General features: G+C 30.1%; 6 protein-coding genes across 6 annotated transcripts in view; 4 read left to right on the plus strand and 2 right to left on the minus strand.

Annotated features, from left to right (window-relative positions):
• LOC107026036 (probable receptor-like protein kinase At2g42960) overlaps positions 1-3257 on the plus strand; it is a 4370-nt gene extending 1113 nt beyond the window's left edge. Inside the window, exons 2-8 of the mRNA XM_015226865.2 lie at positions 1-562; positions 655-759; positions 906-1028; positions 1305-1475; positions 1585-1714; positions 1795-2004; positions 2728-3257. The exon at positions 1-562 is cut by the window's left edge and continues 151 nt beyond it. Coding sequence (XP_015082351.1) covers positions 1-562; positions 655-759; positions 906-1028; positions 1305-1475; positions 1585-1714; positions 1795-2004; positions 2728-2862 — 1436 coding nt within the window. The 3' untranslated portion in view covers positions 2863-3257. The remainder of the gene's footprint in view (positions 563-654; positions 760-905; positions 1029-1304; positions 1476-1584; positions 1715-1794; positions 2005-2727) is intronic.
• A 7501-nt stretch (positions 3258-10758) lies between these two features.
• LOC107024464 (WRKY transcription factor 71-like) lies at positions 10759-13554 on the plus strand. Its single transcript, XM_015225450.1, has 3 exons — positions 10759-11222; positions 11900-12046; positions 12777-13554. The coding sequence occupies exons 1-3, from the start codon at positions 10759-10761 to the stop codon at positions 13132-13134; spliced, it is 969 nt and encodes a 322-aa protein (XP_015080936.1). The 3' UTR covers positions 13135-13554.
• A 7306-nt stretch (positions 13555-20860) lies between these two features.
• LOC107025284 (exopolygalacturonase-like) lies at positions 20861-24210 on the plus strand. Its single transcript, XM_027918551.1, has 4 exons — positions 20861-21007; positions 21070-21393; positions 23366-23881; positions 23969-24210. The coding sequence occupies exons 1-4, from the start codon at positions 20861-20863 to the stop codon at positions 24200-24202; spliced, it is 1221 nt and encodes a 406-aa protein (XP_027774352.1). The 3' UTR covers positions 24203-24210.
• A 76-nt stretch (positions 24211-24286) lies between these two features.
• LOC107025627 (AT-hook motif nuclear-localized protein 16) lies at positions 24287-25341 on the minus strand. The gene has a single exon (XM_015226392.2). The coding sequence runs from the start codon at positions 25313-25315 to the stop codon at positions 24560-24562; it is 756 nt and encodes a 251-aa protein (XP_015081878.1). The 5' UTR covers positions 25316-25341; the 3' UTR covers positions 24287-24559.
• A 4877-nt stretch (positions 25342-30218) lies between these two features.
• LOC107024443 (carbohydrate-binding X8 domain-containing protein-like) lies at positions 30219-33012 on the plus strand. The gene is made up of 4 exons (XM_015225431.2): positions 30219-30794; positions 31658-32128; positions 32227-32257; positions 32416-33012. The coding sequence occupies exons 1-4, from the start codon at positions 30728-30730 to the stop codon at positions 32588-32590; spliced, it is 744 nt and encodes a 247-aa protein (XP_015080917.1). The 5' UTR covers positions 30219-30727; the 3' UTR covers positions 32591-33012.
• Positions 33013-45714: 12702 nt separating this feature from the next.
• Positions 45715-49505, minus strand: LOC107024606 (glycerol-3-phosphate acyltransferase 1). Its single transcript, XM_015225593.2, has 3 exons — positions 48756-49505; positions 46749-47229; positions 45715-46270 (listed from the first exon to the last, which is right to left on the minus strand). Exons 1-3 carry the CDS (start codon positions 49503-49505, stop codon positions 45861-45863), a joined length of 1641 nt encoding a protein of 546 aa, XP_015081079.1. The 3' UTR covers positions 45715-45860.
• Positions 49506-69345: the final 19840 nt, after the last annotated feature.

Genomic DNA, 69345 nt, shown 5'->3' on the forward strand with positions numbered 1-69345 from the left:
TATTTATTGTTGGGATACTATGTATGTTGTCGATATGGGTAACGTGTAGGAGAAAATCTAGAAGAACGTTGGACGGGTATTCCCATTGCCAAATACCCCATGTTTCTAAGGATATTAAGGTTGATAGAGTAGGTGCTGCGAATGTACATGATCATCCTGAAAGCTTGTTTCTAACTATTCACGATAAACCAAATGAAACAACGTCGGAGAAGATGTTAGTCCATTTGGGTAGGAGCAAATCAAGTGATGCTGATAACATCAGCCAATGTAGTTCAATATATCATCATGAAAGGGGCTTTAGTTCACAGTCAGGGGAAGAGGGAAGTTCAGGAACAGTGAGAAAACAACCATCCTATGGTATTGCAATGCCCTCTCCTTTGATTGGCTTGCCAGAAGTCTCACAGCTCGGGTGGGGCCATTGGTTCACGCTTAGAGATCTTGAACTTGCAACAAATCGTTTCTCTGCTGAGAATGTGCTTGGCGAAGGTGGATATGGTGTGGTTTACAAAGGAAGGTTGATCAATGGTACAGAAGTTGCTGTAAAGAAGCTCCTAAATAATCTGTGAGTATGATTTTGAAGTGCTTATACAGGTTCTGTACATACATCTCCACGAGTGACTATTATTTATGATCTAATGATAAATTGCACCACAGTGGCCAAGCTGAGAAAGAGTTTCGGGTTGAAGTAGAGGCAATTGGTCATGTTAGACACAAGAATCTAGTGCGTCTTCTTGGTTATTGCATTGAAGGTGTTCACAGGTATTCTCTTTTTTCATTTTAAATCATGGCAGTTCTTTAAGTATGTTAAGTTTTGTGTGTGATGACTCTTTATTCTCAATGTCAACCACCATGATTTCAATTTAGTTATACTTCCGTTAACAATTTGCTTTGATTTGGCTATAAAGGATGCTGGTTTATGAGTATGTCAATAATGGAAACTTGGAGCAGTGGCTGCATGGAGCTATGAGACATCACGGTACACTTACATGGGAAGCCCGTGTGAAGGTTCTCCTTGGTACTGCAAAAGCGTAAGTTTCCCTGATAAAAACCGATTGACAACTTTAGTTCTGTTATTTCACTTGACATTCCATTTTTGTGAATGACCTATTTCTGCTGCACAGTCTCTTTTAACTCATTGTAAGCTAAGTCATTGCCTTGATTTAGGCAGGTTTTTACTCCTATGATGCTATAAGCCTTTGCATTTCTGACTACTTTCTTAATGCGCTTTCTATTGTTTTAGTATGAAAAGAGATTAATGACAACTAGGTTTATTATACATAATATGGAACTTGTTCCATTTGCAGGCTTGCTTACTTGCATGAAGCCATAGAACCTAAAGTAATCCACCGAGACATTAAGTCTAGTAATATCTTGATTGATGACGCGTTCAATGCCAAGGTCTCTGATTTTGGATTGGCAAAACTATTAGACTCAGGAGAGAGCCACATCACCACCCGAGTCATGGGTACATTTGGGTACGAACTTCTCTGTCTAAAGATGTTTCATTCCTACCCTGTCCACCTTTGCACTTGATGAGGTGTTTCTATTATGAAATACTCAGATTTTTTCTCATTTGAATTCCAGATACGTGGCTCCAGAATATGCTAATACTGGATTGTTAAATGAGAAGAGCGATATTTACAGTTTTGGCGTTCTAGTGCTAGAAGCAGTGACTGGTAGAGATCCTGTGGACTACAGCCGTCCTGCTAATGAGGTACCTAGAGTTAGTGATGTGATGCTTATTAATGTGTAATTTCCTTACTAACTGCACTACCCTATATTAATTTTTGACAGGTTAATCTTGTTGAATGGCTCAAAATGATGGTTGGAAATCGAAGGGCTGAGGAAGTTGTGGATTCTGATATTGAAGTTAGGCCTAGTACTCGTGCTCTGAAACGGGCACTTCTGGTTGCACTTAGATGTGTTGATCCTGATTCAGAAAAACGACCCCGAATGAGCCAAGTAGTTAGAATGCTTGAAACTGAAGAAGTTCCATATCGCGAGGTACAGTCCATTCCTGACTTCCATATCTCCCCACTCAATATGATTTCGTCTTTTCCTCTTTCTTCATTTTGGCTATAACTTTAACTTCCTTTTAAACAACATGAACCAAACCCCTGTGAATGTTTTGAAGTTACATATAGTATTCCAAACATTTGTTCATATGAAACACTTTAAGCTTTTCTAGCTCTGCCCATCCATAAAGGAGCAGTGTACAATCCCTTAATTAATTGAAAAAGAATATTGGGTAATGTGGAAGTTCTGTTTTTTATGGTGAATAGTACTGCTCTTGTATTTGGTCCATGTGAACTGCTGACATAGCCTCAATAAGGTTGCATAATACCTCTCTCACTCTGCACTATGTCCAAATTTTATCTTTTTTCGTTCGAATCACTAGGCATAAGAACATTTTGTTTAGTGCAGTCTAAATGTTTGAATACTTCAATATCCAGGTACAACTTTACCTTAACTCCAACCAAAGTTGATGTCTGCTATATGAAATCCCTCGGCCTGTGTCACCCTTTTAAGCTCATTTTACATGGTTGGACGTAGCATTCTATGTTTTTTGGTTCTTCCACGGGGTAGTCATAGAAAACGGTTCTTGATCAAGATTCACGAAATAGATTTTTAACAAAGAGTTGAATCTCTGTGGATCGTGGTAGTAAGACCACTCTGTCATTTTGAATACCTTGTCGCGTATGAAACCATTGTTTGATGTTTGTACAGGATCGACGAAACAGGAGAAGTAGAACAGCCAGCATGGAAATAGAATCAGTAAAGGAAAGTTGCAGCAGCTCAGCTGATGTGGAAAGCAAGGTGGGGAGAGCAGATAGCAGCACATCTGATACAATTCTTGGATAGGGACTCTGACACACATGCACATGACTCCAAGTGGAATGTATAATTGCATCATATTCCCCCACCCCCCCTCAAACCCACACCAACCCCTCCATTGAGATTTAAAAGCTTTCAGTAACCCAATGAAGGATATTTCCAAGTTGGTTTTCTGAAAAGATTCCTCTGAATGACAGAATGGTAATTGAAGCATTGGCTCTTCTTTCAGTGCTTCTGTTGGCAGGTAGTGCATGGAAATGAGGACTTATTGCTATGTCATACTAGGAAAGAGAGTAGTAGGAGAGATTGTTTATGTACAGATATGTCTTGAGGATTATGTGTTATTATTGTCCTTTCTAAATACAATTTGATCATCATTCTTGTCTCTATTCTAGGTTTGAGTAGAAAACTTTTTCACATCAGTTTCCTCCATGTGTTCTTGTAAAATATTTTTGTTAAACAAGTGTGTGTCATTAGCATTTAAGGGGGTGGCTTAATGGTCCATAAAGTGTGTCTCCACGATCCAAGCTTATGACATATATCGTCTATTTTGGTCCAACATGCCTCACAAATTTATCCCATAAGAGCCATGTCATCGTCAAGCCCAATTGTGTGCTTATTGCATACCGTGTGAGCTTGTGTTAGGTCTTATTGAACTTTGTACTTTCATTGAGATGTTGGGTTCGCTTAAGGTATTATATCCACTTTTTTTTTCAAGCTTGCAAGTCTAGAAATTTTAACTATGAGGTTCCCTAGCAAGGCAAAAACTACTAAACAAATTTTTTTTCGTCTGTCTAAGACTTAGTCGCTCTGAAATTAATCAAGATCCATGTAAGTTGGCCAAAACAAAAAGTACTATTAAAATAAGTTTGAAATATGTGATGGAAGATTAGATTTTTCTATGGTTAGTGAAAGTTATTCCCCTTTTTATGGTTACAATTCAAGGTGAATCTAAAATGATTACATATGGTTAATTTTTCTGATCATTGTACTAAAAGAAACAAACTTTACAATTATCACATATCCCTATTGTAACAGATTAAAGGAAGATGGTCCATTGTACAAGTGAAGCTGGAGTTTGTTTTTCTCTTTATTGGTCCCCTCTTTTGGGAAAATCAATCAAATCACTAGTAGAATTTTTCTTTTAACTTGTATCCACAAATAATATCTTTGATTCACAATGATTGAGATAGAAGAGAGTTTATCACATGTAGTTGATTGTGTATATTGCTTTAACAATATTTGTCCTTTAGGTTGTGTGGGACACTCCTAAAGATAATCTTTTAAGTATAACTATAGTACGTACTATTCCGTTACATGCGCGCAAAATCGACGTAGCGGATTCATCGCGGCCTAAAAATTCACGTCATGATGTTGTATCAATAGAATTCGAAACTTTACAAATACATAATCACTTTTCAGTTATTGATATTCATGTCATGATGTTATACCTGTAGAAGTCGAAACTTCACAAATAATCACTTTCCAGTTACTGATATTCACATCATGATTTTGATTTCGTAGAATTCGAAACTTCATGAAATTGACTTTTTTCTTATTACATGATCGAAAAGTGGTTAGTGAATGTTATTTTTCTAAGAGAAAAGGACCTAATAACCCCTCAACTTTGTGATTTAGACATAATATACCCGTTGGACTAAAGGCTATATATGGACCATTTATGTAACTGTACGAGTATATCTGAGCTATTTTTGTAACAAGGTACAATATATTAGCGAAGTTGAAGAGTATATCAAACCCTTTTGCTTTTCTCTAATAGGCTTGAGTTGGATCCTTTACATAGACGTCCTCTTTTTAACTTACTATCCTAGATGTTATCTCCTAATTTTTAAAAGTTATTTTAAATTAACTTTCGATAAATTTAAATATTGGATCAATTAATACAAACTCATTAGAAAAATTGGGCAATCTAACTAATTGAGAATTGGTATTATTATTTTTTTAAAAAAGAAAATTAATGCTAAACTATTTACATATTTTCTCTTTACAAGACTTAGTCAATTAAGCCTCACAAGTTTTAGTCAGCAATATACAAAATTAACATGACAGTTTAAAGTAAATTTGACAACGTTAACCTTGTTGATGCTGACAAACATTGTTCCTTAAGATGAAATTTTCAATTTGTTGAAAAAAATATATGTTAAATTGTCATTAGTTTGAGATTTTAGAGTTTGAAAACTTGGTTTCACCATTAAAATATTCTAAAATAATATGAGACAAAGACATAGCATGTCTGATTAGGTTACTTCATGAAAACATTGTAAAAAGAAAACATAAAAAAAACATTTATTATATAATATTGAGTTAATAAAGTATCACATTATTGTTATAGTTTGAAAAAAATATGTTGTATATAATTAAGGCGGATGATATTTTTAATGATGTAAGACCTTTTGAAAAAAAATCATGCAAGCGTATAATTTGGATTGTTGTTATGTATTGTTTCGATAGTATTATTTTAGTAAACACAACGTTTAAGTAGATTGTATCACTTTCCGTCATTATAGAATGTCGCATATTTCTAATTGGAATTGCAAAACTACGAGAAACTATAGGATACATAGAAGAATAACTATGAAAATTAAGGTAGGGTAAATGAAAAAAAAACTATTAACTAATAAATAAAAACAAAATGAGAAGGAAATATTAAAGTAACGATGAAATATTACAAAATCAACCGTGACATAAAATAAGTCTTTTTATCATTATCCAACGCTAGATTTAATATGGTATAATAGAGTTGAAGTAACTAACAATCACAAAGAAAACATTATAATTAAACTAATAGTACAATATAATACAATACAAGTGTCGAAAATCATTTAAAAAAATGTATAGACGATATATTACACTGTATTAAGAATATTTTAGAACTATTTTAGTCCAATAATTTTTTTCATGATCATTACTTGTTTGAATATATATATATATATACACCACGAAGATCACTCATTACAATTACAGTTTAATTTTTCAACTATATTCACTAATTCAAACCTAGCTGTGTGTCCGTGTGTTTCTTCATCTTCTTCTTTGTCTTTAATTTTTTTTGTCGTCTTTTATAATTCTTTATATATTATAATATTAAGATTTCAATACGTTGATACGAAGTCAAAATTTTTTAAAAATATATATAAAAAAAAAATTCAACTTCTACTATATATACATAAAGTATATGTTCATATTTCCTCCGCCTCTGAGCCCCTAAATACAAATGTTTTATTATTATAAGGTTAATAAAATATCACGTTAGATATATACTGACCTTTGCAACTTGCAATATAGTTCCATATGAACTTTAGCTTTGTACCACTATAAATAGATATTAGGATGAAGTTCAAACGTGCCTATTTTTTTATTTTATTATTTTATTATTATAATAATAATAATAATAATAATAATAATAATAACAATAAATAAATAAATAAATAAATAGAAGTTGTACCAGAAGTAACCAGAAAGTAAGAAGAAAAAAACTTATTAAGAGGTTTGAACATATTAATCAAACAAGTCTGCTCAAGTTAATTAAACTTTCTAGGATAATCATTTTTCTTGATTAGCTCTAATTAATTCCCACACACAAATAAATAATTAAATTACTGAAATTTTGAATTCATCTCTTCTTTTTTCGATCTAAATTATATATAATTATTATATCTAACATGATTTTGCATGGAGAGAACATTGAATCATTGTTTTAACTAAAAGTCATGAATTTTAGGGACAATGTGTGCGTCTTTACCATTCTCTAAGGAATAAAGTTAACATTAAATATTTGTATGATTTGCTTTATTTTCTCCGTGTATATAGGCAATAATGTAATGCAACTGTCTCAAAATAAATAAAGGTAAAAGTGTTACGGCCCGAAGATTTCGTCTATATATATAATATATAAATATAAATAAAAAGCTTAGGTACTTGTGAACAAAAATTGACATTTTTAAAAATTTAGGATATATTTGGTAGGACGGACGACTTTTATTATTTTTATATTAGGAAAATTAACAGAAATATTTAAGAAGTTTATTATTGAGATATTTTAAATAATTTTATTTTTATCTCTTATTTAAGGGTCGTTTTAGGATAAAAATAAATAATTTTGAGATGAAAAAGAACAAAACTTTGAGATAGGGTATCAGAAAAATTCCTTAACTTTGGTCGAATTTATTGTTAAAATATTAAACTTTCACGAGGACCTATTAGCTCCCTGAACTATGTAATCGTGTACTATTTTTAATCAGTAAATTATTTAATAGTGTATTTTAAAGGTATATATGTGTCCACGTAGACATATTACTAATTATAATCTTGCATTATTTTTTATGTTCATGTGAACAAATATATATGTTTAAAGGAGATATTGCTAGGCTCTGAAAAAATATCTTAATTTTAATCAAATTTACTATTGTGATACTATTTCAAAATAACTCGTTTACAATCAAACTGATGCTCGTAAGAGAGAATTAGTTATATTTTATTTTCAAATAGAATAAAGAATAAAATTACTTGTATTAACAGCATGGAAGTACGCCGCAAAATTCGGGATGACGTGGGAAGAATCTATCAACAGAAGTACATTAAAATATTAATCTTTTCTTTTTTAATAATCGAAAAAATTATGTATTTGTATATATAATTCCTATTCTAATTTATTTATCTTATTTTTAAAAAAAGAATCCATTAAAAAGAATCTTTCTTCTATTTTGGTATTTCAATATTTCATGAATGCAGGATTAAAATATTGTAGTCAAGGGTAGGCTAGGTGCGATTCGTAAATTCACAAATTCATTCATTTTTCTATAAATTATGTATTTATATTAAAAATTAATTTTATATATATATATATATATATATACATATTAACCTATAAACCCTAACAAGATTAATAGATCATATAGTGATCCCATTATCAATAATAGAATATTCTTCATTGAATATCACTTTAGCATAAACAATTCATAAATGTAATGGAGTCTTAAAAATTACGTAAGTTTATTATTATATTTTTATTTGTTATTTTGTTTGAAGTCAAGTTTCAATAAATATACAAAAATTAAATTATTTTAATTAAATAAATTGATCAATGAACATGATTTAATCTTTTAGCTTTCATGTGTTGGTCAAATTTTTACTTTGAAGACTAATAACTTTTAAAGATAAAATAGGAAGAATAATTTATTTTATCATACTATCCCTATTAAGAGACGTTTAGTATTAGATCCCAAAAAATAAGTATTTATTGCTGAAAATAAATTATAGAAAAAATAATTATCTTTTAATAACAAATAAAAATAAACGATGAAGTGCTCCCTCCATTTTAATATTAATTTAATTTTTGAGGTATTTTTCATCTTTCAAATTCACATAATAGCTTAGTTCTATTTACAGAGTGTTTTTCAATTTTATCCTTTATTAATTAGTATTGAAATTAGTGATTAAATAATATTTAATAAAATTAAATATTATTTATTTTTAATAAGTAGGACATATAAATGAGAACGGAGGGAGTCGAAAGTACAAGTATTTTTTTGAACATAGAGCATGGAAAACGAAAATTTGTCCCACGTGACAAGTGTGTTTGTGTTTACGGGTCAAAGGCGGTGCCCGTTTCGTGACACGTGTGAAGAAATTGATTGATTACTTTACAACCAAACAGACCGTAATTCCGGAGGCGTTTGAGTTTGACCACAATTTCCACGTCGGCAACCTTTCATTTTTTATTATTATTATTATTTTTTTTTATTTTCAAATAGTACCAAATTATTAGGTTAGTATCCTATCATTTCACTTGATTTCTACACTTCTTGCTATGTTTTTTCTTGTTCAAAAATATAACTTAAAAATATCAGTAACAGTAAAGTATTCGTTTATCTTGCAACTTTGAAGGTCTTTGAAAATGACATTTTAATTATTTTTAAAAAAGTGTATAAAAAGTGGAATAAGTCATAAATTTATAATTAAGATTCTAGAATACGAAAAGAGAAAATAATATACTCTAGACTATGTAGATTGAAATATTTTTCCCTCTGTTTAAAAACATTTCATTTTTATACGTGTTGTTTAACTGAAAGTGTTTGAATTACAACAATAACAAGTCTATGTATTTAGAAGCCAATGAAATGTTTTATATATATATATATATAATCGGAGGCTAAGGTTGAGTCCTTTTAATTTTTCTTCTTGATTTATAACACTCGAGATCTTGAAATAATTATTTTATTTTCTTTTAAAAAAGTATAAAATATTTAATAGTTTTCTTAATTCTTACTCCAAAATTTATGGTTCATGTGATGTAGTAGTAGATGACAGAGGATTAGCCACGAGTTATATATACTTGATTAATTTCCTCTGTATTAAATTATCTATTTTATAAATTAATTTATTATATTTTGGACCATTTGTAAGTGTATTTCCCTATCGAAAGTATGACATTTTTAGTGAGATTATTTAATTAACGGGTTCACAAGAGAAATTCTCGTGACCTAATCCCACTAAAAATCAATTAAATCTTTATTAAAAACCTTGCTTATTAATGGACTTATGTGCTCATAGGCAGCTAATTTACTGAGATTAATTAAATACGATTAATGCAAGTTGAGTTATATAGTTTGTTGTTGTAGTAATACAGATAAGTTTCAACGAAAAAAATTAAATTAAAATAGTAATTGTCCTTCATTTGTTAAAAAGAAAAAAATTACTACAACATGTTTTTCCATCGCATATATTACTTCCTTCTTTTAAAAAAAAGAAGACATAATTTGACTTAATAAGCAGTTTAAGAAAAAAAAAATTCAATCTTGTAGTCCTAAATTAAAATATCAAATGTACTAAAATGCTCTTTAATCTTATGGCGTGAATTCAAAGAAGAAAAATCATAACCAACAAATTTACTGAACGTCCTCAAATTTGAAGCGATTACTATGTTTCAGTATCAATGACCTCGGTCATCTAATAGATTAATATTTTAGATTGGACTCGATCTAGATTTTTTTTAATGTATATAACAGTTTTATTTTGGGAAAATGCACAAGTACCCTCTCAACTTATGCCCGAAATATCAGAAACACACTTATACTATACTAAGGTCCTATTACCCCCTGAACTTATTTTATAAGTAATTTTCTACCCCTTTTCGGCCTACGTGACACTAGTTTGAAAAAAAATCAATCAGCGTTGGGCCCACAAGATAATGTTACGTAGGCCGAAAAGGGATAGAAAATTATTAATAAAATAAATTCAGAGGATAATAAGACCTTAGTATAGTATAAATGTGTTTATGAATTTTCGAGCATAGATTGAGGAGGTATTTGTTCATTATCCTTTTTATTTTTAATGATAGAACTAATTTTTAATTCCGCAAAACCACAACCTCATATATCCATATTCATACTTGTAAAAAATGACAAAAAATGTTTATTTTATATTTATACACCATATTGTAAAATGATGACAAAAAAGTTGTGATCCTATTCAACTATACATGTACCAAATTAATGGAATTCCCTTTGATTAAAGTATATTATGTTCCATTAAAAGGTAATCCATAAAGACTATATCTTAGTACACACACATTAAGTGGGCTTTATGGTCATTTGTTACACACTATATAGCTTGTTGTGTACCTCAATATCCCATTATTCTTGTTGAGCAAGAACCATTCATTTCTATTTTCCCTAAACAAGTTACTTTCTCTTTTTCCTCTCTAAACTATAGTAATACATACACACTTCCCAACTCCCAAGAAAAGAAAAAAAATAAAAAATTCAAGAATCAATAGCTCTTGTTAATATTGCATAAATTCAAGAACCTTGAGTTATTTTCTCTTCATCATTTTGTTCAAGACTCTTTTTTGTGTTTTAGATCCCAACAACAACAAAAAAAAACCCCTTTTTTTGCTTCTCTATGTCTGATAATAACCCTTTTAATCATGATTATGCATTTCCTTTCTTTGGTGAAAATCCCTCAATTTATGGTAATCAAGCCAATAACACACAAAACCCTCATCATAATCATCATGATTTTGACTATTCTTCATCTTATATGAGTAATCTCACAGAGTGTTTACATGGAGGGTCAATGGATCATTACAACACTTTGTCAAGTGCTTTTGGGATGAATAATTGTTCATCATCCTCTGAAGTTGTTTGTCCACAACCATCAATAGATCATCATCAAGAATGTTCTAGAAAGAATATTAATAGTGTTGATAATCAAATTCCATTAACACCTAATTCATTAATCTCTTCATCTTCTAATAGTGAGGCTGGTGGATGTCATGAAGAAGATTCTTCAAAAATCAAGAAAGATGATGATCAGTGTGAATTAGATGGAGATGATGATGATGATGATAATAAGTCTAAGAAAGTGTAAGTCATTTTTTTCTTTGGTCCTATAGTACTAGTATAAAAATATAGCCACATCTTTAAATTGTGAGGAAGTTTCTTACTTAATTAATAGATTAGGTTATTGACCACTATAGTCTTAATTTATTAGATTATTAATTGGCTAGACTTTCCTTCCTAGTTTTGCAAGCTTATTATTCTTCTACTGATTTTTTGGAAAACTAAAAATATCTAATGTCTACCCTTTCCTTAGTTAAGTCTTCTTCCCCCTTTTTTTTGTGCTATGTAAGTCAAGAAAACCCTAATTTTATTTACCCAAAGTCCCAAACAACATCAATATAACCAGGGTGTAACCCCACATGTAGGGTCTAGGGAGAGTAGAGTGTATGCAGAGTCTAGGGATAGTAGAGTGTAGGCAGACCTTATCCTAGCTATCAGGCGGAGGTAGAGATCAAACTTTTTTTTTGAAAGACTCTGACTCAAGTGCATCAAAATGAAATAGTTATGAATAATGAAAAACAGTGATGAAGAAATTAAAACATAACAATTAGTCTAATTTTATTTATCTACTATTCCTAATTTGATTTGTGTTTAGCTTATTTGGAAATCTTGTGTACATGCATAATGTTGTTGAGTGTTAAGATGGACTATTTTTTTCAAATTTTTTTTGCATAAATTAAAGTTTGTGCTAATTATTTTAGGGGGAAATTGGCAAAGAAGAAAGGAGAAAAGAAACAAAAGGAACCAAGATTTGCATTTATGACCAAGAGTGAGATTGATAATCTTGAAGATGGCTATAGATGGAGAAAATATGGTCAGAAGGCAGTGAAGAACAGTCCTTTTCCAAGGTATATTTTCTTTAGAATCACACTCTTTTCTAAATTACTATTAGAAATGGATTAACAAGCTTAATTAATAGTACTAGTACTTAATTGCTTCAAAAGTTTGCTTAAGTTTTCATCTCTATTATACATAGTTTTAAGAAAAGAGTACTAGTATAATAGAGATGAATTGCACTAAAAGAATAATGCATATATATCATAAAAATTTCATAGGTAAATTGCACTAGAAGAATGCATATATATACATATATCATAAATTCAAAATTGTAATTTGTTAATTCTCAAACCAGTTTAACTTTTATATACTGCCTTTCGAAATTAATTATATTGATTATTGTTAACTTATTTTAGAAGATACACATAATTATCCATAAAAAAAATATGAGACTAGTTATAACCTAGCTAGAGAAATAATTAAACTTCTTTCAAATGGTCTAATATTAGTGTTTGGTTTTATAATAATGAGGTGATTAGATATTTAGGAACACAAAAGCTTGTTTCACGCAATCAAAATATGAGTTGTTAATAATTATATACACCTTGTTTTACACTATTAAGTTGGTCCAACGTTACAAATACCCTTTATTGTTATTATCTAGGACGGAACTAGCTCATTGATTACTGGTTCAACAGAATTCAATAATTTTTGTATAGAATAAAACTGAATAAATTTTCTCTGAATCTATAAATTTCAAATTCTGACACTCCGCCGTCTGTACGATTATTATTGTTGTAGGAGTTATTATAGGTGCACAAGTCAAAAGTGTAGTGTGAAGAAACGTGTTGAAAGATCATATGAAGACCCATCAATTGTGATCACTACATATGAAGGCCAACATAACCATCATTGTCCAGCTACTCTTAGAGGAAATGCTGCTGCTGCTTTATTATCTCCATCCTTTTTATCCTCCACACAACAACAATTATATCATAATCCAAATGAACAACAAATTTTCTATAATCCAAATATTCCTATAAATAATTCCTTCTATAATAATAATTATCATCAACAACAACCTCAATTAGGCCCTGACTATCAATATGGACTATTTCAAGATATGGTTGCATCATTGATCAACAAAAGAGAGCCATGAGCATTTAGTGAAGTACTAAAACATTTAATGCAATTTTATGACTTTATATGTATTGATTATGATGATGTTTTAATTTATTCTTGTGTAATTAAAAATTGTGTAGCTAATTAACTAGAACTATATATAGTCTAGTGTCTTAAGTATCAGTCTTGGAGCAACGATAATATTGTATTTTTGTCGTATATATGTCACAGGTTCGAGTGATATATATATATATATTAATTTAGGTGACCCTTTTTCGAACCCTACGTAGATGGGATGTTTTGTGTACTGAACTGGACTGAATGTTTTTTTTTTTGTGTGTGTTGCGTGTCATAGTTTGGAGGAGATGGGTTGAAGGATATATGGTTTTATTTTTAGTTATTTGCATGTGGGATGATTAACCATTTATATTAAATGAAGATGCTTATTTTTTGATGAGTTTTATGCGTCTATGTAATTTGGGGTTTTTATTATTTGAAGATATTTAATTAATTCTAGGTAAGGTGAATTGTTTATTAGTCGTATCAATTTCGTAATTATTTATGTGAATTGAATACTAATGTTATATTCTTTTCTTCTTTCTTCTTTCTTCTTGCTTACGCATTTGATTGTTTATATTATTGCTGCTTGTTTTACACTACCATTATTGCTTCTAATATTCAAGAATATCTTGATATTCTGAAAACGACATATAACGATTATGGTGAGATGGATAGGATTTTTTCATTTTTAATTAGAGATTTTGTTTCTAAGTTTTCGATTTCTTTTTGTTAGGGAGTGCTTCCTTCTTAAATGAATTTTACATAACACGAATCTAAATTAGTTAAAAGGCTCTAATATGAATATCTAACATGGATGAGAAATCGAATAAAGAGAAAAATAAATCTGCAAACAAGAAAATATTATAATATGGTTCTTTCTGTTTAGGTTATGTGAAAAACAGTCCCTTAAATACTACTGTATTAAGCAATTTGGTATTCGATCTTTTCAAATAGATTTAATTAGAAACATCAAGAAAATTCCGTTGAATTATAAAAAGTGCAACACTTAAACTGTTTCAGATATCATAAGTAAATAAAAAAATAGCACAAATTGCAAAATTTACACCTCTAAAAGTGAGATATTTTTTTTAAAAAATTGTTCGAAACAATGCTCATTAAATCTAACTTCCAAGGTTCATTTATGTTTGATGAAGATAAATATCCTCATATTTGACAAATTTTAAAGGACCAAATCTGCTTAAAGGTGTATATATCTAAGAACTATTTTAAACCTATTCTAAACTAATGGAACCTGTTTGTCATTTTATCTTTTGAAAATATTGTAAATTTCTAATGATCTTACGTTCGTGTCTTAGCGTGTTTTCTTTTTCTTTCTAGGAATATTTACACCATCAATTAATATAAAATTTCATTAAATTACTTAATCATGATAAATTTATCGAATTTGATAATATATAGTGGCAATGATATTTTATCCTTTAAAGAGGTCGTCTCTTGGAAGGATTTTTTTCTCCCCAATTACTATTCAGCATTTATCGTAAAATTTGATTAAATTTAAATCATACATTGTAGTATCTATTTGGGAACACTTTCCTATCAAAATTTTCTTTATTTACAAAGCTCAAAACATGAATCATCTGATCAAGAATAAAGGATGCTGGTGTAATACACCACAAATACAATAGATTATTATTGAAAATTGTTATGCGGAATTCGAGATAATACGAGAAAATATAAACGCGAAAAACAAGACAACAGATTTACGTGGTTCACCAATAAATTGGCTACGTCCACGGGGAAGAGGGGGAGCAGTTTTATTATGGAGAGGCAAGAACAGAATACAGAATAGGGTTTGCCATAGCGTCTATAATAGTGCTAAGCTACGCCCTAACAGGCTTAGGCCCAAAATACAGAATTGACAGATAATTAAGGGAGACCCCCGTTCTTTCTGCTGTAACGGGTCCGATTCAAGGCATTCAACAAAAATATATTGATAAAAATGAATAAACAAATTTTTAGGCTGACAAATATATCTCACTCTCTTTAAAGAGATTCAAGCCCACGGCAACATAATCTACACCTATTTAACAATATCGCTCTTGACTTGTCCCCTCTATAATACAACAACCCAATAACGTATACAACTTAAATAATACATCAATAAAAGAACGTAACTGTCCACCACAACATATATCGATATAAATTAACTAATTGGAAAAATTAATCACATGGAAACAATTATTGATATATCATTCTCTGCATCAAATATTTATTAAGTCAAAAATCAAAAAAACAATAGAAAGTATTATTATCTGACTAAACACTCAATGACTTGTTGCTGCCTGAACCATATAAGGTCCATTATAATTCCACATAAACTTTCCAGAATGTTACCGTTTAAGGAAACTGGAAAATAACTACTCTAAATTAAAATAATATATCTTAGTAGAAAAATTGTGCATTATTGGAATCATATTTAAAAAAATTCAAACACGTTAAGTATTGGCTCTATGGTCGTATTCAAATGATAGCTAGTCACTTTCCTCCTTGTATAATTAGTCGATAAATTCAATAATTTTTATTCAGATTCTATATATAATAATAAAACATTTAAAAGCATTTGATTATAAATCCAATCACATTATCTTAAAATAATTAAATGAATTTATGATAAAAATTATAAATTCCGAATCTGACTCGATTTTTATACTATTATAATTGTGGAAATAAAAAGGCTAGGAAGGAGCACATGCAATTATAATGATAGGAGCATGACATTTTTGACCTTTAATGTCCTATAAATATATAGTATTATAGGCACAAGTGTCACTAAAAATTAGTAGGTTATATATTGTTAGGTTCTGAAAACATTAAGACTCAACAATTTCGATAAGGACTTCTCTTAAAAAGAAAGTTTGATCGACAACATATTTATAATTTTATAAGTCAGGTTTGAAAATGAAGAAAAATAGTGTGTACATAAAGTTTTATCACTAACTTATAAAGACAGAAGTCGAAGAAATTGTTGAACAATTGAAAGATATTATGATAAAATATAGTTTCTAATCAGTCAAATATCTTAATTTTTATGTGGAAAAAACATTTTGTATGTTTATCGAAGATATTATGTATGTTTTTTGTTTCGAAACATGAGAATATCACGAATAATTCCTAATCCTAAATTCGATGCTCAAATATATTATATAGTTATGTGTAATATATGTATATAGTTACTTGAAGTTTGCATAATGAGAACACTTATCATGTTAGGTAAAGAGTTTCTCAAATCTACATACGTAGCTCACCTACTTTAATTTTCTTTTTTTTAAAGAATGGAACAAAATACTCTTGGATTTTTCTACAAAGAATATATATATATAGTCAAATGTTTGGCAAATAATTTTTAATATTACCGCAAATATTTTAAAAATCCTTGTGAAACTTGTCTCCATTCATTTTGACCAAAACCTAAATTTTAAAAAATATATATATATAGAAATTTAGCCTAAATTTTGCAGCCTTAGAATATACAGATAATAATCAAATCATCTACACATGTTTACTTTATACATATCTCGTGGAACATATATCCTTTGTTACAATTATTTGTTCAACGCAATCCCCCCCACCCCACCCCACCCACATTGCAATTTAATGAAAAAGATATCCAAACTTTTTAGTTTTGACTTGAAATCCCCCTTGGTAGGAATGACAATAAAGCGGGGCGTTTGCGGGACAAATTTTAGGCTATACAGAATCAATTTTTAAGCGGTATATATAGGAAAATCGTTATTTAGGAAAATGACTGATACTTCACATTAATTGTGATATTCTAGACGCGCCCTCAACCACATAGTCTCATTCCGACCATTCACACCTCTGACATTTTATATTATTTATCTGAATTATATATAAATATTTTTTTAATTAATATTTTTATGCTTACGAACCAAACACGAGAAAACCTTTTAACGAGTCACAATCCTTATCTCTCTTCACTTTCTCTACGAAATAATTACCTATAAAGATTATGAAAATATCGTGTAACCTAAATCGTTTCATGATTGTGCTTTTTTCTTTATTAGTCCAAAAAAACAAGTAAAATAATCATGATATTTTTTTGAGAAAGACTTTATATTAGATGATTTAATGTTAAAGAAAATAGTTCATCTGCTCCACCAATGAATATATATAAAGTTATTTTATCCTGAAAAAAGATGAAAGGGAAAGATTAGACATTTTTAATGGCTTATTAGTTAAATGTTTATGTTAATTATGACCAAAAAAGGGTTGGTACACAAATTGACCTGTCCTTGTGGGTCTAATCTAAGTTCTACATAATTAGTCCTTGGCTTACCAAGTCAAAATGCATTTAATTATATTCGTTCAACAATATTTAAGCCTTTATGTTTTCCAATTTTTGTAAATTCTTTTTGCTAAATGATTGGTGAAGAAAGAAAAAAGTTATATATATATATATATCATAGAAAGATCTTAGTTAAATTGGACAAAATGTTGAAAGTAGTTATTTAATTAGTGTGGAAGTCTTAAAATACTAACTAATTTTATGTTACAATTAACAACTTTTTTTTTCCTTTTCGGTGTTTGATACCCATATTGAAGTCCGACTAAATTTAGATTCGCGCCAATAAATTCCACAGTGAAGGTAAAATGCTTCTTAATAAAGGTGACTCTGTACTCAGGGAAACTCGAACTCAAGACTGCATTAAGAATAAATACGTACTTATCACTTCACCACTGATTACAAATAACAACTTATTCAGAAACCTACATAACTAACAAATGATAAATTACGAAAAATTTAACTAAATTTTACATAACTAATTTCTGTACATAGATTTCTTCGTAACTAATCTTTGTTCATTAATACCTATATAACTCTGATCAACTACCAAACGATAGATAATTGATTGAATGATGCAACCTATTTAGTCAAACTTTGAATGATGAGTTACTAATTTATAAGACCTTTTTCATGAGTAGGATATATTAGTTATAGTGCCAGTTGAAGGAACAATTTTCTGGTGGGAGAGGGACAGTTATCTATATGAAAATATGTAAACAAAAGAAACTTCATTTAAAAAGATTGAAAATTGATTAGATATTATCAACATCATGGAGTGAAGTCTTCTTGAATGTCATGTCTATGTGGGCTCAAAATTTTGAGGGTCACATTTATATTTATAAAACCAAAGATTTGAAGAGATTGGAATATAAAATTATCTGTTGAAAATTTTGATCACATAATAAGCAAAACACATATAAAAAAAAATAATATTGTTATCAGCTCTGCTTTTTGGATGAACATTTTATAATGAGTACATGTGATAATCTATTTACGGCGTAATAATTTACATATCATATGAAAAATACAAATTATATTAAATAAACTTTATATAACGAGCTCATAACTGAATAGCAGATGGAGCCGGAGACCCACAAAGAAGGAGAGTATGACAATTGACAATAACCTTAGATTCTGTATGCCACTGATTGTTCATGACAAAAAAGAAGGTTAAAAGATTAATTCAATGAACCTGTCATATTCTGAGTTGTTCTGTCACCCTATCTTTCTATAGAAAAAATAAAATAACTGGCAACAACTTGATGTGGAGTACCATTTTTAGGCCAATAAACAGATGGTGAAGGTACTGTTTGACCATATTTTGATAATTTATTTTTATCCATATGTTTGATCATAAATTTCGAGTTATATGTTTGATCATAGATTTTGAATTATATTTGAAAAATAGTCTTCGGAAAAAATTTGAAGTTTCAAAAACTCACCAAGACCAATTTTTAGGTCTTTAGAACGTCTTTTTATTTTTATTCGGTGTTCGATATTTATATTAATGTCTGACTAATTCAGATTCGCATCGCGTAGGACCACATTCTGGAAAGGGAGTTTTAGAACTTATACTTACAAAATATCAATTTTTTCCCACGTAAAATATATGTTTTAATACGACTTCAAATTTCAAAAATTAGAAATTCAAAAGTCGAATTTCAATTTTAAAATCTATGATCAAGCGCGATAACTTATAAACATCTTGTTTGAAGCCTTCAACCGTTTCTTAGATTATCAGATTTTTCAGGGGTTTTATTGTTGTTTTGTGATGTAAATTGGGTTCATTTAAAAGTTGCCACTAACTACTAGAAAATGTGAATCTTGATGTAATTTAAGGAAAATTAATTTGTTGGAAACATTTAAAATAAATTTTTCATTATATTCTAATAAAATGTTCATCGATTTTTCACATTTTAGTAACTAAATATCATGTCAAAATAAATATTGCAATTGCCTCCAACCTTTTCATTCTAATCATTATAGATAGTAATTTAATTTTCCATTTAATCCTTTACATTTGCGTGACAATTTCTTGAAAAATATTACATAATTTTCTTTAGTAACACCATTTATGAAATTTCTCAATAAAAAATGCAAAGCCAAATTCATCTACTCTTTTTTTGGCGTATGGCCTTGTAAATTAATCCAACTCTCTCTAGCCCAATTTTTAATGAGGCTTAAAGCCCATTTCTTTTGTCCATTTTAAGACAATCATTTTGCATGATTTTTTAGACTATCATTTAAATTTTGTCCTATTTTAAAAACTTGTGCGAATAAGTCTTCGAAAAATTATCCTTCCAGACCGATAGCCTAGGGTATCGACTACAAGAATTTATTTTTTTATCGACTACGTATTTAATAATGTATACAATTTTTAATTGTTTGTCTAATATTTTCTCATAAGATTATCAATTTTTTTTCAAAAAAGACTTTAAGGTCTTCGTCTAACGGATTCATAAGTCACAAAGAAAAAAAATAACAAAAAAATATTATTTACTAAATAATTATTTTGAAAAAAACGATCGATCGAAAATTTCAGCGTCAACTATCCAACTCTTTTCGGTATATGGCCCAATCAAGCAATTAGCTCTAAACTATGAGGAGCCCAATCTTCAATTGTGGCTTAAAGCCCACTTCTTTTGTCCATTTTAAAGACTTATATAACAAAATTTCAACTAAAAGATAATAATAGTAACAAAATTGTGTTTTTTCGATTTAGTAATTTTCTTTATACAGAAACAATAACTAGGTTAAAAACATAGGCTAAAGTAGAAGGTTGAGAACAATATTTTTCTCTAATAAATGTAAATAAATTGAAAGACTCGTTTCAGAAACTGAATAAATTGTTTACCAAAATAAGAAAAGGAAAAAAAAGAAGTTAAACTTTCTTATTAATTTAGTTATTAAAAAATCAGTGATAAAAAAAAATTCCAACCAAAAATAAATGGAATTCTTAGCCCAAATATTAAATCCTTGAGAATACATTAATGTTGGTGACAAATAAAAGAAACAAGTCCTTGAAAGTTAAATGATACAAATATCGGTACAAATATATATATTTTTAATTATTTTACTTAATAGGAGATATAGTTACCCCCTAAAACAAAAATGTATTAATATTTTTTATTTACAATAATTATCAGTGGCTTAATGGTAAAATTGCGTCTTTTTGGCAAGTAATCATGAGAAGGCCAAAAAGAGATCATGTATAAATCCAAAAATGGAAATAAGTCCAAAAAAGAGGTAAACACATCAATTTAGCTAAAAAGGTGTCTTGACTGTATCATTTTACTAAAATCCAATATTTAAACCTCATTTCATTTATATATAATCTTGGGTTTTCAGAGAGATTAGAGCAAATTAAAAAAAAAAAATGGTTACATTAGCTTATGGAATTTTTGGTTTGTGTTTTCTAGTATTCTTTAGTATAGCAAATGCTAAATATTATCATTCACCATTGAAGTATTTTAATGTCAAGGATTATGGTGCTGTTGATGATGACAAGAGAGATAATAGTGAGGTTTGTGTTTCTTGTTTGTATCGATTACTAGTATTTGATTTTAAGCCACTAATTTTATTGAGACGTTTTTGCTACAGGCGTTTTTGAGGGCGTGGTACGATGGTTGTAGATGGGGAGGAAGGAGTGTGATTTATATTCCATATGGAACTTATAAATTGAGAGAAGTTTCATTTGAAGGTCCATGTAATGGTATGATGATATTTGTAATAAAAGGTGTTTTAAAAGCTCCAACACATATATCATTGTTTAGTACAAATACTTGGATTGGTTTTCGTTACATAGATAGGTTAGTTGTTAAAGGTGGTGGCTATTTGGATGGACAAGGTGCTGTTGCTTGGCCATATAATGATTGTTCAATAAACCCCAAATGCATGCCTCTTCCTGTTGTAAGTTTTCTCCCTTTTCAATTGTTTAGTAAAAATTAGTCGGTATTTGTGTTTGAAGATAGTAAGTATTTTCTAGAATTGATTGAAATACTCACAAGCTTGTGAGCGGATATTTTCTAGAATTCATCGAAACACTCACAAGCTTGTTAGTGGACACTTTGTAGAATTAATCGAAACACTCACAAGCTTGTTAATGGATATTTCGTAGAATTAATTAAAACACTCACAAGCTTGTTTGTGGATACTTCGTTGAATTAATCGAAATACTCACAAGCTTGTTAATGGATACTTGTAGAATTAATGGAAACACTCACAAGCTTGTTAGTGATAATTTCATAGAATTCATCGAAACACTCACAAGCTTGTTAGTGGTAACTTCATAGAATTCATCGACACACTCATTACCTTGTCAGTGATACTTCATAGATTTAATCGAAACACTCACAAGATTGTTAATGAATACTTCATAGAATTAATCGAAACACTCAGAAATGTTTCCCACATCATGATTATCAAAATAAATTTCTTCAATTTCTCAAATGGTGAGTTGATTTTGAATTGAATGAATTCTTGTATAATTTTTATTTATCTTAGAAATATTTGGAAGTATATATCTTAGTTTCATGATATTTAGCTCTAGTGTCCTGGATTAGCTAGTTGCTAATAGTGTGTTGCTAATTAGTTTTAAGTGAGAATTAAATAAAATAGTTAAATAAAATATTAAATAAAATAGTAAAGTTTTTGATCAAATTAAAAATGTTCATAAGGTAGGAACGACCAACTTAAGTTTTTTTTGACTCATTTTAATTATAAATACGTTATGTATTTATCAAATGAATAAATAGTATTTGATCAAGCTTAGTCAAACATACCTTAAAATTGAGAATTATGTCTACTTTTAATATCAAATGATATTTTAGAGTGTTTCATCTTGAAGTCGTTAAATTAATTTATTTTTTTCTCCTTAAATTTAGTTTGTAATTGTGATTCTACAAAATTCCACTAAACATGCTACTACATTATTATTCAGAAGTGTTTTTAAGGCAAGGATATAAACTAAACATGGTATTTAATGATTATGTTTCTTATTAGGAAAGTGTTTTAAGGTAAAGTTTTAACTACTAGTACTAGTAATAGAATTTTCACACCAATTGAAACTTGCCAATATAAAATTAGTCACGGCTCAAACTAATTAGTGGCCTAAAGTCAAAAATAAGTTAGAGATCTAAATTTAAAAACTGATCAATAAAAAAGAAACATTCTTTAATGTTTCAAAACAAATTAAAACATTCTTTATTTTTATTTTTTGTTAAAAAAAGCTTAAGATAATTTTACTATTACTAAAAGAGTAGGTCCTTTGATTTTTGGGGCCTAAGACATGCATCATTTTTATAGGCATTAAGCCACCCCTAATTTGATCACGACTCAATAACAACAACAACAACATTAACATCCAGTGTAATTTCACAAAGTAGGATCTAAAGAAGGTAGCATATATATGAACTTTTCCGTTACCTTAGAAGTAAAGAGACTGTCTTAATAGATCCTTAGTTCTAAAATAACATTCCAAAGAAATAACTATAAAGAAGATAGCAACAATTTTTTTTAAAAAAATTAGTGTATATAACTATAGGTTCTCTTACCCCAACCTACCAAAAAAATAATAATAACAACGTTTCTTTGAAATGATTTTACCTGAAGATTCGATTCAACACCTAGTAATTGCCTTTCTTATTTCCTTTTCTAAAAAAACCAAAATATCAATTTTTGAGGGGGAGAATTACTCGTTTGACGTTTCATATGCTTGTTGGAGGTAACATGTAGTCGTTGTGATAATTTAGGTGTGCTCAAGCTGACACGACTCTATATACCTATCCTACAAGCTACTTGATTCGATTGGCTTCCTTATTTTAGATGTTTCATATTTGTTACAATTCTGATGTTTTTATCTTTGTGTAATGTACTAAACTAGACAATGAGATTTGATTTCGTGACGAATTCAAGAATCCATCATTTGAGATCAATCAACAGCAAGAACTCCCACATAAACCTCTTTGCTTGTGAGAACGTAAACATAAGCTTTGTACGATTAACAGCTCCAGATGAAAGCCCCAACACGGATGGCATTCACATAGGATTATCAACCAACATCAAAATTTCAAGAACCGTCATTCAGACAGGCGATGATTGTATTGCAATGGTTACTGGAAGCAAAAACATCGATATCTCCAATGTTACGTGTGGACCTGGACATGGAATCAGCATTGGTAGTCTAGGTAGAACCCCTGGAGAAGTTGTTACAGGGATAAACGTCCGAAATTGCACATTTATTGGTTCTCAAAATGGTGCAAGGATCAAAACTTGGGCACCTTCTTTGTCTAGTGTTGCTTCTAATATATTTTTTGGTGATATCTACATGGAAAATGTCCATAATCCGATATTAATCGATCAACAATACTGTCCAACTCCATCTTGCAGTGATCAGCTGGTACGTCTGATCAATACATTTCATATAACCAATATTCATCTACACCTGAATTACTGAACCAGTGTTGTTTTTTCAATGTTGTGTTAGGGACAGGACAACTCGAAAGTACAAATAAGCAACGTGACATTCAGTAATATATGGGGTACGTCTAGTTCAAAAGTTGCAGTCACATTAAAATGTAGCAAACTGGTGCCCTGTAAGAATGTGCAGCTTGACAATATCAACTTGAAATACCACGGACGAGGAGGACCAGCTACGTCTTCATGTTTGAACGTGATTGGTGATTCGTATGGAAGACAATCTCCTCCTAGTTGTTTATGATCGAGTTTTATCTTTGTCCATTTCATTTTCCATCGGTGTACTTTGTTAAAAAATAAACTCAGGATGTATAAACTAGTATCAATGTTCCATAGGAAAAGAAACAGAATTCTGTTCTCCAAAATGTGATTTAGTTTTTTTCCTTCAAAAGAAACAGGGGAAACCCTGTTTTTAGCCAAACTCAGTAAGTTTGGCTTACTCGTTAAAACTCAGTCATATAACTAAAAGAACATTCGTAACGAGTGACAATACTATTGAACTTTATAAGATTGAGTACTAGTACAATAAAATATCAAATGTCTACATATTATGATGCCTTTATTATTATTTTTTTCAACTTCAAACTCTTTAACTAAAAATCTAGGACTTTGATAGAGTTCTTCCAGGTGCCCATGAATAAACCTCAGGATGTAAAGCCCCATTAGTAATTACACTCTGTGGCAAGCCATAGATATCCGGGACATCGACCTGATGACGTTGTTGAGTCTTCTGGTAATGTTGATTTTGAGCAGCAGTGGAAGCAACGAGATCATCATCGTCTAATGGCAAACGATCAAACGTTGCATTCATGAACGTTGCAGCCATGATGATGACTGGTCCTGAGGCTATGAGTGCACCCACCACACCCCCACCAATTACCTGCCCCTGAGCCCCAGCTAAGTAAATTGTGAGCCCTGTTACCCCTGGTGGAGCAGGCGGTGGTAGGACTGACCCGAGTATCGAGAGGATTTCAAATCGTCCATGTAATGTCACAATGGACCCTGATGTAGCTGGTTGACGCAATGTCACGTTTGTCACACACCCTGTTGCACTCAGAACACATATACCACGTTGCTTCCTCCTCGCGAAATTCACTAGGCTTTCGTTCACATCACACCCTGAATTTACCTCCATCGCGTGTGCTCTCAGGGCGTTAGCACTGTCCCTTGTGATTATGATTGGTGGTTTCGGCTTGTTCTTCGAGCCAGCTGGTCTGCCACGTGGACGTCTCACAGAGTCCCCATCGCGTACTTTTGGTAATTTAGCAGCCAACATTAAGCCACTTGTATCAACTCCAAGATTGTTGTTATCAATTTCTTGATTTTGGTTTATGGTCTCTTTGGTTACACAAGCCATTTGTTTTACTTCTACTATTTGATTGATTAAACAGAAATTCAAGAGAATACAAAGATTTGGATTAAGAATCTGTGTTTATGTAGAGGGATTTGTGGGATATAATTTATTGAAGAACCAAAAAGAATGACTAAAGATTAGGAGATAGTTAAGTAAAGCCAATCAATATTAGTATAAATCATTGGTATTTTAGTTTATTAATCCAATTCCTAATTCTCAACAGATTACCCTTTCATGTTGATTGCCTTCACAAACATTACAACCAATATTTGCCTTAATTATACTCTACTTGCCTCACACTACATTGCAGAAATTAAGTGTAACAGAATTCATACAACTGCAAAGTTGATTTGCCAGATTGTACTTTTTTCTCATAAAGTCAGTTATATATTTTGGGTGGACACAAATTTAAATACGTGTACTTATCAAAATGTCATGATTTCACGTTGATTATGTCCATGTCAATAAATAATTCGAAATAGTCAGAATCAAATAGCAATGATTTAAAGTACTTTTTATATTAATTCGGAACAACCAAACTCGAGATATGTAAAATACATTTTTTCCAATTCTAGTTGAATAGGGGGAAACAGATATATTCAATTTAAAGTTAAGTAAACAAAATTTCATATTCAATCTTCTTGTCAATAATATTTTCTATCTTGATATTTTATATACATCACATATGAACCTTTTATTTTGGGTACAAAATATAATTTCATAAATTGTCGAACTTAATTATCAAATAAGTAACAAATAATTAATAGTTAATCAAAGAATAGAACAGTCATTCGAATATTAATCAATCTAGGATGGCATTTAGTAACATTATTTAAGACTGCTAGTGAGATTCGAAAATGAGAGCACTAGCTCATTTGAAATCCATTCAAGGGGTCTCAAATTGTTGCGTCACGACATTTTGTTATGTTAAGGGTGTTCAAATATCTTATCTAATCATTTCGTGTAATTATTCTTTACTTGTATATATGGTATTTATTTTTCACGAATATGCATGTGGCTCCGCCCCTGCTTAGATACACTCTCAATCTCCCACATAACAAAGCAAATAGTCTCAAACTCTGGTAAGAACATAATGCTCTTAATAAAAAGCCGAGAGAATTGTTGAAAACGTCTCTATACTTAACGAGGATCAAAAGATATATTTCATTCATTTTGCAAGATCGAAAATGCATATACGCCCATTTAATCAAGTAAATAATTTTTTTAAAACTGTCGATAATTTGAGAATAAAATTGATAATTTATGATATTTTTTTTAATAATTATAATTTTTATTAACGTAACACTTATTTTTTTTTAAAAAAAAATCTATGTCTTCTAGGCAAAAGGAATCTTTTTGAGCCATAATGTCAAAACAATGGCCTCAAATTTTTCACATATTCATTGACCTTTAAGAAGCATAAAAGTCTTCATGATAAATTCACCTTTATCCCCAATTTTCTTTTGGCTCAAACCTCGAAATATTTTGCCTGCCCATTTTCAATTGTGATAAAAAGAGTAAGAAGGTGGTAGAAACGGCGCTATTATTAATTATTACTATTATTTTATATAATATAGTCACTAACCACTATAACTCTATTGTCATTTGTAGTCTACATCAAATGCTTACCTCAAATTAAAATAATCAAATCCAAAGAAACAACCCAAGAATTCACTTTATTTGCATATTATTAAAAAAAGCCTAAAAAAAATATATTCTTACTAGTTTTTTTTTTAAAAAAGACCCCTAAGAACTATGAATCAATTGGTCAAAAGTATATCCTTAGACTAGGATACTAAGAGATACTTGTGATCAACTTTAAATAGTTTAATTTACTGTGGGAGCAGTTGCATATTTATTATTTTCCCTCCAGTTTACAATAAGCTTCCTAAGAATTATATTCGTTCGATTTGATTTGTTTATCTTATTTTCTTAATTTTATTTAATTTTTTTTTTATTTTGACAATTTTTTAATTTCAATTCTTCACGTGATATATTTAAAAATGAAAAAAATTAATAATTTAATTAGTTGATTATCTGAACTCTCATCTTATTGGTGAGAATTCGATTTCCCACATTATAATTTCTTCTCACCCTTATTTTTGTTGTAAAAGAAAGATATGTTTAAAAATATAAATTAAAGAATATTTTAATAGAGAAACTATCTAAACACAAGCATTTCTATCATTTTTACTAATATTCCATATAATTTGAAATAATTACATTATATCCTACTTATTAATAATTCCATATCACATTTCAAGTAAAACACCTAGATACATATTTTTTTGCTACCATATACATTGAAATAGGAAGAAAGGCGAGCTAAAATAGAAAGGGAGACGAACAAGATTTGTCTACAAACTCAGATACATACGAATTTACTTTAATATGGTGTCTTTAGAATAAATTACATATAACTTTAACCTCGTGTATGCCAAAAAAATACGACGCAACAAAATCTAGTAAGATTCGTAATATTACAAACTTGCATGTATCCACGTAATTAACTACTAACTTAGTTGAAATTTTGTTACTTTTTTTTAATTATATGTTTTACTTATTTTTATTTTAATGATAAGATGTAATTTTCTTTTTACCTATATTAAAATTTGAAGAATAAATTAAAATAAGCTTAAATTAAAGCCACAAATATTGCCGCAATTATAGTAAAAAGTACATATTTAGCATCTTTACTTTTCTGCTCTAATAGAATTGTAGATAAAGTCCTTCAAATTCAACAAGACATGCGTGCTATAAAGGATTTTTCTCTCTTTTTTATTTTTTTATAAATTTTAAAATAATAATTTTGCTATTATTAAATTCTTTCACTATCAACAATTTAATGCTTACCACTCATCAATTCTCAAATCTCAATTACCATGAAGTAACAAAAGGCCAAAATTGCCCCCCCATACCATCCAAAATTGTCATTCCCTACACATTTGACACTTTAATTGGTAGTTAACAAATCTTATTGTATTCTATTTTCCTTTGAATGAATAGAATATTCATTCTGGCTTAAAATAGATGAACTTTGTATATCTAATTTTTTTATAAAGAAAAAGGAAAATTCACAAGTACTCTTCAAATTATATTCGAAATTTCAGAGACACACTTATATTATATTAAGGTTTTATTACTCCTGAATAAGTAATTTTCTACCCTTTTTCGACCTACATGGCAATAATTTGAAAAAAAAATTAATCAGCGTTGGTCCCACAAAATAGTGTCACGTAGGTCTAAAGGGGTAAAAAATTATTAATAAAATAAGTTCAGGGGTAATAGGACCTTCGTATAATATAAGTGTGTCTTTGAAATTTTGGAAATAGATTGAGGAGATACTTGTGCATTATCGCTAAAGAAAAATTAAAATTTACCATTTCAATATCTAATTATAGTTTAAAACTATCTTGTGTTGGAGCTCCTTAGGAGAATTAAGGGCAAAAAATAAGATTTTTTTTGTAACGGTGAATTAATATTAATAAAGGATAAAGTCATTCTATTTTGAATAGGAAAAGGACAAATTCAACATATTTTCTATGACAAGGAAACAGTATGTGATGCCTAAACTATTTAAACCGGATCGAACTTTAATCAGTAGAAAACGTGAAATTAGCTACGAAATTTATTGGTAATTCCTAGCTAATCCGTAGCTTAATAGAATTAACATGTACTAATTTTTATTATTTATTTACGAAATTTTGTCCGTCAATAATTTCATTTAGTTTTTTCGAAGTGTTGTAACTTCTTAGTCATTGTCAATTTTAAGCAAAAGACAAGTGCAATTTCAATTTCAAACACTAACTTGTGGTTCATTGCAACAAAATTTGCATTAATGTAGATAGATAAAACTATATGACAAAAAAAGTTTATGTATTTTATGGATATTCAGTTTGCAAAAGTGGGCCTATATATTGCGTGAGAAAGCAAGAACCAGTGGGGTTTAACACTGAAAAATTTAAGTGTCCTACCTACAATAACTCTGAGAGGAAGAAAATAAAGTAACATATTACCAACTTTGTACTAGTTGTGTAATTGCTTTGGAGACATGAATATTTGAGACCATGTGGCCTTAAATATAGATATTATTATTTCTTCCTAAGTCTTTATCTTTAAGGAAAAAAAACATAACAATTGATAAGACACCTTGGCTAAAAGATGTGAAGAAATAGAAAGATTAGATGATTATGTTACGTATGTATACCATGTAGTTGGTGTTTCAATGATCATTACAACAACCCAACCAAGAAAATAGATGTAATGGGATGATTATTGTGATGTGTTGTATACTTTATATATTCGTCCCCACTTCTTAGTCATGTAACTGTTGCGTTCGCCTCCTTCTTTTTAGTTATTAATAGTAGGTATTACTAGTATAAAATAAGAAAATTTATTTTAGATAATCATGTTTTTAACTGTGCAGATGTGAAATGGATAAGAATCAGACCTTTTTGGGTAAACTATCCAAGTCGTGACTATATAAGAAAATAATATCCTATATATGGCTAGTTACTACACCTTTTGTGTTTAGCTAAGTTCAGAGAGCACTTTTACTTTGATAGTTGTTCGTTCAGTTGATTCGCGTAGCAATTGATTCAAATAATAATTAACGATATGATAATCTTATGTTCAAGCTGAAAACGTCATTTGATGTATTGAATTCGTCATGATCACAGTTAGATCTTAGCAATGAAAATCTCCTCCTCTAACAATAACGACGATCTTTATCTTTACCGATCCTGATAAGGTAACACATTATTTCTCTTTTGTCTCTTGTAAATTATGGTTGAGTGAGGGCATTTTTGGAAGAGTGTAATTTAACACAAAGACATTGAAAGGAGACCACAACTCCACAAGACACAATAATAAGTGAGAGCAATAGAAGCATGCATCATCACTTGGTTGGCCTTCCACCAAGTATGGCTAATTGATCATTGGCTACTATAATTTTTTTTATAGTCCCATTGAAATAGTATAAAGTTCCAAAATCCAAATCACCAAACAACAAACAAAAAAAAAAGTTAAAATTTGAACATATCATCATCATCATTACTTTCATCACTACTTCAACACCCCCCCCACACTTTAAAATTTTTTTCCAAACAATTCCCTCTTCTTTTCTTATACTCCTTCCACTTCCCTCTCCCCCCCTTTTTGTACCTTTTTCTTCTTCCTCCCCCTTGTTATGTCTCAACTTCCCTTTACTCAACTCTCTCACCTAAAATCTCTTTCTCTCTCTTTTTTATTTGTATTTCTCTCTCACTACACAAACCTCTTCAAAAGAAAAAAGGGATTGTAGTTATAGTTCTACTCAATATTGGTATAAACATATACATATATGCACAAAAGTATTATTATGATTCGTTATCGTGAGAGCGAATTTTGAAATCGCAACATTGAAATTTCAGCACAATGAGTAGGAGGATTCTCAGGAGTTTTTACATATTCATCCAAATTTGTTGTCTTCTTATATGTTCAGGTAACAATCTTTTTATCTTCTTATGATAGTGATGCGTACTAATTGACAAATTGTCAGCTTTCTGAGATAATAACTATTAGTTGAATGAATGACTGTTCGAAAAAAATCAAATTCTTATGCTTCTTTTTTTTTTTTTGTTATAGGGTATCTTGTTCTCTCTGTTTTTATGAGGCAAAATGATTCTATTTCTTGTAGAGTACCTTTATAGGGTGTTAATTTTTTAGCCCATTTACATTTGAGTACTATCTTAAAGAACATTGATGTTTTAGTCATAATTATTGAAATCATAGGATAGTTTGCATGTGAATGAAGTTTTAATTTTGAATTCACTGTTTGAATTATTATACAGAGATCAAGTGATTGACTATTAAACTTTCCCCTTTTTGAAAAAAAGATAATGATTATTAATTTCATCTTTTTTTGACTCTCCCATCCATCTTTTACCTTTGCTCATTATGTTCCTTCAAAATTTGAATGTCTATAGTGCTCATTTTTCCCTTGTCTAATCAAATCCTTTGGGACAAACGATTTCATATCTAGAGCTCAAACAGAAGTCTAATGTTTACGCGTTTTGATCGAGGAAGCATAAAGGGTAGAAAGTAGTAATAATTACATGAACAGAAATAATTTCATTCCAATTGGTAAAAGTTAAATAGGATGTCACTTTCATTACAGGTAAGGAATACTTATCTTTTAAGCTGTTTACATAATTACAGTTAAAGTGTCCCTAACTTAAGTTTTTTCGTTCATTACTTTTATCTGATGAAATAGTTACTATCTCATCTAAAAACTTAAACTGTTAATGAAGAGCGTATTATCAGTTAAACTCGATAACATATTGAAATTGTTTTGTAACTTTGCAGGTTCAAATGCTACACATACAGGACATAATTCCAAGTCCATTTCCAGTAACCAAAAGGACATAACAACTCCAATAACAACAGTTCCAACTGGAACTCCTCTCACCACTACTCCCACTATAACTACTCCAGTATTGAATCCAACAATCTCTGATCCCGATTCGACCTCTAGCGGTCCTTCCAATCCGGTACTGACACCATCTGTAACCAATTCCCCAACATATTCATCAGTCTCAAGCAGCTGGTGCGTGGCGAGTCAAGCTGCCTCACAAACAACCCTGCAAGTCGCTTTAGACTATGCTTGTGGCTACGGTGGCGCTGATTGCTCTGCCATTCAGACTGGTGGCACTTGCTACAATCCCAATACGCTTCGCGCTCACGCGTCCTTTGCATTCAATAGTTACTATCAGAAAAATCCAATTCCTAATAGCTGCAATTTTGCTGGTGCAGCTGTTACTACAAACACTGATCCTAGTAAGCTAACTATTCCCTTCAGTCCAAAATCAAAATCGAAAAATTCACTCTGTTACATGTTAGTAATCCAAATTTCCTCTTTTAATTCGCGTGTGCAGGTACTGGCTCATGTCAATATCCATCAACAAGGTGAATAAATTTGTATTACTTTTTGCTGTCTCGAACCTATAATCTCAGGATTGGAGGTGGAGAGTGCTTACCATCTGAGCAACACGCTACTGTCTATTCTTTCGTTCAAATTAGCCTTATATAATGCAATATTTTCTTATTAATCTTGTGAATTGCAGCACAAGTGCATCCATTTTGAATACGACGAATTCAAGTGGTTCAACAGTATTTGGCGCTGGGCCAATTACGCCTACTACTTCAGCAGCTGTCTCACCAAATATCATCCTGAATAATTACCATCATATTTTTATTTATCTCGTGATACTGCTAGCAGACTATCATAACATCCTCTGAAGCCGAATTTTTTCATGGCAATTGTGGAGTACAACATACTGCTGCTCGATTTACGACAGAGTTAACAGCAATGGTGTGATCAGTGATGTCGAATTGGTAACAAGTTGTTGCTTTTTTTCAAATCAATTTGCTGAAATGACATGTTGATGTTGATGATGCTGGATTTGTAGTGTAGCTACTTTGTTAGCTAGAAATTAAGGTTTCTTATAAGTTTTGTAAAAGCATATAGGACTAATAAATGTAGTTATGTGGATAAAAGAATATGATACACATTGCTTTTGTTTTGCTAAACCGGAGAAACAGTGACAGAGTCAGAATTTTTATTTTCTGAATAATTTTAAATGTACGAATATATTGATAGGTTGCTTAGACAACAGAATCTAACTTGGGAAATTGTGTAAAAAGGAGGAAGTTTCCACTGACAGACTGTGAATAGCTGATGAGAAGATGTGAGAGTTGCAATCTGAAAAAATAAAAGCAAAAGAAAGAGAGGATAAGAAAAGCAAAAGCGAGAAAGAAAACCGAACTTAAATGATTTGTGGTTTAAATTTGAGTTTATTTAGAGTATATTCAAGTTTCACAGTTAGAAAATTCAATGATAAAACTCATTCAAATTACAAGTATCAGTTAATAATACATACATTCTATCCTTTTCAGATCGTAATTAAATTTGATTTTGCTCTCAATTTTTCGAAAGGTCCAAATCTGCTCTTCATCTATTGAAATTAAAATAGAAGTCGTTTTTTGGCGACCCTCAATTTCTGCAGGAGGAATTACAATTTCATTGATGAAGTCCAACATTGGTTGTGGGGAGGGTTAAATTGGTTCCTGTTTTGAGCATTCTCACCTCTTGAAATAGCTTTTAAGAGTGAAGTAAATTAATTATGACTAGGTATTTTACAAGGTACTTTACATTGGTATATTTAAGGAGTGATACAATGTGTATTTATGTATCTATGTTTCAGTTTCAAAGCTAATATGTATATATGTGTAGGGTGGTAATTGAGCTGGTTGAGTTAAATTTTGGCGGATCAAATGAGTCAAGATGATAAACGGGTAAAGACCCATCCCAATCAAAATTTGTTTCGGCCAAAATGGGGTCAAAACGAGTTAGTAATGGATCATAACCCAATCCGTGCAATTTTTACTATGTTTTAATAGCATTATTTGTTATTTTACAAGTTTTTAGTACCTAATTAATATTTTTTATTGCAACTATATATAACATATAAAATAATATAAAAATAAAAAATATTTCGATAAGATTTCTCAAAAATCAATTAGGCTTACATATCAATCTAATTTTTAATGAGTGAAAATGTGTTGGGTTGAAATGATTGAGCTAAATTGGACGGTCAATAACCAATCCAAACCTAACTGGATTGGGACGGTTTGAGTTTACTTTTGTCACTCCTATTTGTATGTTTGTGTGCGAGATTGGGAGAGAGGAGATTGCGTATATACGATATGGGTATCTCAATTACAATTAAGATACAAGTTTTATTTGAGATATGGTGTGTTGTCTCTCTCATATATCTCTCCTGATCTCACTCGCTCGCCTCTCTCCTCTTTTAAGACTAGTGCAATTAATTGTAATAGACACTTGATAATAATGATCCAAACTATAGCTATTTATGAAAAAACTTCGTTATAGAAACTGCAGAGGCCCAGGACCAGAAGAGCAAGCCCATAGTCTGGACCCTGGTGGATGACCACAGCCCACATATAAGAGTGGGCCGAACAGTATCACAAATTCCAAAAATCATCTCTGTGATACCAGAACTATATTCATAAAATATTGTGTGAAGAGAGGGCCTTATAATTGGCTTTAGAATTAGTGTACTCCCACCATCTAAGTGAGAGGCTAAGGTACTGAACTCAACAGCTATACATGTATAATGATGTATTCTCACCGTCTACATTTATTTGTTCAGGTTTGATTTAATATATGTACTTTTTAAGAAGTAAGAAATAAAATGATAATTTACTATATTACTCCTAATTACACCATTATAAGTCATTTAAATGTTTAAAATAATTAATAAAAGTAAAAGAAAAAGGTAATAAAATAATAAATTAATTATCTCATAATATTTTGAATTAAATAAATAAAAATGAACAAATAAAACAATATACGAAGATAGTCAAACAGGTGGGTGTATGAGAACAATGAAATAACAAAATTATGGGACATGACACAACTACAGCTAGTAAAGAAATATTACGTCATTCGCACCTCAAGACTTGGGCAAGGCATCGAAATCTGCAGGATGCACCTTCTTCAATAGGAAATTATGTTATTCATACAAGTTGAATTCCTTAACTTTTTCATATGTTTACTTCTTTTATAAATTGAATTTTCCTAGCGAAAGATTTTCAAATAATATTTGACTTACATTTCTAAAAAATTATTACTCCATCGTCTATTCCATTTAAGGTGTTTTGGTCAAATATTGACTTGAATGACTTCTTGTTCAGAGGAGGAACAAGCCTCGTTCCTCGTTAAAGGATTCGTTCGAAAATTACGTTATAAATATAGTCAAATTTTTAATATATATGTATTGACACTCTTTGAAACAAGTTAAAGGTTTAGTTTTCTCGTTAGGTGGTTGCAAAATTTTTAATATATATGTATTGACACTCTTTGAAACAAGTTAAAGATTTAGTTTTCTCGTTAGGTGGTTGCAAAATTTCTATGAGGTAATCTGTATTCAAGCCTTACTATCCTCATTTTAATTTATTTTACTATAACCATTGACAACCCCATAATAAAAATTCTGAATCCGCCACTAACCGTACAATGTTGCATGTTTTGACTTGCATGGGGCCGATAATTGTTCCCTCTATCTTTATAAAAGCGGAATAAGGCTCGCATATAATACATTTTTCTAAACATTATTAGTAAAATTACGCTGAATACGTAGTACTCTTATGCAAACATTATTCGTAAAATTACCCTCATTGTTACTTTAAAGCTACAAATATCTAAAACTAATTATTCAGCACATGCATGCCAAGAACAATAATGATACGTATACCCCTTATAAATATCTTACATGTGAATTATTTTAAAAAATATGTGTCATAAGTCTTCATCTACCTAAATTTCAACAGTCTTACGTCAGAATATTTAAGTTCGTGTACGTTATGGTTTCATAAACCTAAACGTAAAAACTAGTAATATAAAGCCATGTGCACCGAATGGGTGTATATCATATGATAATATAAATATTCGTATAAATTGGTGTATAGTATCAGCTCTCAATTGATTTGAAAAACAATTTAGTGAGTGAGTAGTTAATGATAAGGGTAGTACATGAAAGAAGTTGGAAAAAAATAATTTTTTTCCAAAATAGACAATTAAATTTTGAAATTTTATTTTTATTGTAGCGGAAAATTAAAACGTAAGAAGAGGACAGAAACTTGGTCACTTCTGCTGGTGACCAAGGCTGCCATAATATATATATATATATATGTTGATGATGTACATGATAGAGTTTGAATACAAATAGAAAAGAGCTATCCTAATCAATAAAGGATGTTGAGTTTACATAGAAGACTTATTGTCATCTAACACCCTCCGGCAAGCACATGTCGGGTTTGGAGACAGTGAGCTTGGATCGTAGATGAGCAAAACGAGGGGAGCTTAGAGCTTTAGTGAACACATCAGCAGTTTGATCAGTGGAAGGAATGTACTTAACACAAAGCTGGCCACGAGCAACCTTTTCGCGAACAAAGTGATAATCAATTTCAATATGCTTCGACCTTTGATGAAAGACAGGATTGGCAGTGAGATAAATGGCACTGATGTTATCACAGAATATCACAGGAGGACAAGGACAAGGCAATCGGAGTTCCTTGAGCAAACTAGCTATCCAAGATACTTCTGATGCGGCAAATGCAATGGCACGATATTCAGCTTCAGTGCTGGACCGAGCTACTACCTTTTGCTTCCGTGAGGACCAACTGATTAGATTAGGACCATAATATACAGCAAAGCCATGATGAGAACGACGATCATCAGGATCAGCAGCCCACCCTGCATCACAGTAGACATGTATAGTAGATGAAGTGGATGGAGTGATGGAGATACCATGCGTAAGGGAGCCTTTGAGATAGCGAAGGATTCGTTTTACGGCTTTCCAATGATCTAATGTAGGATTCTGCATGTATTGGCAAACACGACTAACTGAGAAGGAGATCTCTGGTCGCGTAATGGTCGCATACTGAAGAGCACCAACAATGCTTCTAAATAATGATGGATCATCAAAGGTTTCACCATGTTTGGACAACTGAAATGTGGTGTCCGCTGGAGAAGGAGAAGGCTTGCAATCTGTCATTCTTGTTCGAGTGAGTAAATCTCGAATGTAGCTAGTTTGAGAGAGATGCATTCCAGATCCGACACGACTAACTTCAATACCCAAGAAAAATGAGAGATTACCAAGGTCTTTTAAAGAGAACTCAAGATCAAGAGATTGGGTGAATGAGGATATATAAGAGGGATCACTACCCGTTATGATGATGTCGTCCACATAAACTAAGAGGTAGGTAGTGGAGGAAGGAGTATGACGGACAAACAAGGATGAGTCAGAGTAACAACAAGTATAACCATGCGATAGGAGAAATGTTTTGAGCTTGAGAAACCAGGCGCGAGGAGCTTGCTTTAGTCCATATAACGCTTTCGACAAGCGACACACAAAATGTGGGTGAGACTTGTCAATAAAGCCTGGTGGTTGAGACATGTAAACAACCTCCGTAAGGTCACCATTAAGGAATGCATTGTTAACGTCTAATTGCTTAAGAGCCCAACCTTTAGTCACTGCATAAGATAAAACAAGTCTGATGGTTGAAGGTTTGACAACTGGGCTGAATGTATCATGAAAATCCACCCCCTCTTCTTGATGAAAACCTTTGGCAACTAAGCGAGCTTTGTACCTTTCGATTGAACCATCTGCTCGTCGCTTAATACGGTATACCCATTTGCAACCCACCACATTTGCAGTGGGAGGGCAGGGAACAAGTGTCCAAGTGCAGTTACGACGCAATGCTTGATATTCAGCTTCCATGGCGCACAACCACTCAGGAGAGGATGCAGCTTGCTTATAGGTTTTTGGTTCACTTGCTATAACGGATGAAACTGGGGTAGGATGGCAAGATACAACAAGTGTTTTAGGCTTGAGGGAATTTGTTTGAGCTCGTGTGGTCATAGGATGATTGGAAGAAGTAGCAGGCCGGAAATATGTGGGAGCATTCTGATTTGTGCTTGAAGCCGAGGACGCGACGGTGGGCGTACATGTATTGTGTGGTGGAGATATTGTGGTGGATGAATGAGGTACTGGTAGGACTCGAGTGGATAGGGAGGATGAGGAAGGGGAATCTGCCAGTGAATGGAGTAAAGGTGAGGCAGCAGATGTGGGAAACGCATTGGAAATTGATTGTAGAGAAGTTAAGGATGAGGGTGGTGAGTTGTCACTGGAGCAAGAAGAAAACTTGTTGTAATGAGGATAGGGAAATCTATCTTCATCGAACGTCACATGACGAGCAATGTACATCCTATTGGTGGGGGGATAATGACATAGATAACCTTTATGCTTCGAACTATAACCCAAGAAGACACACGGAAGAGAGCGAAAATCAATTTTATGATGATTGTAAGGACGTAGAAAAGGGTAGCATAGACACCCAAATTTTCGAAGAAGTTGGTAGTCCGGTGGATGATGATATAGAGCTTGATAGGGTGATTTAAAGGATAATATAGGAGTGATGGTGCGGTTATGTAGGTATGTGGCGGTAGAAAAAGCATGCTCCCAGTATTGATATGGAAGACATGCGTGAGCAAGTAAAGTTAGTCCTTTCTCCACAATGGTGCGGTTACGTCTTTCTGGAGCCCCATTTTGTTCATGAGTGTGAGGACAAGAGAGACGATGAGTTATGCCGATGGATTGGGCATATGAAGACACATTACGATACTCCCCACCCCAATCAGTTTGCAAAGTTTTGATGTTTCTGCCAAATTGTGTGGAAACCATCTTATGAAAGTATTTAAAAACATCAAATACTTGTGATTTTGTTGACAAGAAAAATATCCAAACAAATTTAGTAGAATCATCAAGAAACTGAACAAAATACTTGTTTCCATTAATAGAAAGATGCGGAGAAGGCCCCCAAACATCAGAATACACCAAATCGAAAGGGAATAAACTACGACTAGAGGAAGATGCTAACGGGAGCCTATGACTTTTTCCTAATTGACAAGATCCACAAACTGCAGGCATTTTGTTGGAAGTCACTGGAAGATTAAAACTAGAGACTAAACGACGTAAAAGTTGCTCATGGGGATGACCAAGGCGTTCATGCCACGCTTGGAGTGATGCTCGAGATATGACAAAGGCGCGAGGAGTTGAGGATGAGATAACAGGAAGCCCACCACCATCGAAACGATATAAACCATCATCAATTGACCCGCGGAGTAGTATTTTTCCCTGAGGATCCTTCACAAAACAACATGAGGGATGAAATTCCATAAAGACATTATTATCTTTAGTAAATTGAGAAACACTCAGTAAACTCTTGGTGATGGAAGGAACATGAAGAATTTTATTAAGATGAAGAGGTCGAGTAGCACAAGAAAGCTTAGAGGAGCCGATGTGATTAATAGAGAGTTTTTGGCCATTACCTACAGCAAGCTGATCCTCACCATTATAGTCTGTGTGAATAGATAGTTGAGACAAGTCTGACGTAACATGATTGGTAGCACCTGAGTCCGCAAACCATGAATTATCAATAATAGCCGAAGGAGACATCATAGAATTAGTCGAGGGAGTAACCATATTGGCTTGTGGACGGTTAGAGGATCGGGTTGGTGGGTAGGTATCCATGTTGTTGCGGTTGTAGCAATTACGAGCATGGTGGTTGGGTTTCTCACATATTTGACAGATTATGCGAGGTGATGATCTATTAGAGGAACGAGGGGGGTTGGTATTGGTCGGGCGAGTGGAGGATTTTTGAGAGGTGGTGACACTTTGTTGATTAGGATATCCAGTGATGGGGGAGCGGTTGGAGTATTGACGAGATATGGCATTGGCTTGAAGTTGGAAGGATTTGGTTTCCTCAGCCAGTTTCTCCTCTTCTTGGAGAAGTAAACCAAGAAGTGAGTCAGTGGTGAGGTTATCAAGGTGAGGGTTAATGGCAGAGCGAAAAGGTCCATAGGAAGAGTCTAGTCCGAACAAAATAGCACTCATAAGTTCTTCGTCTGTTATGGGACGGGCAGCAAGGGCTAGACTATGGGATATAGTTCGTTTCTTGTCAACATAGTCCATAATGGTTGAAGAACCCTTAGTGGTGGTTTGGAGTTGGTGGCGAAGTTGCATGACGCGAGCTCGGGATTGAGATTGATAAAGGTTGGAAAGATATGACCAAGCTTCATGAGTGGTACGAATGTGCATTATGTAAGGTATGATAGAATGGCTCATGGTAGTTTTGAGCCAAAGAAGAAGGATTTTGTCCCGCTTCTTCCAAGCCGTGAAGGCTGGATTTGTTGTGGATGCAGAGGTGCCCTGAGTAGTGGTTAAGATAGTGGCGGATGGAGCATTAGTTCCATCAAGATGACCCTCCAAATCAAAGGCTTCAAAGGCAGAATATACGGTAGATTGCCAAAGGTAATAATTTTCGCGATCAAGTTTTATCGGAAGGCCGGGAAGGGCAATTGTTTGGGAGTTGGAGTCAGTTATGGAGAGATGTGTGGAAGAGGATGAATGTGGCTGAACGGCAGCGGCGATGGACTGGTTGGAGTTGTCCATGGTGGCGGAAAGAAAAAAAAAATTGGCTCTTTGATACCAAATTAAAACGTAAGAAGAGGACAGAAACTTGGTCACTTCTGCTGGTGACCAAGGCTGCCATAATATATATATATATATGTTGATGATGTACATGATAGAGTTTGAATACAAATAGAAAAGAGCTATCCTAATCAATAAAGGATGTTGAGTTTACATAGAAGACTTATTGTCATCTAACACGGAAAAGTAAAAATATATCAAAAAAAATTATACCATTTTGTTATCTTCTCCAAAAAAAAATAAAGTATGAAATATTATGGTATGGGTGTTTTAGTTGTTTACTTATTTTGCTCAGACGTACATACGAAGGCAATGGACGTATCATATCATTGATGCATGCACTCTCAAGATGCCTTGTCTTTTCATCTGGTGTCGATTATTTGTATTGAAGTATGAAATCTCACAGTGAGTGAAAAAACGCTTTTTATAATAATAATGTCATACTCGAGAAAATTAATCGACCTCGAATGAACTATTTAAATAAAAGAATAAGATCATATATAGTTAGATAGCTGACGATTTAAAAATGGATTAAATATGAATATCCATTTTATGCTGAGAAAGCAATTGTTTCTTTTACGTTTATTAATTTACTATAATTATGATATTTTTTTACGAATTACTGTGTTTATAAATTAATATTCACTTGTCATCTTTTTATTTTTTATATATATGTTCTTGTTTTATGAAAAGCTAAATCTATTTTAATTTTTATAAACGGATTTAATATCTCATTTAATTTTGTTAATAGTTGATCTGATCCGCTCATTTTTTTTCTGATCTTTCATAGACTATATATAATCAAGTACTCCTATAATTTTTTTATTTTTTTGGGAGCTAATATTATACTCCACAAGATGTACTATAGACGAGGTTGTGTAGACTACATTTATTCATAATGATAAATATTTTCAAAAGAGAAAAACACGAGTCAGGGAAATCAGACTACGTACTCTGTGAATAATTAGGTGTTAAGTAGGGGCGGAGCTAACTTAAAGACTAAGGAATTTGGAAAAATTATATTATTTATAAATAATTGAAAATATTTTTCATCTATATATTATAAGTGTTAAATCCTCTTTGTTAGTTCGTGTTATTAGTATTACTTTATATTTCAATTTCTTTAATGAAAATTCTGATTCCGTTAGTATTTTTGTAAACGCGTAAAGGGGCATGCAATTAGATTGATCATGCTGAAGTAGATATATTTTGTAGGATCCGACTCCTCTCCATTTCTCTTCTCTTCTTTTTCCCCAAGTTTCTATTTGGATTAATGACACGTGTTATAGGTTAAAAGAAATGGTTAAGATTTAATTTTTTCAAAGTTAACCTCTAACCATGATTTAGTTAATAAATACATATATATTAAATTAAAAATTATTATAATATAACTATCTTAGCAATATATTATCTTGTCCATAAATATAAGAGAAAAAAATTCTCTTTGTAAATTTTTTATATACGTAAGATTTTTTTAAATTTTCTTTTAAATTTTCTTTTTATCTAATTAACTGAATAGAAGTATAGAAACTATAATTAACTATCGTATGTACTGGTATCACCGTATTTGTAATCTTATTATGAAATTGAAATTAGTTTGTTAAAATGGTTTGATCATTTCTAGGTAATTTATTAATCACAAATCAATATATTTTTAACAAAAGATTACAATAAAAATATTATATAAATGAAAAAAAAAAGATCCTACGAAAAAAAAGGAAGAAAACTTTTCTTTTCTATATATATGGACAAGATAATATGTTGCTAAGATTGTGAGATTATAATAATTTTAATACTTGATGTATAATGTACTTATTAACTAAATTATGATTAGAAGTTAACTTTAAAAAATTAAATTATAACCATTTATTTTAATCTATGACACTTATCACTAATCTAAAGAAAAACTTAGGAAAAATGGACAGCAGAGAAATGTTAAGGAGTCGGATCCTATTTTGTACATGCTCATTTTAATGCACTAGTGCTGAATGTACAAGACTAGTCAATTAACATATATGGACATATATAGACAAACAAAAACTAGATGGAGAAGATTTTTTTTTCTTTCATATATTGGCTTAATATAAGGAGGAATTAATCATAATATAATTTCTTCAACTACCAGCAGCAGCATGATGACCCTATTTCTTTTAAATTTTGATGATGACACATTTTCGATAAGCTGTCCACTACAATCAAATTATTAACAAGATTGATAACAATCATTCAATATTTACAATTAATGTAAAAATAAACGTCGTTGACGGAAGTAGAGGCCGAGCTAGGTAGGGGACTAGAGATAATCTCAACAATCTATGTGATATTAGGATCGGATTTATCTCAAATTATTGTTCACTAATGTTAGATGTCGTCCATGTTGTAGTGTTTACGGTCCAATTAATAAGGTCTGGATGTGCGAGAAATTTTAAAAAGCCTCACATTGAAAAAGAGACGGAATTTTTTTTTTATAGACTTGGACAATTTTTTCTTCATACAGTAACTTTTGCGATTGAGTTAGATTCAAGATACTTGTTTATCGATTGAAAGAGAAAATTAATTTATATATCCTTTAACTTCTTCGTATATTTGTCTTTTTATATTTTTAATTGATTAATGAAAATTTTGAATTAATTACTTTCGAACTAAATGACGATGGTTCTGTTTTAGGGAATCCAAAGAATTGTGAGGGATCAGATAGATTTATGTTTATGCCCTACATTGCCAAATTTCACATTTTTACTTGTCATTGGTTTTTATGTTTTTGTCCTATTTTTTCTTATTGTATTTTTTGTTATTTTATTATTTAAAATTAATTTAATTTATTTTAATTTTATTCATAAGTGAGTGATGTTTCAATTATAACATGACTAATACGTTTTATTGATTATTATTTTTATAAAGGGAGGTAAATTCTAAAATAGGATTAAAAAAAAATAAATCTTAAAGAATTGTGATTCTTTTATCGTTGGAAGATATTATACTTAGCATGAGGTGATGCGTAATATCTTGCCCACACTCCATTTTTTAAAACATTGCTTGAAAGAAATTTGATACATGTTCAATCCTAAGGGGTCATTTGGTAACTGACTAGAATAACGTAAATGTTATAGGGATATATAAGTTATGACAATATATATTTATTTTATTTTATTTCAGTAATAGTAATGTCGTATTCAATTATTTATGTATCAACTATTTCATCTTTTATCCTACATGAATAACTTATATCTTAATAACCTATGAAACATATAAATATTAGTTATACAGAATTTAATACCGATATAACTCACCTCCAAATTAATTACTGACCGACCTGTAATCAAATTTTGTCTATATTTTTGACATATAATGGCTAAACTTAGGAACCATAACATCAACAACAAACTCAGCAAACATGATGACCCTATTTTTTTTTGAAGTGTCACGTTTTCAAAAAATATCGTTGAGTACGATCAAATTAATTACAAGTCTGATAACAATCATTCAAATTTTACTATTAATGTGAAATGAGAACCTTAGACAAAGGCACATTCAAATTAAATAAAGATAGTTCTGTTTTTGGGTACCCTATGATATAGGATAATTATTTACTTATTAAGAATAATTTAGTAATTCAATTATTGCGAATATGACTCTTTTGCGTACTTTGTTTTCATTTTTATTTGAAAAAGATACACCACATATTTAAATCAATGCCAACTCATACAATACGGCGCTAGCAAATAATGTGGACCTTCAAATAAATGACTTTTAAATCGAATTAATTTGGACCAAATAACGGTGGGATCAAAAATTAGCTTACTTTCCTTCCAATTATACCCTTAGTTCGCCATAGACGTTTTGAAAAGTCTGAGGACATATCAAGGAATTTTTAAATTTTTTTTTGGGATATATAAGGGGAGCTAGTTGTGATAGTTAAATAACTTACGTACATAAACTGTATTTAAATTTTAATGGGGTAATTTTCTAATGATATAATTCTACTGTAAAGGAAAAAGGCTCAAATATGTTATCGAACTTTTGAAAAAGACTTATTTATGTTATTACCGTTAAAGAAAAGGCTCATTCATGCCATTATTTTTTAATGGTGGTTTTGCAAAACCATTTTTTACACATGGCCAATTATAATTCGGCCACGTCATCAATTTTTTAATAAGAAAATCCATAATTCTGGAAAAAAATGAATTAATTTTTTTTTATTTTTTTATTAAATAAATTGATGACATGAATGAATCATTGTTAGTCACATCATCAATTTTTTTGATAAAAAAATTAAAATTCTGAATAAAAATTTATTTTTTTTTATAAAAAAAATGATGATATGACCTAATTATAATTGGTCACGTGTCAAAAATGGTTTTGCAAAATCACCGTTAAAAAATAATGGCATGGATGAGCCTTTTTCTTTAACATAAATTAGTATAACGTTTGACTGATGGTATAAATGAGTCTTTTCTGAAAGTTCAATGGCATATTTGAGCATTTTCCCCACGGTAAATGTAACTATTTACTAACGAAAATAATACCCCTTCTCTCCGTGATTATTTGTCCACTTTTGAATTGACAGGTATTTTGAGAAAAAAATAATTGACACAGTAAATTTGTCATTTTACCCGTATTAATTATGAAGTGGGTTAATTAAAATTTAAGATTTTAAAAAATATTTTTTAATATTAATAATTGAAAGTATAATAGGTAATAATAATTTGTTTTTTCTTGATTTATCAAAATAGACAAGTGATTAAAAATAACTAAAAAAACTGCACAAATAATTAGAGACAGAAAGAACATCGAATTAGTATTCCAATTGCATTTACTTGTGAAAGATATGTGTGAGATGTCTTAGTAATTAGACAATGCATTCCTAAACATCATTTTATTAAAGTCGTACATAAATATTTTTTATTTAAAAAAAGAATAATATTACTCCATTAATCAAGATGGAAAAAATTACATATATTACCATTTTAAGACCATAAAAACAAAATTAGTATCTAATCGCATTTACTTGTGATAGATGTCTCAATTACTCTTTTCTATCCATTTTTAAATATCATTTAATTAAGGTCCCACATGAATATTCAAAATAAAATAATATTACTACATTAACCAAGATGGAAAAAATTACATACATTACCAATTTTAGACCATAAATAATTAGTATCCAATGCAATTACTCTTTCCCATTCATTTTTTAATATTATTTAATTAAGGTCCCACATAAATATATTATTTTTTTTAAAAAAAAAGAATATTATTACTCCATTAATCAAATGATTACTAAGATAGAAAAAAATTACATACATTACCACTAATTGCATAATAAACATATACTCACAATTATATATGTGCTACTCAATAAAGTGAATATAACAAAGAAAGGTTTTTTTTTTAAAAAAAACACTAACCCTATATACTCCTTAATAATTAAATTAATTAGAGGTATTTATTGTTGAATTATGATCTTCAACTACCCCTTCATTACCAGCAAGCATTAAATATTTGTCCCTTCTTGTAAGATTAGTACACTCAAATCCCAATGCAGCACCTAATTGTCTTTGTATATAATTAGCCACTTCATGACTTGATTTTCCACCAGCACAAGTCAATTCTTTTGGTAATTTGCCTAATATTTCAACAGTGTAACAAGGCCTTGGATTCATCAAGAAGAAAATTGGGTCCAAACATTTAAGCCCACTAGCTGTTGTACCATAAAACATGCTAACATTTGTGTTCATAGCCACTGGTACTATTTCATCTGCTAATTCTGCAAATAGGGAACTGAACCTTAATAGATATGGCTCCCTACATGTTGTTCCTTCTGGACATACCACTAAGTCACCTATAAGAAAAATTGAAAATTGAAATTAGTTATGAATTTTTTGATGTTTAGTGACAGAAGTTGTAAGTTCATAGTCACATAGAATGAAATATAAGAATATTTTTTGACATTACCATCACTAAGCAATCTTTCTTTTTGATGTTTAGCAATAGAAGTTGTAAGTTTAAAGTTATATAGAACGAAAAATAAGAATATTTTTTGACATAACCTTCACAAAATAATCTTTATGAATTTTTGATGTTTAGTAACAAAAGTTGTTAGTGTTATACACATAGAAAATAGAAAATTGTATGTCAGGTCAAATACTTTCACGTTGAATGAAAAAAAAAAGGGAGTATTTTGACATTGACTTCAGTGAGAAATCATTATGAATTTTCTATGTTTAGCGACAGAAGTTGTCCACATAGAAAAAATTATTATATGTGTAGTGAAATATTTTTACGTAGAACGAAATAAAATAGGAGTATTGTGACATTACCTTCACTAAGCAATCTTTGCATGGCCTCTCCATCTTTTTGTCTTGATCTTGTCAATCTCACAGTTTTAATAGGAGCAAGAATTTCAGACATTTTGCTTAAACTATAAGTCACTGCTGTTAAAGGTTTTCCCAAAGAAGTGCTAAGAAAGACAGGGTCCAAAAGTGTTCTATGAGTGCAAACATATAGGACTCCTTTGTCATTTTCAGATCTTGGAGGGTCAGTACCTTTAACTCTTAGTCTTATACCACTTAATTTTCCCAACAAAACAGCTACTTTGTATGGCAAACATATGCCAATTAAGATTCTAAAAATAGCTAGTGGAATTCCAATTGGTAGCCACATAAACATGGCTAATGTTGCAAGAGGTGTAGGTAAAAATGCTAGCCTTCCATCATGAAAAATTAATGGCTTTGGGTATTTTTCTCTTGGTAATATTGAACTTGTAGTAGTAGTATCCTCTTTGTTCACCACATAAGCTTCCTGTATCAAACGCGAAATCAGAATTCCAACTTTATGTATCATTCGAAATTTAGATTAAAATTTTCATGATTGTTTGTGCAACAGCTAATGAATTTGACTGAATCTGTATCTAAGCTTCAACACTGCTTAAAATTAAATGATTTGACTCTGATGATAAGAATATTGAACATAAATAGCCAATGACATGACATGTGAAATGAATGACAAGTTTTGATGTTTACAAAGTTGTGTAACAAAATGTTGATGAATTTAATTTTTTTTTTTTTTTTGTATAATGAAATATTCAAAAAACTAAATGCAGAATAATTATATGCCTTGAAAGTGTCAGGTCACTACAAAGTACTAAATAAATAAACATCTGAAGAATAATGGGACCAGATTTAGTTGAAGGTCTTTTTCATTAGCAGAAGCTTTCTTAAATACCCTGGCAAAGGAATACAACTGTAATTAATTAGTGTAAGACTTGGTAAATGAAAAGTGAGGTGGATGGAAAATTTATATTTCCTCTGTCTAATTCAATAATATCGGAGGAGTTTGATTGTATATAACGTTTTTTTAAAAACAAATAAATATATTTGTACATTTCTATAGGGATAGCGTGAGAGTGTCCGCTACAGTATTTATCTTGAAAAGTCTACTGAATATGTAGATATTATTGATTTAAGAGTAACTTTAATAATTATAAAAAATAAATAATTGATGATCCCTCTTATACATACCTATAAGGACGGAGGGAAATTATCGACTATGAATTCAGCCAAACTAAATAGCCTTAATTTAAAATATAGTATTTGACTTAAAAGTTCATTGAATAAATATATATAATAAACTTAAAATTTTAAACTCTAGAACTCATAAATTTTAGAGACATAACTATAATAATTCGTATAAGTTTGAAAGAAATTCAATAATTTTTGCTAAAAACTTGTGTTTATACTAGAAATTTCATTAAATATATATAAATTTTTAAGTGTGAACACCATAACCAAAAAAAAGTCATAAATTTAATCGCATATTTAGGATACATAAAGTTCGAGATCTAGCTACACCTATTCATACCAACCAACATCCTTAAAATTTATAATTTATTCCTATCATAATATTTCTATAATTATAAAGATCATATCACTAAAAGTAAAACAAAAAATCAAAATTTAAAATGAAGAAATCACAAAAAAATTTAAAAATACGTTATTTTTTAACAAATTAAAAAGAAAAGAATGACATATATATATATATCAAATGCCGGAAGAACACCATCAAGAGTTGTGATGGAGTGATACGAAATAGTATTTGATAAGAAACATTTTACCGCTTAAAACGAGAAGTTCAGACACAAACACGAATCTCAAAGCAAATGTCAAACACCAAACTGAGTTACGATGGAGTGATAGAAATTATAAACGTTTTACCGCTCAATACAAGTTTTTCATGCACAAACACAAATAACTCTACCTCAAAACAGATATCGAATATCGAACGCAAAAAAAGAAGAAAAAAAACAGAGGAAGGACTGAAGAACATACCTTGCAAAGTGAGATAAACAAATGATCATGAAAACTTGAATTTCCAATACCAATATCTGGTTTTTTGTCACCAACAACTTCCATTAAAGATCTATGCTTACTCAAAATCCCAGAAGATGAAACAAATCCACTAAAATAATTCCCAAAACAATGCAACTCAGTTCCTTTAACACAATCAACACTCAAATAATCCTTCAAAAAACCTTCCACCATAACTCTAGGAACACTCGTAAAAACCATTCTTTCCCCTGCAGATTTCATCAACTCGTAAACACGAACATTCAAATTTTCAAGATAAAATTTAGGCAAAACGGCTCTACCAACACATTCAACATCCTTAATTTTCATCCCACAGAAAGATATGAACACCATAACTCTCAGTTTAGCTTCGAAATCAAGAACGAATAACAGAGGACTCGATAGAAGTAAAAACAGAGCTCTTAATATACCACCACCTTCGAAAGCAATTAACATGAAATACGGAAAAAATGATTCAGATCTAAGTAATGTAGATTGAATATCACATACAACTGTTTCAGATTTTCTTGAATTGTTACATTTTGAAATATTGGGATAAATCGGAATTTGATGAGATGTTCTGAAAGAAGAAGAATTCTTGAAAAAAATTCGCGAATTTTTAACTTTCATTGCTGCTTTATAACATGAATTTGCAAGGAGTTTATAGACAAACCATTCTGCTAGTTTAAGTAAAATCATTGGAAAAACTGTGTTTTTTACTGCAAATGTCATTTGTGAGATTGTAATTATTATTATTTTTTTTTTGAAGAGAAAAGTTGTAAAGGTTTTTGATGAAAATTAGAACAGAGGAAGAAGGAATTTATAGGGGAAAAAAAATTTAAGAACGTTGACTCTTTGCATTTACTTGCCGCCCAAATTAAAAAATGGTCACTTTCTTTGATATTTCGTTTTTTTTAATAATATTTTATGAGAATTTTTTTTATATATAAAATAATTGGTATTTTTATACCTAGGTGATCTAATTTATTTTTTTTGTTATATTTGGTTAGCAACATTTGGGTAGGTTAGAGTGTTGGTGACCGTCTACCTAGTTTTCTGTTTTTGTTTGAAAATATTATAGAGCTTTTTCTTTTTTTTTTGCTAGTTTTTGGAAAACAGCACACTTGCCCACTTCTTTACCCTAATCATGGTTGAATTTTTATATTAAATTATATTAGTTTATATTAATTTGTTATGAGAAAGTTTAAATGAAAATTAGTATTGACTATGTATGGTATAAGAGTAGGATCGAATGTAAGTCCTCAGAAAATTAGACGGTCGTTGAGTGGAGATATATTTTGTTGGTGAATGTGTGTGTGTTGAAAAGATGTTGTCTTTTGTATTTTCTTAAAAACGATGATTGATTTATGATTTTAAAAGTTAGAAGGTAATTTTAGGATTTACGACTAGACTCTTTCGATAATCAGCCAAACTTTTGGGCTAATCTAAAGTCCAACCAATAGATATTTCTTCTTTTGTTCTTCAAAATTCTTTTTCCTTAGTTTCTTTTTCCTTCTTCTTGAATTTCTATGTACTATCTATTTTCAGTTTTTGAGTTAAAATATTTGTTGATATGTAGTTGCGCTATTGAGATTTTGATTATTTACATAGGAAATTAAGTATTTTAATTTTTGATAATAATTGGTGGTACACTTCAAAAAGGTGGGCGTCTCACCGCTCACCTCACCTTGTGGCGAGGCAGACTCTTATCGTCTTTCGCTATCTAAAATACTGTTTTGAATTAATACTTCTCCTATCTTTGCATTAACTTTTGGAGTGAAACTAATACCTAAAGCCTTATTTGATATGGTATTAAAATCAACATGTTAAGTCCCTCCTCCCTTTGATCTTATTTTGGAGGTCTGAGTTATTTTTAGATTGATAATATTAAATTATGAACTCATAATTTCAATAATGCAAGTGTGTGTTGATTAGAATTATCCTTATCGGATTAGGAAAAGAACGTTGGGCTTCTTATAAAGTTTAGGTAATCTTTCTTTTTATGAACTTATTTTTTTTATTCTTATATAAGTTAAGTCTTAAATCAATTTTTTGATAATATTAAAATTCTGAACTCAGATCAAGTAAAAATATAAAAAATGAATTCCTCATTTACATATGTGCTTACCTATAGATGTCCTAACACCAACATGACGGCGTTAAAAATTAACGATCCATATAACTTAAACTCGTATGATATGATATAAACACCAAGTAACATTTCCTTTTTAGTCTCCACCTTTCTTGTTTGACTTTTCTTTGCATGAATAGGTCGTGTGTTGAAGTGTGTGCAATATATATTGGTATGTATACCCTTTTGGGGCCCTACAATTACCAATATCCAGATAAATATAAATAGAAATGACCATCATTAATTCCATCTGAATTTCAATAAATCCATATCAGAAAAAAGAAACAATTAATTAACAAACTTTCTTAAGCAATCCAGTTAATTTATTAATTGTTTGACCATTTTGAACTTATTCTTTTTTATTTTATTTTATATATAACTCAAAGAAAACACGTCTATTAACACGACATGCAGTTAAATTACAACCATAAACTACCCCATCGTTGACTTTATTACTGCTATATTAATTAAGTAAATTGTAAAAAGATATTTAAAATTACAAAATTAGTTTTTGTCAATTCTATTTTCCTTTTCGGTTGGATGTATTCAATTAATGTTAAGTGTGAATATTGAATGATATCTGCTAGTGTATATTGATAAGTATATAGTTATCACCATCCATAATTTAATTTTATAGAATATTTTTGTATCATAGATGTGAATGGCCTAGATTTTCGTTTTTGGTATTTCATGTGAGACGTGATTATTTGAAGTAAATTTAATTGTTTTTAATATATATCATGATGTAATGAAAGATAATGAAATAAATTAAAGATTGATTTTGAAATTTCATCTAGTAAAACATTTAAGAAAGTCACTTCGAACGAGTTTTTAGAGGGAAAGACCCTCAAGAATCAGTGTACCATCACGGGAGAGATATCTTTTTTGAAATAATTTTATACCTTCTCACGAATCTCGATTCAAAACTGAGGAATCAATTCCGAGTCCTTACACATATACAAGTTCCTGCTCATTTACGTTTGTGTTCAAGATCCCATCATAATATATTTGATTTATTGACTTTTGTTGTTTCATAAAGAGGTCACTAAACTATTGAAAATAAGTTTATAAAGTCATTTTTTTTCCTTTTTATTAAAAAAAAGTAACATATATTTTATTTACCAAAAATGTATTTATATACAACCTATTATCTGATCAAAATTCCACTATACCTCGCCTCTACAATATCTTTATGCGCCTACGAATGTGTAAAAGCGATGACGGAGCTAAAATTTCAATTAAAAGGCGTTTAAAATATAAAAAAGTATAATCATATAAAAGTTGTGGAGTGTATAATTAAAAATATTTTTATTTAATTATATCGTTATAATTTTTTGATGAAGGGTATATATGGGCTATCGCATCTGTTGACACCCCCAACTATGTCCGGCTCTGTTGCTGCCTAAAAGATGTGAATATATATTTATCTTTTTTACTAAAGCTAACACTTATTTTAAAACGAATAACACAATTATATTAAGTTTGGAAGAATCCATAAAATACGCATTTGCATTCAGCCCTATATTCGTATACGTATTTAATTTGGCCACCTTTAAAGAGAACAATGCGTTTATTGAGATCTTAAGGTGCACTAAATTAATATATTTTTAGAGTGATAGATTTGCAATTTTCCAAGACGATTGTATTGTCCAATTTGGGTAATTTGTCAGACTGAAACTTGGACTTCATGTTACTACTGCATATAATGAAATAAAATAATATGAATTAGATTGTGTGACTTACACTTTTTCAAATTTGGAGCAGGTAAACATGTATAGGCTTATTCAAATTTAAAAGTGTATACATTAAAAAATATTATCATTCGATCAACTAATTTATTAATATGGTCTAAACATACACAACTTACATTATCGATGTATTTGTTGTGTATAGGTTTCTATAGTATATGTATACACTTTATGCTTAGTACCGTTTGTTAATTAGATCCTTGTACTTATGATTTTGTCAACTGAAATCTTCAATTCACCAGAATACAATAATTTAATTCTAAAATACATGAGTCTACCAGATTACAAATAGAGATAAGTATATAGGAGTCAAATTGACCAAAGTGTGTAGGGGCGTAATTAAACCTAAAAATACGTATGAAAAGAGTACAAATAACAATTTCAAATTTAATTGATCAAATGAATTGTATTATACCAGAATTTGAAACGCGAACTTGTTAAGTTTAATTTTTGAATCTTGAATTTGTTCGGAAGTGGATGGTGGGAGGGGGGGGGGAGATAATTTAACTTGGATATATTCTTGATTGATAAAAGTAGTTAGGATCATGCAATTCCTGTTAAAAGTTTGGTAAAATTTCAATCATTTGGTTTGAATGTTTTGATTTTTTCACTTTGCATAAGATTTGTATGTATTCTAAGAAAGTTTGAATAGTCTGTCCACACTATACTCATTTTCTATTTATTTCAAATGATTTTTAGAACATGCATATATATCCACTAATTAATCTGAAGTACTAATAAAACTATAGAACATTAATTAATAGTATAATATACGTTTTATGCAATTCGGTAGCATGCCCAAATATTGTGACGTATTAATTTTTAGTCCATTTTTGTGATAAATTAATAAATGAAAAACTAGTGAAGATGTGTGGTTAATTACTACAACAAAAATGTTATGACAAGGATTAAATTTGATTAATACTCATACGTTTATCATGATATTTCATATTTGGTGTATCACGGCAAGAGTAAATTTATGTCAATGTAGTAGTTATTCTCTTCCACTCAAAATTAATTGTCAGTTTAGTAAGTAAAAAATGTTTAGATAATTCTTTGTCTATGCCAAAAAAGGAAGCTGTCAAATCAAATTATATCGAATTTAACTAGGTATGAAAGAAAAGAATTATCGGTGAGATTGTAAAATGCTCATTTATTTGAAAGCTTAGTACGTAGTTGCGTGTTTAGGTGGCCCTAACGAAGCTACTGCAATTCCAATTTCAACTAATATAGTGATCGAGATTGAAAATTAAACATATTTAAATTATCGACTGATCAAACGATAAATTAAATGTTATATAGACATTTTAGTAACTTAATTATGTAACTGTTATCTGAATATGACTTTTATCAGTGACGATTTGATTTTTCACTAAATAATTTTCTCGCCCTTTTCCTCATCACAACCCCATTTTTGTAGAATTAAAGGCTATACCATTATTACCACCAAATAATTACCTTTAAAGGTGTAGACAAATTAAGAATAATAAATAACAAATTGACAGTGTTTTAACGAAATTTGAGTAATATATTAAAGTCTAATAATATTCCATATTTAAGTGTTAGTTGGGAGAGAATTAGTTTTTAAACACCATTTACAATTATTATTTCTTTAATATATATATATTTTTTTACACATAAGATATCAGGGAAAAAATATTTCTTCTCACCAATTTGTAAAAAGCCAAGGGATCTCAGTTTCTTGTTAACTAGTTGGAGTGGATAATACGAAGTTAGAAAGTTATTGTGAAAAAAATAACTTATATTTGAGTTTAACTGAAGATTTATTATATATCATATTTCATCATTCGAGTATTTCACGATATACATGCCTACGAACTATGAGTAAAGATATACTCCATTTATTTCATATTAAGTGAGTTTTTGAGATATCGCATCTATATTTTAAATTTTTTTTTTTTGAGACATTACAACTTTGCTTTACCTTGGTGGATATATTCCAAGAACTAAAATAAGGAAAGGACAAAATAGGTGGGTCTATTTCTATTCATCAAATTAAAATGATATTAACTATTACCATATATTTTGGATATTATATATATATATATATATATTGGATGCATGTTTTTAGACCCACACCGTGTTGGCCCAAAGAGCCCAATTACTGAAATGTTCAACCTATGTACAAACCTAGAAACTACGATAAATACGGGGTAATTTGAACTTTTACCCGTATATTGTATTGATCTTCGATTATTTACTCGTTCAAGCTAAATATTTTTTTCTGATAGGTTTCAACGGCTATATACTTTAGAAATGCATAAACTTTTAATTTTAACTCCGCAAAATATCTTACATTGAGAATCCCTCAAATACAAATGCACGCGTGAACAACTAGATATATTTAAGAGAGGAATGGGAAACAAACATATAGCATGCTACTATAGAATATAAAAGAAACTCAGTTGACTACATATTTTTTATTTTTTTTGTATTCTTCTATATTGCCATGCACTTGCTTTTAATGTTTGTAAGTTCATTGACATGATTCATTGGCACTAGACTTTGTACATTTGTCTCAAATTTTTTTATCCTTTTTTCCCAAATATAGAAATCATAGAAACAGTGAACACTGAAAAAACAGACAAGTCTCTTTCTATTATGATTTTAATTTAATATGGTGCCACAGACCATGCATGCAATATTATAATTAGTAAAGTATTGTTTTCCATGTCCATTTTTGGAAGTTAAATTGGTAGGCCATCTTTATATATAATTCAATATCTTATAATAGGTTTTTTTTTTTAATTATTATTTTTATGATTGTGGCGCTCGAATTAACTTTCGTGCATCTCGAATTAACTTCTACTAATAATATGTACGAGATGACTTTGTCCACCAAGGCTAGCTAGGAGAAATGAAAAGAATCATTTAGTTTTTTTTTCGTCTCCACTAAATATTTGAACTTGAGACCTTAGCGTTCCCAAGCACTTCATTAACCATGTATAAGCCACACCCTTAGATGCTAATTTTTTCTTTTCAGCTATTTAGTGTATGCAAACATGTAATATTATTATATGTTTTGGGTTAAATTTGATATTTCTTACCTCACACTATTTAGAGTATCCAACATCTTAAAAATAGGTATGTATTCTTTTTATATTTATGATCGTAGTGTTTAGGCGAATTTTCGCGCATTTCGATTAATTTCACGGGATACATACTTGTCATCTCTCATCAGCAACAGTTACCAGATAACTCGATTCACCAAAGCTAGGACAGATGAAAAGAATCATCTAGTAGTGTTCCTTGGATCCAGCTATCAGTGTGGAACTTTTTTTACACAACCCAATTTATAGTATCAAGTTGAGTCCATTAGAGAAAACTTGTGAATTATTGAACTAACACGTTAAATTGACTATCATGGTTATAGTGAGTTATCCACTTTGTATCACTTGTATAGATGTTGGTAAAAATCATCTGATGTGTTAGAATATCTATATAGGTGTCAAAGGGGCCAGCAGTACTCATTTCGTGTTCTAACGCGTTGCTTAATTAGTACTTGACTAATTCAAGAGGAAGTAGATGAGGTTTAAATGAGAGTTGATTTTTAATATATATATATATGGGCGGAGCCATCTTGTATGAACCGTTCCGACGGAAATAAATTTATATATAGTAAATATTGAACTCCCTTCAGCTATTTATTTCTATAGATTTTAAATCTTCTTATTGAAAATTCAAGCTATGCTTATGTATATATATGATGATAAATAAAAATTTTAGCTAACTATGTTAGGAACAAGTTAAGGAGACTGAAGATAGTATCAAAGTTGTGACCATCTAATGTATAGCAAAAATAGTGAATAATTAAACACATGCAAAATTAGTCCGCTTTAAAAAATTATGAACAATTCAACAAGATAGATAGGATAAATTACATAATATTAAATTGTAACCGCCCAATATATATACTTATAAATAATTAAACTATACATGCGAGATTTGTCATACACTTGCTTTTGAATTTTGATGTTCGTTAGTTCAATGTACTTTTATTTTTTAGGATTTTTTTTTTCTAGTTCGGTCCAAAAGTTTATATTGGAATTTTAATTAAATTTAAATATCGTACTTTGGACATATTTGAGGATAACACTGTAGTCACTAAAAATTTATTAAAAATAAATTTATAAAGTTGTTCGGATTATATTAAGTTAATAAATATATTAGTCCAAATAAATATTATGGATTAATATAATTGATTTAATTATTTAAATTCAGATAAATATGAATTTAATTAAAGCCCGCTCCATAAAGTCCATATGATATTTCACTTAAATCTGATTGGCCGAAGAGAGTCCTGTTCCAATCGCAACTCCTCTATTCTAAAAATATAAATAAGGGTCTCATAATTCAGAAAAAGAGAACCAAGAATTCTAAACAAGAAGCTAGAGAAAGCTCGTGGATCAAAAGCTACAAATTTCTCCACAAGTTCAAGAATTCAAGAACAATCGATTTATTATTTCAAGTTAGAGTTAAATCTTCAAGTTGAAATGCTCCTTGAAACACGAGCTTAAACTGTATGTCACTTAAATCTTCAAGTTAGAGTTAAATCTTCAAGTTGAAATGCTCATTGAAACACGAGCTTAAACTATATGTCACTTAAATCTTCAAGTTTGAGTTAAATCTTCAAGTTGAAATGCTCCTTGAAACACGAGCTTAAACTGTATGTCACTTAAATATTCAAGTTAGAGTTAAATCTTCAAGTAGAAATGCTCCTTTAAACACGAGCTTAAATTGTACGTCACTTAAATTTTCAAGTTTGAGTTAAATCTTCAAGTTGAAATGATTTTTGAAATACGAGCTTTAACTGTATGTCACTTAAATCTTCAAATTAGAGTTAAATCTTCAAGTTGAAATGCTCCTGGAAACACGAGCTTAAACTGTGTATCACTTAAATCTTTAAGTTTGAGTTAAATCTTCAAGTTGAAATGCTCCTTAAAACACAAGCTTAAACTATATGTCCCTTAAATCTTCAAGTTTGAGTAAAATCATCAAGTTGTAATGCTCCTTGAGACACGAGTCTAAACTGTAAATCATAAAGCTCTCTAAATTTGAGCTAAATCTTCAAGTTAAAATGCTCCTTCACGTACGAGCCAAAATTGCATGTCACTCCTGGCTCGCAAGAGTATAAATTGTGTATGACACAACAAAAAAATCACTCACTCCTCCAGAACTACGTTGCGACTTGATTCTCTTCATTGAGGTACGTAGACACTTAGAACCATATCTTAAGTTCAGTTTCTTGAGTGTCAAAAAACAAATATTCCCACTTGATCTATTACATGAGTTAAAACTATGAGTAAACTTTCAAAAAGCTTCAGACTTGCACCAAATGGTGGTGACTCAATGGGGGCGAATCCTTATGAATATAATTGTTTCAAGATGAAGTTTTAAAATCTCCAAGTATGCAAGTTGAAGGCTTCAAATTCTTCAAGCCTAGTCTTTGAAAGATAAAATATCTCGACAAGACTTAAAGAAGGGGGCATTTATAGTCACTTAAATTTATTAAAAATAAATTTATAAAGTTGTTCAGATTATATTAAGTTAATAAATATACTAGTCCAAATAAATATTATGGATTAATACAATTGATTTAATTATTTGAATTCAGATAAATATGAATTTAATTAAAGCCCGCTCCATAAAGCCCTTATGATATTTCACTTAAATTTGTTTGGCCGAAGGGATACCTGTTCCAATCGCAACTCCTCTATTCTAAAACTATAAATAAGGGTCTCATAATTCAGAAAAAGAGAACCAAGAATTCTAAACAAGAAGCTAGAGAAAGCTTGTGGATGAAAAACTATAAATTTCTCTACAAGTTCAAGAATTCAAGTGTTCAAGTTCAAGATTTGAAGAAGTCAAGATCAAGTTCAAAAACGATCAAGATCAAGATCACCGGATTCAAGATTAAGCTCGAAGCCCTTGAATTTAACTAGAAAGTCAATATTAAGATAAAGTTTTTCAAGTCAAGATTAAAATCAAGTCCAAGTCCAAGTCCCAGAAGAAGTCCAAGATCAAGTTCAAGAACAATCAAGATCAAGACCACCGGATTCATGATCAAGCTCGAAGCCCTTGAATTCAACTAGAAAGTCAAGATCAAGATAAAGTTCAAGTCAAGATCAAAATCAATTCCAAGTCCAAGAAGAAGTCCAAGATCAAGTTCAAGAACAATCAAGATCAAAACTACCGGATTCAAGATCAAGCTCGAAGCCCTTGAATTCAACTAGAAAGTCAAGATCAAGATAAAGTTCAAGTCAAGATCAAAATCAAGTCCAAGATCAAGTTTAAGAACAATCAAGATCAAGACCACCGAATTCAAGATCAAGCTCTAAGCCCTTGAATTCAACTAGAAAGTCAATATCAAGATAAAGTTCAAGTCAAGATCAAGATCAAGTCCAAGTCCAAGTTCAAGTCCAAGAGCAAGATCAAGATAAAGATCAAGATCAAAATAAATCTCAACTTCAAGATCAAGCTTTAAATCCCTTGAAATTATATTTGAAAAGGTGAATTCAGAGAAATCATAGAGATAGTAACACTTGCACTTGAATAATAAATCGATTGTTGGTTATAATTTTTAGTTCTTGATTATTGTTTTCTCGACGCGAATTTTATCGTCTACAAACACTTTCAACATAATTTTTTCTATATCTAAAATTTGAATTTCGAGACCTTTGATTTAGGTGGAGCATCCCCCCTCCCCCCAAAACCATACCATAACGTTAATAATTTTTAGGATATATATCTAAGTGTGAACATTTTTTTAAAGTTCTGGACGGAAAAACTTACCCGCAGTGGATTTTTACACCAAATCAATGCAATTTCCATTATCATGTGATTTACTGAAGTAAAATACATGTTAATTAATTATGATCAAGTAAAATGAACTATAAATTTAAAAACATGACATGCATGTATATTGATTTGGTGTAAACACCCGATATAGATAAGTTTTATCCGTTCTGGACAGTCGATTGAGGTGATGATGTCCTTTTTGGAATATCTTTAAGTCTATTTTCCATTATGGTTGTTATATGGTAACACAGACCATGCAATAATGTGCTCCGTTATCCATTTTTTGAAGTTAAATTGGTAGGCCATCATTATAATGAATTTTATCAAGTGGTGCAAGCGAAAAGTGGTGGAGGTCAAAAATTTTATACTAAAAAATAATAGACACATGAAAAATTAAGTGAAGTCAACCTTGAATTAATCAATCAATCAATTAGATTATTTGATTGAATATAATTCGAATTCAAAAAGTTTATCTTTCTTCCCCTCTTTAAATTAGTGTAGAAATGTTTTTTTAATGTATAGGCATGAATCATGATAAATAAATATACCTTTTTTAATTTAGTTTTTGTTTTCATATATGTCTTTTAACTATGCGAGTGCAAAATTAGGGATCGCAGTGCTCGATCTGAATTTAGTCGGAGCTCTATTAAATATTAAGTAGAAAATTAAAAAAATATAAATATTTAAACTTGTATAAAGTTGTACAAGTATAGACATATATGTCTTTTGTGACATAGTACACGCAAAATGTTACATATGATGTCAAATTACCACATAGGACATCAAGTAGAATATATATCTACTTGTTCAATTATATAAAAATTTAAATATCTATTTATGCATAATCAAAGTTAAAAAATATATATATCAATGAAAGAAAAATAAAAAAAATACGTTTATATATTATGTCTTACGTATCCAACTGATTCTTCTCTTTTCTCCAATGTAAGACAACATCTTTTCGTTTCATATTCACAACCTAACTCAAAGGTCACCAATTCAAAATCTCATTCACACCAAAAATACAATAATTTGTGCAAATTAAATTATACATCCAGCTACCACAGATAAAACTTTTCCTTCTTACCCTACCATGTCGACTGGAGACATTAATTTTATAAGATGTCACAAAAGCTATACAGCTCAACTTAAAGCAACTATTTTCTCCGTCTCATATTACTTATCATTTTGTATGGTGCTTAAGAAATCATGAATGAAAAGATAATTTTATTTATTCACCCTAAGAAAATTTCTTGGAAATTTTACAAACAGATGTGGTCACTTTCAAAAAGAATTAATTATAAGAATAATATAAAAAAAATTAATTAATATTTTCTTAATTTAGTAAGATAGAAAATTAATATGAAACAACTATATAGTGATCAACTAATATAAAATAGAGGGAGTAACATCATATTAAACCTTCTCGATTAAAATGTTTTTAATGTTTGTAATCATTTTAATAACCTTACTAAATATTAAAAAATAATAATCTTTTTTTACATATTAAAGAAATAAGACACATGAACTAGGATGGATGAATTATATATTATGAGTGTTGTGTCACATATTGTACTTTAATCTAATTATAATTAAAGTAGTACCGTTTTGATATGCTAGGGAAATAATCCATTTTGTCAAAGGGATGAGCTTGACTAGTTTCAAAAGTAATTAAATGATTGGAGTATATATATTGACTTAAATAAGAGGTGAATGATTATTATCCAATTTATCAACCATAATTAAAATTTTGGACTAGTTGAATCATGTTTGTTGGGAAAGTATTACTTTTCAAAACTTTACATTACATTAAATAAGGTGAGAAATTAAGGGCTTAAAAGAAATAACGATTGCTCCTCCATTTACTATGACAATGTTTAATTGGATTATATTTATTTTTTTTTAAAAGAATTTTGAAACTTATGAATTATAAGTTTTTTTATTTGTTGATTGTAAATAATTTTTTTTAAAAATGAAGTATTAATTGATTAATCATATCAGAAATCAATTTTGATAAAGTGAAAATTAGGTATATAACATTTTTTTATAGTAATATTCTTACGTTATAGCATTAGAGTCTGACTTTCAATATATAACATTTAACATCTCAAGTTATAACATATTATTAAAAAATAAAGGTTGATTTTAAATAATTGAAGATATTTGTTTTTTAAAAAAATAAAAAAAGAAAAAAATGTTTCTACATTTAATTGGAAAGAAGCACGATTTATGAGGTTTAAGTTAATTTCAATTAATGATTGATAATTAACAAACTAATACATATTAAAAAATTCAAAAAAAAATAGAATTATTCAGTTTCCTTAAACGCTCAAATAAGTTGAAATCAAATTAAATTCTAATTTTCTTTTCTTTTTTTCTCTCTATCATGTTTCTCTCTCTTCAATTGTTTGCAGAATGTAATCTCGTTTTTTTAGTGATTGAAGTTATTTTGCTGTAAAAAAAATCGTGATTTATTGTGATGGACAACAACGTATCCATATTAATTAAATATGGTGGAAGATGAGCTCTGTCAAGTTGGTATTTATTATAGTTTACTGATTTATTTTTGTAATTTGTTCATAATACATTTTGTGTTGTTTTTGTTTCATAACACGTTTTGGTAGGTACCATACTTGCAACAATATGGTACATTATAGACGTTTCCCTTTTATTAATATTGAAAAATCGAGTAATATTTTTTTTCTGAAAAAATAAAATAAATGGATAATGTTGAGTTAATTTACTAGTAAAAAAAGTAAACGAAATTGATATTACAGTGTGTTAAATAATGTGCAAGAAAAAATTATTTATAATTTTGAAAAATTGTATGAAAAATGTTGTAAGATTGTATGATATTTATTTATTTTTTATTTCATAATTGATATTTTGTCGTTTGTGGATATGTGTGATATTAATAGATTTTTGGGTATGAAAAATCGAATAAAGTTGGTAAACTTGATGATTGTTGTATGAATTTTGTATTAATAGGGTATGAAATATAAAATGTTATTTTGTTGTGTGAATTATAATCTGAAAAGCACTGGTTGTAATGTCTTTGGAATTTGTTGTATGAAATGTTTATTAATTGGGTATGAAATGTGTAATAATTGGGTATGAAATGTCATATTATTTTGTTTGTATGAATTCTGAGTTGTATTAATTTTTTTGTATTTTTGTTGGTCATGTAATTGCAGTTCTTAGAATATAGGAAATTGCATGAAGCAGATTTCTGTTCTGCTTTTTATAACCTGAAGAATTTCAAAGATGCATATATCATTCCTGTTGAACCTATCCCCTGCAAGAGTACATGAGATATATCAAGTTATATTTTAGAGCTTAAATTGATGTCACCGGGTCCAAAGAGATCAATTTGGAAAGACCGCAACTTTAACGCTGGAAGAGTTTTGCTGATGTGAAATTCAAAAGGTCAAAGATTACTTGCAGTAGACGTCGTCAAGTTGGACACAACCAGAAGACATGTTCAAATTTTCTGTGCAAGAAAAATGATTTCTGTTTTTTACTTTTTGTTACGCATTTTTTATGTTGTTTTGTCTGTTAGACATATGTTTTGTTTTATGAAATGCTTTTGGTGTCTTTAATATTTGAGAAATTGTGGTTTCTAAATATTGTCTAACTATAAATAACATTGAAACACACTTTATCAATTTTATTCAAGTTTTATTCCAATAGTAACTTTATTTTATGTCGACCATTTTCATACAAGTATTAATGAAAATACATACATAGTTCATAGAAAAATCATACATTGTTCATACAAAGTTCATACATATGGATCCACTATTTTTAACATATCAATGGTACAATGAATAGCTAGTTAAAATATGTTTAAAATAGTGAATCCACATGGTATGAACTATGTATGTTGAAAGTATCTTGAAAATAAAATAATCAACAATTGAAAATGTATATTCATACATGTATTTTCAAAAAAGTATAAATTGAATGTATGATATTTTTCATACTAAAAAAATAATAAATAAAAAATGTGATTTGTCATGTTCATACAAGTAGTAATCTGACTTAATACATATTTCATCCAAATAAGAGTACATTGACAACCAATTGATATATGGTATCATGAAATTAAAATAATTAATAATTGAAGAGAGATTTATACATATTTTAATCATATTTGATACATATTTCATCAATTAAATTGTGCACTTTGAAATGAAAGTGCTACTTTGAACTATCGATGCAGATGCTATGATTTATGTATAAATACTAGTATCCATAAATTATATAAGTCAATCTGTAATTCATATGAAGATGAATAAATGGAAAAAAAATATGATATTAAAATAATAATAAAATACTTAAAAATAAACGAATTGTTCAAGAGTTAAAAAAAATGTAGTCCAAAAAACAGCTTGAATTTCAAAATCTTCAACATTCTTCATAAAGACATCAAGTTTTTTCCTAATCTTTTCTATAGCAACCTTAACAACATCTTCGTCAATAGTAAATTCAACTTTCTTTAAGAGTGATTCAATCTCGATGCCAGTCAATCTATAATCATCCTGATATCGTCTAAATTCTTAATTGTGATAAAGTACCTGATATCGTCTAAGTTCTTAATTGTGATAAAATACCTACATGCATTGTATTGATCAATTCTTTCAGCCCTCTGACAACATTTTCATAGTTCTTGAGAAGGGAATCTATCCATTTGCCCATTAAGCCTCTTATCAAGCTTGTTCTTTTTCTGATGCAGCTTTTAAAGCATCAGCATTTGCTGTGTATAATCTTCGATTGACTTGTGATAGGGGTGGACTATGATTAAGGTATGAGTGATTGGGTAACGGTTAAAAAGCAACATGATAAATTTAAATCCCTAAAAGCATGGAAATTAAATATTTAGTTTTAAAAAGGTAACTATAAAAATATATAATTAATTAAAGTAAAAATTTAAAGAGGTGGTTTTTAAAAAGGTAACTGTAATAATAAAATTAAAAATTTAAATAGATTAATTAGTATTTAAATTAAATTATAATTGATTTTTAATTAAATATAATATTAAGTGATATGCTATAACTGAAAATGATCTGCTAAAAGTAAGAATTTTTTAAAAGTATGCTTATAACCCGATATATATAGCCTTAATTGTGCATATGGTGTTATTTTTATGTTTAAGAATGAGGTTGCGTGTTTTAGCTCTGCTAGCCTCATAATTATTATTTTTATTACAGTTATTGATACCCCTTAATGAAAATCATGTCTCCGCCATTGGGTGAAACCATGAAAATTACGAGGCCGGAATAGGGTTATTAGTATATACAGTTATTGATACCCCTTATTGAAAATCATGTCTCCGCCATTGGGTGAAACCATGGAAATTACGAGGCCGGAATAGGGTTATTAGTATATACACTCTCATAATGAGAAGTAGTCATTCAAGCCTATCTAAATAGATCACATACGATTCATTTAGGATTAAGAATACAAGTAACTGAACTTACTTTTCACATATCTCTATTACGACCCTATTAATCTCTTTGAGTGAATCGAAAAATTGGTTTTGATTATCAAATCTTTTTTATGATACTACATATTAGGCTTTAGATTCTTCGAATAATCTAAATCGAAGCAATTATATGTACAACATTTGACTTGGGTCTATATACACGTTATTATTATATATAATGTACTTGTGTTATTATATATGAAAATCATTCATTATTAGAAGTTAATAAACTGTCGACGGGAAGTTATCATCGATTTGAAACTCAAAAAATATCAATCAGATAAGAAGTAAGATCAATTCAAATTAAAAATTAAAAATTAAAAAAACTAAAAAAACATATTGATTTACTTTTTGAAAGAAAAACTATTTTTTCTTAGTTAGTTTTGTGAGTTATCATTCTTTTTTTTATATATAAAAAAAATTACCCTATTTGAATTTGTTAAAAAATTGTATTTTAATTAGTTACCTATATTTTAGACGTTACTATAACTATTTCCTTAAATCAAAATTTAAATTTAGAAACATTGACATGTCTTCGTTTTTCTTTTATCTTTTTACAAATCTATTTCTTTGTAACTTTTACTTTTAAAAAAATACCGTTTTCTTAAAAACATATGGAGTTTGTTATTTTGCTTTACAAAATAACTGTTTTGTTTTTTAAATTATTGTTTATATAATATAACTACAAATAATTTATTTTAGTTATATAGAAAATTGAAAATCTGATGTTGATTTGAATTTTAAATAAGTACAATATTAATAAAATAGAGAAAAAAAGGAAAAAAATTATATATTTATGTTTTAGTTGCAATAAATAAGGAGTATTTTTTTGTGTATAGTATAAAAAGTGATGTTAAAACTGTTTTAAATTAACAATGGATTATTTTTAATATTCAATTATTGATTATTTATTGTTTAAAATTTTGAAAATTTATTGTGTCGACATGATTAGATGAAGTGGCTACGATGGACTGCTTTGTAGATCTCCAAGATATGGCAGTCCCCCCACATATAAACACATAGCCTGTTTGGGATCGAGCTTTGTATGGATCAGATAAATATCCTGCATCAGCATAACCAACAAGATTTGGGCTACAATTAACAGAATAAAATAAGCCCATATCAGTTGTCCCTTTAAGATATCGCAAAATGTGTTTGATCCCATTCCAATGTCTCCTAGTAGGAGCAGAACTATACCTTGCTAACAAGTTAACAACAAAAGCTATATCAGGCCTTGTAGTATTAGCAAGATACATTAGTGCACCAATTGCACTAAGATATGGTACTTCAGGACCAAGAATTTATTCACCCTTTTCTTGAGGTCGGAATGGATCCTTATTCACATCAAGTGAACGAACAACCATCGGAGTACTTAATGGATGCGCTTCATCCATACAGAATCTTTTCAACACTTTTTCTGTGTAGGCAGATTGATGAACAAAAATACCATTTGTCAAATGCTCAATTTGCAAACCAAGACATAATTTTGTTCTTCCCAGATCTTTCATCTCAAATTCATTCTTTAAATAATCAATTGCCTTTTGAAGCTCTATTGGAGTTCCAATAAGATTTATGTCATCAACATAAATAGCAAGTACAACAAATTCCGATATTGTTTTCTTTATAAAGACACATGGACAAATTGCATCATTTGTATAACCTTCCTTAATTAAATACTCACTAAGACGGTTATACCACATGCGCCCAGATTGCTTCAAACCATATAATGATCTTTGCAATTTAATTGAATACATTTCTCGAGATTTTGAATTACATGATTTAGGCATCGCAAATCCTTCAGGAATTTTCATGTATATCTCATTATCAAGTGATCCATAAAGGTAGGCTGTAACCACATCCATCAAATGCATTTCAAGTTGCTCATGGACTGTGAAACTAATGAGATAACGCAATGTTATTGCATCCATAACGGGTGAGTATGTCTCTTCATAGTCGACGCCAGGCCTTTGAGAAAATCCTTGTGCCACAAGGCGTGCTTTATACCTTTGTATTTCATTTTTCTCATTTCTTTTTCGCACAAAAATCCATTTGTAACCAACAGGTTTAATACCATTAGGTGTTTGAACTATAGGTCCAAAAACTTCACGCTTGGCAAGTGAATTCAACTCTGATTGAATTGCTTCTTGCCATTTTGGCCAATCATTTCGTTGTCGACATTCTATAACAGATTGAGGTTCATGATCCTCATTATCTTGCATGATATTTGTTGCAACATTATATGCAAAGACATAATCAACCACTATTTCTGATCGATTCATATTAGTTTCAACATCTTTTAAATTTATGGATAGTTCATTATTTCCTTGAGTTTCAAGTTCATTGATTCTTTCATGAATATCAGACTTATTCAAATTTTGAACTTCCATATGAGATTCTTTCATAGTGTCATCTTGACATTTAATCTTTCTTTTTCTAGGATTTTGATCCTTAGACCCCAATGGTCTACCACGCTTTAGGTGTGTTTTTGACTCATTAGCTATGACACTAGTGGATGGTCCTTTAGGGACATCAATTCGAATTGGGACATTCTCTGCAGGAATATGTGATTTAGTAATCCTTTTCAAATCTGTAAATGCGTCTGGCATTTGATTTGCAATTTTCTGCAGATGAATAATCTTTTGTACTTCTTGTTCGCAAGTAGAAGAATATGGATCAAGATGAGACAATGATAAATTTTTCCACAAAATTTCTCGTTTCATTTCACTATTCTCTCCCCCTAATTTTGGGAAAACTGTCTCATCAAACCGACAATCTGCAAATCTAGCAGTAAACATGTCTCCAGTCAATGGTTCAAGATAGCGTATAATGGAGGGTGACTCAAACCCAACATATATTCCTAACCTTCTTTGAGAGCCCATCTTAGTGCGGTTTGGTGGTGCCACAGGCACATATACAGCACTTCCAAAAATTCTTAGATGGGATATATTAGGTTCTTGACCCATAACCAATTGCAATGGAGAAACCTTATGATAACTTGTCGGTCTGAGACGAATAAGTGTTGCAGCATGCAAAATTGCATGTCCCCACACAGAAGTGGGCAACTTAGTTTTCATAAGCAATGGTCTTGCTATTAATTGCAAACGTTTAATTAATGATTCAGCGAGACCATTCTGAGTATGAACATGAGCAACGGAGTGTTCAACTCTTATCCCAATTGCTAAACAATAATCATTAAATGATTGGGATGAAAACTCTGCAGCATTATCAAGACGAATGGACTTAATCTGATTATCAGGAAAGTGTGCCCTTAACCTTATTATTTGTGCCAATAATTTTGCAAATGCCAAGTTACGAGATGACAATAGGCACACATGAGACCATCTAGAAGAAGCATCTATTAGAACCATAAAATATCTAAATGACCCACTAGGTGGGTGAATAGGTCCACAAATATCCCCATGTATACGTTCCAAGAACGCAGGGGACTCAATCTTAACTTTCATTGGTGATGGTCTCACAATTAACTTGCCTTGATAACAAGCAGTACAAGAAAATTCACCATTTAAAAGAACTTTTAGGTCTTTTAGTGGATGTCCATTCGAATTTTCTATAATTCGTCTCATCATTATTGACCCAGGATGTCCTAGACGATCATGCCAAAGTACAAATGTATTGGAATCAGTAAACTTCTTATTTACTATAAAATGTGCCTCAATTGCACTAATTTTTGTCCAATACAAGCCAGAAGATAAAGCAGGGAACTTTTCTATAACACATGTCTGCCCAGAGACATACTTGGTGATACCAAGATATTCAAGATTTATTTCATCCATTGATTGGATATGATAACCATTTTCACGGATATCTTTAAAACTCAACAAGTTTCTCTTAGATTTTGGAGAAAACATAGCATTATTAATGATGAGTTTAGTTCCCTTGGGCAAAATTACAATGGCTCTTCCAAAACCCTCAATCATATTAGTACTACCAAAAATTGTAGTAACATTTATTTTACCCATACTTAAATGAGAAAAATATTTCTTATTTTTGAATATCGTATGTGTTGTACCAGAATCAATCAAACAAATATCTTCATATTTCGATAATATGTTCTTAGAATTATCCATATCTTCACATGAAATGACATACACAAAATAAATATATATTAAATATTAGTGTTGTCAAAAGGGTACAATATATTCAAAGGAATAAATTAATAATTAAATATTAGAAATTGAGCCTTAATTTATTGTTTCCTCTAAGTCAAAAACGAGTTGTTAGGAAAATAAAATAAAATCATTGTTTAATCCTAGTTAATAACAGACTGCATCTTTTTAACATTAGATCAAGTTAAAGACCTAATATAATACAAACACGTGATAAATTTTAGTATTTGACTAACTCTATCATATTAGAATCATATAAGTA

This window comes from Solanum pennellii, chromosome 7, assembly GCF_001406875.1.
Source record: "Solanum pennellii chromosome 7, SPENNV200".
Classification (NCBI taxonomy): domain Eukaryota; kingdom Viridiplantae; phylum Streptophyta; class Magnoliopsida; order Solanales; family Solanaceae; genus Solanum; species Solanum pennellii.

Bases quoted from the DNA above. Each gene is read 5' to 3' on its own strand.
- LOC107025284 (XM_027918551.1), top strand. From the start codon at position 20,861: ATGGTTACATTAGCTTATGGAATTTTTGGTTTGTGTTTTCTAGTATTC. The intron at 21,008-21,069 runs GTTTGTGTTTCT...AATTTTATTGAG, and splicing joins ACAAGAGAGATAATAGTGAG to ACGTTTTTGCTACAGGCGTT. The intron at 23,882-23,968 runs GTACGTCTGATC...ATGTTGTGTTAG, and splicing joins CATCTTGCAGTGATCAGCTG to GGACAGGACAACTCGAAAGT.
- LOC107024464 (XM_015225450.1), top strand. From the start codon at position 10,759: ATGTCTGATAATAACCCTTTTAATCATGATTATGCATTTCCTTTCTTT. The intron at 11,223-11,899 runs GTAAGTCATTTT...TAATTATTTTAG, and splicing joins GATAATAAGTCTAAGAAAGT to GGGGAAATTGGCAAAGAAGA. The intron at 12,047-12,776 runs GTATATTTTCTT...TTATTGTTGTAG, and splicing joins AAGAACAGTCCTTTTCCAAG to GAGTTATTATAGGTGCACAA.
- LOC107025627 (XM_015226392.2), bottom strand. From the start codon at position 25,315: ATGGCTTGTGTAACCAAAGAGACCATAAACCAAAATCAAGAAATTGAT.
- LOC107024443 (XM_015225431.2), top strand. From the start codon at position 30,728: ATGAGTAGGAGGATTCTCAGGAGTTTTTACATATTCATCCAAATTTGT. The intron at 32,129-32,226 runs GTAAGCTAACTA...TCGCGTGTGCAG, and splicing joins TACTACAAACACTGATCCTA to GTACTGGCTCATGTCAATAT. The intron at 32,258-32,415 runs GTGAATAAATTT...TGTGAATTGCAG, and splicing joins TGTCAATATCCATCAACAAG to CACAAGTGCATCCATTTTGA.
- LOC107024606 (XM_015225593.2), bottom strand. From the start codon at position 49,505: ATGACATTTGCAGTAAAAAACACAGTTTTTCCAATGATTTTACTTAAA. The intron at 47,230-48,755 runs GTATGTTCTTCA...CGTTTGATACAG, and splicing joins TGTTTATCTCACTTTGCAAG to GAAGCTTATGTGGTGAACAA. The intron at 46,271-46,748 runs GTAATGTCACAA...TTTTTCTTATAG, and splicing joins GCAAAGATTGCTTAGTGAAG to GTGACTTAGTGGTATGTCCA.